The sequence below is a fragment of the Tyto alba genome, unplaced genomic scaffold (assembly GCF_018691265.1).
Source record: "Tyto alba isolate M040663 unplaced genomic scaffold, T.alba_DEE_v4.0 Super-Scaffold_18, whole genome shotgun sequence".
NCBI classification, from domain to species: Eukaryota; Metazoa; Chordata; class Aves; order Strigiformes; family Tytonidae; genus Tyto; species Tyto alba.
The window spans coordinates 7,133,252-7,203,176 of record NW_024881280.1 but is presented as its reverse complement, the minus strand read 5'-3'; the positions used below and the strand labels follow the sequence as shown (position 1 = coordinate 7,203,176).

The following is a 69,925-nucleotide window of genomic DNA, read 5'->3' as shown; positions in this document are numbered from 1 at the left end:
ACACTCCAGATAGGCATCAATGCAGCAGCCATCCTTGCATCTGAAGAAGGGGGACTGACATTTCCCATTGCACACTGCATCAGAAACAGTTCAGAGAGCTCATTAAAATTCATTGCTTCTCCCTGACACACAGATGATTTATGAAGGATTTAAAAGCTGCTGATAGGGCTGTCAAACAAGAAACGAGGCAGATCCAGTGGAGAAGAGCTGCTATGGCCCTCTGCTCCAAAGGTGGTCCCAACTGCTGAGTACTGTGCTCCGATCTGAGCTCTCAGTGCACAAAAGACATTGGCATACTGGAGCGAATCCAGTAGAGACTCAGAAAGGGGCTGGAGCACAAGACCTAGTATGAAGTTATGGAAAATACAGAGGCAGACTCATTTTGAAGGTGCACAGTAGTAGGATGAGCAGCAACAGACATGAGTTGTAACAAGGGAAAGTGATCTGATAGAAGGGAAAACAAAATTATAACGAGGGTCCTCGAACACTGGTACAGTTTGACTGGAGAAAGTCTAAAATCTCCTTCATCAGAGATACCCAAAACTGGACTGGATGCAGTCCTGAGCAACCCAATGTGACTCAAAGCTGACCCTGCTTTGAGTAGGGGGTTGGACCAGATGACCTCCGGAGGTAATCCCCAACCTTAATTATCCTATAACATGAAAGTGAAAGGCTTAGTAAAGAAATCAGTCTCCAGTGCCACACTTTCCACACTGAGTGCTAATCAAAAGCCACAGGAATGGACATGAGACACTGAGCCTGAGCTCACAGCAGGATTACACAGTGATACTGGAGGCTCACCTGGCTGTTGACGCCCACCAACAGAACCTGAAGAGACAAGGGGAAAAATAAAATAAATTTACCAGCACATCATGTTGTCAGCTCAAGATCAGCTTTATATTGCTTTCATATCTCACCTAAGAAGTGCATATTTTCTGGAAGCGAGCCCTGGAGGGGCTCAGGAGGGGAGATAAGGGTGCCCATCACCCAGAGACCCCAGATGAGTAGCACCCACGTGAGGCAGGCCTGGAGGAGCACAAGGCAACTTCCCACCACTAGCTAGACCGTTCCCAAATGGTCTTTCTTTTCCAGGGCTTTTGCCTCCTCCTTAAACTGTGCCTGGCAGAGGCTCAGCCCGTTTATCTGAGGCAGCACTAAGTCATTCCCACACTTGGGTAAGAGGGTGCCAAGGAGGAAGATTAATTTCATTTTCAGAGTGAAGCACTTCTGGCTCCCTCACAGCACAATGCTCCCCTCTGGGTTTAGGTTTCAGATGCGACACGAAGATTTGGTGAGGGTTTCTGCAGCCGAACTCCAGGGACACTGACCAGGGGAGCAGTGCTCCAGGAGCTAGGTCAGATATGTCAGCGGCGTAAGACTAGGAACCCCCTTCCAAAATTAGCCTGGTCTTCTCAGCCCTCTGGGCTCTAACTAGCTACCAGCCAAGAAGCTGCAGTACCTGCCCACACGGTCATCCCAATCCTATGAGACAGAGGGGGCTGATTTTTGAAGACGACTCACCTCTAACATTCTTGCAGGCGAGCTTACACTCCTCTTCCCGTAAGTAGTTATTCTTGTTGGGCTTGCAGCCACCAAAAATGAACTCCTCACACTGCTGAAGGCTCGGGTTGTAAAACCAACGTGGAAAAGATCCCCGACACCAACCCACCTTCTTAGGAGTCAAACAGTGCTCTATCAAGAAAATTAATATAAAAAGCCCTGGTTACCTTGCTTTGCCCTCACATATATGTAGGAAAAAGTCTTCCAAAGGAAAGTTTGTCAAAAGCGTGGACACCTGTCTGAAATATTTGTAAAATCTTGAGCGGCATGGAGAAGCTGAATAGGGAGTCATGATAGATATTTTCTTATATGAAAAGCAGGGTCACAAAATCAAATTAGAAGGTGCCACATCCATAAAACGAAAAGATCTGCTTCTCCACACAGCACATAGTTAGGCTGTGAAACTCCTTGCTTCAGGATGTTGCTGCTGTGCAACGACTACATCAGGTCAAAAAGGGGTTCATCTGTGGTTATTGAACACAAAGACACCATCTTCTGCTTAAAAAAAATCTCCCAGCTGCAAAATACTTGGGGACTAGCCAAGCTTAGTAGGTGTTTACTGATAGCATGTCACGTTCTTGTACTCTTTCCAAAGTATCAGCCTCTGGACACTGTAGGATGCAGTGTACTGGATTCTGGACAGACCATTATCATCACTTGACATGGCTGTTCTTACATTTTTATGGTATCTGTGGCAGGAGGAGAAATTCTCTGCTTAGCTACTAGTCAACCATTTGTCCAAGGACTCCTTGCTCCTAATGCACTTGTAACGCTGAACATTTCGATCATTAAACAAGGCCATGAAAGTAAAACTTATAAACAAAGCAGGGACACTTTGAATGTCATGCAGGCGGCTCCACCTGTCCTGCAGCTTAAGGGAATTAAGGCCTTCACAGCAAAACCATGGAGTCAACAAGACCTTTCAGGTTCTTCTGCCTTATACCCTCAGTTGCACCCAGGGCTTCAGCCACTCTGGTGTCACCCAGCAGAGGGCAATGCCATGCAGAGAGGATGTGGTTATTGCAAGCCAACCCTTCTTCAAGAGGATGTGAAAACCCTAAAATAGCCCACTGTGAATGCAGAGACCCTCCACTACTGGTCAGGTGCAGGCTTTTACTGGGAAAAGTTGACATGCAAGTCCAATCAATCTCTTGGTTGTGCTTTTTCCCCATCTACCCCTCTGAGAAGAGCACCAGTAATGCCAGAGCAGCGCCCAAGCTTGGGGACTCCAGCTAGACATCTGTGGGCTGAGGCTCACCTTCAGTCTGCTCAGAACTCAGCACCATGATGGTGATGTTGGTGAAGTCTTGCTGTTGTGCAGTGTCCGTGACAGTAAGCTGGAAGACGTAAGTCCCCACTTGCAGGTTGGAAATCTCTACCTGATCTTCTTCGTGCTTCTGAGAAAGCAAAAGAAAGGCTTATGCAGAAAAAGGTACCTCTAATGAGGGAGTGAGTAAAGCCATGTGAGGCCTGTGTTCCTGCATTAGGAAGAAAGGAACTTGGCTGGAAACCCCCAAGCAGATGTCTGGCATGAAAAATGTCTCAATGCTATACAGTCCCCCCAAATCCGTGGGCTGGTATCCAGCTGGAATAGCAGAGAGAAAGAGTACCACAAACATAATTAGACATTTCATATTTTGGGGCATTGTGAAGGCACAAGGGAAAATAAAAATCTTTGGAGAGGACTGAAATACCTATAGTTTTTATTTTACTTATTTAAAAATAAAATCTAATATGAGTCATTTACTTAGTGCGTAGGGAATAAGCTAGGTATATTTAAGAAATATACTCTTTCATTTTGAATATGACAAGTATACTTAGTTTTAGAGATGGAAATGAGTACCTATTTCATTGCCTGATGAGAGGTTTCTAAAAGAAAGTGAATTATTTTGTCAGAGTAGAAAGCTGTGATATTATTAACACAACATCTTTTCCTATGTTTGCTAATAATATTGGTCCTCCATTTCCATGCTATCTGCCTTTTGTGGTTAGGTTTCAAGAGAACAGAGTGTTGCCATATATCATCTCGATGTAGTTAACACCGCATAATACAAGAGGACTCTCCTTTTTGGTTGTTTTTGTTTGTTTATTTGTTTGTTTTGTTGTTGTCTTTTTGTTTTTCTTTTTTGTTGTTGCTGTTGGTTTTGTTTTGGTTTGGTTTGGTTTTTTCCCCTGAAAGTTGCTTTGGTTGGGAAGGGAAAAGGAAAAGAGCACTTCCAGATTTTCACAACCCCCTCAGCACCCTAGAGCTAGTCTTCAAAATCAGCTGTGGGCCTGATGCACTCATTTGCTAATTCTTCCCAAAGGTTCCACAAGAGCTCCAAATGAGCAATAAGGCTTTCCGGAGTGTTTTGCAGAAGTTTAAGGGTAGCCATTTGCTCTCCTAAAGCCACAATTCACATTTAACATCTATCAGATAGGCAGTGCTCACACCCCAGAGATCTTGGAGCCAGTCAGGAGACATGACTTCTGCTCCAGCTCAGATAAGATAGGAGGAGGAACCTATGCTCTAAAGAGAGGCAAAGTTCAGGAAGAGCCTCGGGAGAAGAGAAGCAGAGCCTGAGACTGGATTATTCAGACCCAGAGGTAATTGAAGCACCAAAGCGGGGCAGAGCAAAACTAAGGGCAGGCCCCTCACTGAGTTTAACTACGGGAGCTTGGGAGCGGAGGCAGCTCTTGCATCAAAGCTGCTGCCCTCTTGGGTGCTCCCACCCAGGCAGATCCGGTGCTGCTCAGGAAGGTCTGAGATGGCATCCCGGTGCAGGGAGCCTGAGACCCGATGAGGCCAAGAAATGCCACGTCCCACTAGTGTGCGAGAGGGTGGGGGCCACCACGAGGAGTGCTCCATATCTGTTGGGAACAGGCTCGTGGGTGGACTGGCTCGAGAAGGGAAAGACGAGGTGACTTCTAAGTCAGAGGCTGTGAGAGCCCAACCTGTTGCAGACCACAGGTGACACTGAGCAAGCTGCTTCCTTCCTTCCCTACCTTCATCTCCACAGAGGGGTCGCCAAGGACCTGTTTCCATTCGTAGCTGATTATCCCTCGGTCATCCGTGCTCTCTGTGCCTCTCAACATCACTGGCTCTCCCGGCTGTACCCTCATGTCCATGCCAGTGCGGGCTATTGGAGGATGGTCATCTGGAGAAGAAATGCAGAACAAGGCTTGGGTAAGAGGCTGAAGGGTCCGGCCCTTGTCTCCATTACAGAAAGACAAGGGAGGGGGATTCTTCCAGGCTAAATCAATACAGACTTCAACCACTTAAAGGAAAACACTTTTATACAGCTGTGCTTCTTGCAGCCTGAGCAAGCAACAGGCAATCAATACCGTTATTATTGCCCTCAATAATTTAGTAAGTCCACAACCCACTCTGGCAGTGTCTTTGAGCCAGTTGTCTCCCAGGCCACTTCTGCCCACAGGAACCACCATAGGAGAGTGTCCCTGTGGCTACAGCCATTGTGCTTCTGACCATTGGAGCACGTCCTCGCCAAACAGCACACAGTGATCTCCACCCTTCACTTAGGGAGATGACCTGATGTGGGTGTTGAAGAATGTGGAACTGACTCTTATCGTTCCTATCGCTGTCTCTAAGCACTATGTTAGCATACTTAACCAGAGCTATGCAACGTGGGATTCAAATGGGAAATATCCCTCCTCCACCCCATCTTCCACCCCACTCTCTGACATGCGTGCCTTAAAAAAAAAGCACACAGATGCCATTCGTGAGATCATTGCTTTTCTACCATTCTATGGATTAGCTTACCAGCAGTCTCCACAACCCATTAAACACTTCTCCAGACAGTAAGTGTAAGAGACAACTGATCCCTGCCCGTGCCAGCAAGAACAGCCTATACAATGCCAGCATTGAGCTCCTTTCGGCCTGAAGGTCACAGGCTTCCTGCTTAGCTCAGCCCATAAAACACCTGGTAGCAACTCTACCAGGTCCAAGACTCAGTGTTCCAGGTCAACCCGAGTCTTTTGTAAAGGCATTGATCGTCATTTATAAGTTAGATATAAATCACTCCACCATTACACTGTTCTATCAACTGACTGAAGAGGAGGATTAGCACCCAAACCCCTTAGAAAACTACTCTCTCGGGTAATTATTTTCACTGTTGTAGATTTGCTCTTAATTTCCTGTTTGAGCGTTTCTGGATTCAGGTCCCAGCTGCTGACTCTTGCTAGAGCCTACTAAAAGGACCTTTAATATAAGGCATATGTACAAACAAACCTAACATTCAAAGCAATCCACTTTTTAGTTCGTTCATCACTAAATTCAGTAGGATAGAGGGCTTTGCAACACGTTCCAGACCAGTTACCACCAATCTGCCCAGAATCTTCTATTTTCCGGTATCTTTTACCAAATGAACACATATTCATTCTATCCTGGTCTTACAGATGCTTCTGCCACCAGAAAGTCAAGGGGAAACAAACCCTTCCTTGTTTACAGGTTTGATCCTGTTTGGCTGCAGAATTGAAGAGCGTCTGTGGGTGCCAGGGCTCTGAGGTTCCCCATGCAGCTTACCTCCCTCATTGCCGGGCTGATGGGGATCTGGTTTTACTCTACAAGAAGAGGTCAGCCACCTCGAGCTTGTGCAGCCACAGGGCTCCTGGTTACATTTAACGCACCAGTCCCTGTGCTCTCTGCTGTCTGTCACTGGTTTTACCTTTTAGTCCATCTTTTCATGTAAGTATTGGGTGAGAACAACCACCAAAAATAGGCATAGGAGACCCAGCTGGACCGAAAGAAGCCAGGAAGACGACACAAGTAGAGATGCCCACCCTGGTGTCCTCTCACCTTTGGGTGAGGGACACCTCCCTGCCACTCCTTCCTCGGGGCCGCATGCCAGAGCTGCGGGTCCTGTGTCAGGCAGGCACAAAGACTGCTGAAAGACACCAAGAGGGGCCAAGAGAGCCTGGAAACTCTTGGTTTTGAGCAGGGCCAGTAGAATAATGAACGGATTTTTGCTTTTTTTTCAAGTGGTCTTGCCGTGAGAACATTTATAGGCAAAAGCCATGACTGAAGCTGGCAACTCCTTCCAAACCCAACAGTGAAAAACTGCCCTACAAGCACCTTGTAGACAGCACTACAAGGTCTGGAAAGGGGACATGTTCCTGCCATTCCTGCCAGGCAAACGCCATGAGCCTGCCAGGGAGAAATGCAGCCGTCTCCCTGCCACCCTCCTGCCAGGGTGAGCCCAGCAGATGGGTGCAATTGCACAAGGGAAAGACCAGTTCTTCAGCAACGCAGAGGCTGATCATTAACTCACAACCCCAAATCATATTTTTTCCTTGGCATTTTTAAGCATGCACACTTACAAAAAATTTTTAAATTGCAGGCCAAACATTTCTTCACAGGTCAATTTAGTTACTTGGAGTTGTGGGTTGCACGGTGAAGTAAAAGCTTGGTTCTGATGAATGGGTCAGCAACTTCTCCAGATCCCATTTCTGATTAGCCAAATTCCCCAACCCTCCTCACCTCCAGAAAAACAGTCAGAGTTTTTGCTTGTCTGCGGTGACTGCCAAGGAGGAACTCCCACTAGGAATTAAGGACTTCATTTTCAAGTCTTTCCCTTTTCTCCTTAGGACATCTGAAAGCTCAGTGACTTTGGAATATTTCGGCTACACTGCCTATGTGAAGCCTTCAGTGGCAACGTGGCTGTTCTCCACCTGAGCTTCGTAACCGAGCGCTGACCGAGCCAGAGTATCAACAAACTGCTGGCAGAAGGGAGATGGTCCATTCAGTTTGTTTTGCTCTGAAAGTCTGTTTGAAAAATGAAAGTTACCTTTGCTATAATGCTCTTTTGACCATGGAAAGTTTCTGCTGTAAAACTCTGTAATTAACAGGGAGATTAAAGCTTTATGATGCTGTTCTGTGTTGTGCTCTTTACAGCGGAGCACGTGCTGCTGGAGTTGCATCATTAAGTGACAAATTCTGCTTCCCTTTATAAAATACATCGAAAGGTGAAATATCTTTTCTTTATGATCCCAGAGAAAAGCTTGACAGAGTAAGCCCAAAATGCTTAAAACCAAATTTATATGGCTCACAGTGTATTCATGCCTCAGTTCCTGGTTTTTGCTTTTTTTTAAAAAAAAATCATCTAGTTTTAAGGCTTATGCAGTCACTGGTTTGTCTGGTTTCACCTCTAACAGTGAGTAAACTTGAACTAAGGTTGATTGGGGAAGCATCAACCCCCAAAAAGACGTTAATAGACCCCCAAAATTAATAGACTAAAATTAGTAGACAAAAAGACATAAAAAGACCCCCTAAAAGATACTGAGTTCCTACAAGGGATGCAAATGTAGGTATCTAGGTGAGGAGAGAGACCCCACAAGGGACCTCGCTAGCCAAACATGCAGGCACCAGTGAAATCCTGCAGCAGAAAGCACTTGCAAAGCTCCCGGTTTGGGGATTTCTCTTCTGGAGCTCAGATATCAGCTCTTGCCCTCGAGACATGAATTCACAGAAAACCAGATTTCCTCCATTCCAGCGCTTATGCAGATACACCCAGAGTACTTGAGACTATAAAGCAATGCTAGAAAATACCTCATAATGATTTGAGGTTGCCACTCCAAAGTGCTAGAAAGCTTTCCTGTCAGTGAGGAGCTCTTATAGCCCACGGTTGTCTGTCATTGCAGGGCCAGCTTACAGACAAGAGCGGCTTGCACTGCGGACACTGAGACACTGCGAAGGGAATAGCCTCAGAACGGAGAAAAGCCACAGCCCAAAGCCACTGGGCAGGCCAGTAGCAGAGACAGGAGCAGAAACGAGGCCACGGAAATTCCAGCATCCATGAGACACCGGCCCTTGGAGATTTCCAGCGTGAGAAGGCAGCTGAGCCTGCCTGCTGCACAAGCCAGGGGCAGAGGTGGGCAGCAGCGCAGCTCTCCCCTCAAATGCTAAAGCTCTTCCAGAGAAGTCATTCAAAAGCAAGCAGCTTTCAGGGAGGGTTCGTTCAAATCTCGCCCATCCTACACTAGAAAACTCTCCACTGTGACAGGCAAAGGTAATGAAGGATGATGCTGCTGGCACAGTGCTAATTTGCCTGGGAGGGGGGGGAAGAGGGAGAAGGGAACAAGGCAATGCAACATAATGCCTGGAGAAAGAGAAATACAGGCTCTTTCTGTAGGATTCATCCTGACTGGGCAGCAAATACAGTCATGACAAAGCCCTAGAGTTTTCTGACAACTCACGCAGAGCCAACCAGCTCTCAGCATTCATTTCTATAGTGGTTTGTAAGGGGGGCACACAGCAGATCAACTTAACCTCTCTAAACCAGTACAGCACTGAACGGATTATATTTTCAGATTAATGCAATTTGCTGCTGCTGCCAGGCTCCTTCCATCCTTCCTCACGGTGTGGGAAAACCAGTCTGATTTGTTTTAGTGGACAGAGGGAAAGACTCTCCCGTGGGATTTCATGCCATTTTAGTAAAGATTAGTTTGTTCCTCCAGTCTCCTTAAGAAGCTCCAGAGACAAGACGTGAGGTAGCCACAACACGGGGCACTTCAGTAAATTCTGCGTGACAGACGGCAATTTCAAGTGGAATGGAAGCTGCTCATCACCAGCTCTGAGCCAGGAGCTGGACCAGCTTGTCTCTGAGTGCCCTTACATCAGCCTCTGTATCTGTGGTGTGGGTACTGGATGTGCAGTTTCCCCTTGCCTGGTCTAAACTGGACACTGAACTGGCTCAGGGCTGAGCAGAATCAGCCAAGGGGATACCAGTGCCCGGACCTGTCTCGGCCCCAGCTGGCACCCCAGCTCCGCTCATTTTACTTGCACTGTGCCCCCATAACAGAAACCAGCACGGGACCAAACATTTGAAGAGGGGTGAGTGTCAAACTTGGGGAGCTCTCCCTTTTTTGTGAATGAGTTACTGAGGTTTTAACCTGCCAATCTCCCTCCACGTTGAGGCAGGAGCGGACACATCCTGAACCCTGCAGTGCCCCAGCGCTCCCTGTCTCCCACTCACAAGCCCTGAATCCAACAGGAGGAGGAGAGTCTCACCCAGCATTTCACAACCACCACAAAAGGTTCAGTTCAAGAAACGGACAAAGGTTCAGGGAGGTTATTTTCCAGTTTCACACCCAGAACTGGTTTGCCTAGACCAGAATAAGCTCAGGGTAGTTACTTAAACACTGGGCTCCATTATTACCAATAAAGCGCACGGTGAGCCTGCCCCTCCCGAATGAGCCAGGCAGAAAACTCGCACCAAAGTTCAGGCTGGGGAATCATTTAAGAGGATAGTGCCTTTTAACAATAACATCAGAGACTTTGGGCTGTATGTTAGCTGGAACAGCCGAGAGACAGAGCCAAGGTCTCAGAAGCTCTTGTTCTCCAAAATACTGAAAATACACTCCAGTGATGTGCAGAAGCTGTATTCGTCATTGCCTGTACCCACAGGCTTTTCTGAAGTCAACACCCTAAGAATGGCCACAGTGGGTTTGAGCAAGGGTGACTCTGCCCCTGTGTTCAGTTGCCAACAGTCTTGCTGGGGATGCTTGAGCAAGAGCCAGAAAAGGGCAAGCATACACAGTGCTTCCCCTGTGATACTCTCCCAGCTTCCAGCTACTTCCATCAGGCTCCCAAAACATGACACAATTAAATTTGCCCATTCAGCAGCCCCCAGCTGTGCTCTCTCTTTCAAGTGTTATCTAGTCTCCTCCTGAACATACATAAACTTCTTAATTCAACAGGTCTGCTCTCCGTAGTAGCAGTGTGGGTCTTGCAATGTGTGGCTTTTTTATTTAATATCACCCACTGGGATCACTAAATATATATTTCACTATTCACTAGAAAAAACATACTTTAAATCCTCATGATTGCAGAGGACGTCTGAAGATTGCCACATGGGCATACCCTAAAGGCTCCTAGGACACCTGACAGCAGCACATAAAGGAAAGAGATGGATGATAAAGCAGCATATAAGCTTCCTGCAGACCTTTAGAGCCAGTCTCAGGGGGCTGACAATAACCTGGGCTCCAGAACAAGCACAGTGCTTCACATTTTAACAGCAATACAGCACAACAGCAGCAATACTAGACAGTTTTGTCTCCAGTTCGAAACCCAGTGGAAGATTTTTCTGCCTATAAACATTTTGGAGGAAAACCTGATATGCCAAAACCAGCTTTCCTTAACACTCATTTCACCTGGCCTCTTCAGGCACCCTCAAAAAGCCTGTAAGCCAAAATGCTGCAGAGATTTCTTATGCTGCTGGGTGGACATGCTCTGTGCCCAGGGGCTCGTTCGTTTGGCCTCCTGCACTTGCACCTTCATGGCCTTCCCCAGTTGCCCACGGTGGTGGCCAGCACCACAGCAGCCCCTTTCCCCCTGCGTGGACCCAACTCCGGCAGCACAGCTGGAGGGGCTTGGGGTTTTGTTCTGGATTTCTGTTTGTTTGTTTGGATCTGAACCCCAAGTCAAGATCTGCGTCCTTAAGTGTCTCATCAACTGCTGTGGGGAGGAGGGCCCTGCACCCTCTGAGAGTGCAAACACGGGGTGTAGAAGGGACGGAGCCCTTCCTACACCCGCAGCGGTATCGTGGTGCAAGCCCCACGTGAGTGAGGAGGGGCATAACCCGCCTCAGCAGGCAGAATATCCCAAACAGCATTTCTGGCATATTTTTCACTTCTCACTGATAAACCCTCCTGGGTCTTCCCGCTCCACCACGGCTGTTCCAGCACCTGCGAAATTAGCATTAGGAATGGTTTGCAAGGCAGCACCTGCATATTGGTGGCTGGGATGCTCCAGCTAGGTGCCATGGATTGCCAAATGCAGTGCTGCTGGTGGCTCAGATTGCTTGGTGACCCAGGGACACTTTCTAGAGACCTGCACACATGCAATGCCAGGCCCCGGGACCAGCCCAGAGAGGAGGGGGTTTCAGTCTCCTTGTACGGGGTGCTGGTCCACAGAGGTGAAGAGACTGAATTGCTCAACAATGCACTGTATTTTAATCTAATCTTGTGAAATCAGGATGTACTGGAGATGATGCATTCCCTTTTCCTCCTACAACAAATTATGTAGGAGTTCAGACAGCTGCCAGCATGCCACCTCCAGTCCTGGTGATGTGGGCTTCAGTTCCTCGCTAACTGCAGCTCCTGCAGAAAGGATTCTGAGCCTGAAATGGAGACGCAGAACAACTACAGCAACAATAAGACAGAGATTTACCACAAAGCCCTAAAATGCAGCAGGAAGCAACTAGGAGGGAGAGGGGACAGGAGGACCACTTCTGCCTTGCTGCCGTTCAAACCAGAGACACCCACAGGCTGCTCCAGAGGAGCCGTGACCTGCTCCGAAACCCCTGCACTGCTACTGAGGATGGACTAAAACAGTCAGTGTGGGGTTTGGTGCCATTTCACACCTCCAGCACCTGCAAGGCTGACAGGCTGGCACATCCCAGTAGAAGTTCAAAGATCACGCCGTTGAGCCCAAGCCCATGTGGCCACAGACACTCCCCTCGTCATCATCACAGGTCCTTTCCTTCTCTGCCACGGGTGGGCTGGGAGGAGGATTACCCATGCAGATATCCCCTAACAGCCCTGCCCAGGCATCAACATATAATAAACTGGTTATGGTTGCCAAAGACCCAGCCAGGTTAGAGACATCCCAACCTCCTTAGGCTTCCCCCAAAACATGGAAGAAGGAGGCAAAAAGAGAAATTGCGGTGTTTTCAGTGTTTCTGAACACACTGGATTTCTTTGGAGACGTCAGAGCATGTGGCAGGTGGCCAGCTCCAGATTACTTTGTGTTTTCCACCTGGTTTTCTGGGTCCAGGTGCAATCTTTCAGGGCAGGAAACCAGCGATTGGAGAAGAGAAACCCACCTCCAAAGGGGAGTTTTCTAATCACCTTCCCCCAGCTGCTCCTTCTCCCTCCCCCAGCAGCAAGGACCAGCCCCAACAAGCAGAGCAATACTGAGACGCCTCATTGTCCAGGCTGCTGTTCACAAGATTCAGGCTGTGGCAAAATGAAAGGTAAGTGGATTGCGTCCTGCCTCCAGCCCCTGAGCAATTAAGAGATTAATGCAGCCCTTTAAAACACAGTGATGTATAGATTTTTAGAGGATTTCACTTTCCAACCTCAGAGGCCTGGGGGGGTGTGTGTGTGTGTGTGTGTGTAAAGAAAAACAATACCTTTTCCTCTACATTGTCAAGTATCAAAAACTTAGCCTGCATTTGGTAAGCACTCACTCCATCCACTTCAAATAAGTTAAAGAACAATTCCCTCCCCATTTACTAGGAGGTAAACTGAGGCACATATGTGAGTTTATCAAAGTTAGGGAAAACCTTTGCAGCAGAGGGACAGATAGAGACCCCCATCTTTAACATCCCTTTATCCCGACCACTTGGCAGCTGCACAGGTGACAGCTGGAGGAGCTGGCACCAGTGGCCACCAGTGTTCTCCCAGCCCCAGGTTGCACAGCTCCATTACGGGCACCTTACCACTAGATCTGTGATCCTGTATTGCCAGGTAGGAGTCGTACACGTCCTTCCTTAAGAAGTTGAGAAAGCCGATCTTCCTGGCAAACCTGCAGACGAAAGCCTGCTCGTAGAGGCAGTTGAGGAGAAAACAGCCCTGGATGTGGTCTTCCTCCGTGCCCAGGACCTGCTCCACGAGAGCCAGGTTACAAGTGGGCTCTTTACAGCAGGCTCTCATGCAGTCCCTGCTCCGATAGACCATGGGGGACGACAAGAAGGTGGCTCCGTTCTGGACGGAGGCATCTGTATCTAGCACCAAATCCGGCATTCCTGCTGTAAAGTCCTCCAGGCACGTTTCACCGAAGGGTTTTTCCTCCTGCCCTTCGCTGAAGTCCACCGCCAGCACCAAGCAGACCCAGAGCACAAACCGTGGACCCGGCCTCCCTCGGGCCATCTTGGCACCCCGATCCTCACCGCCTTGAGACCCGAATCCTTTCCTAAAGGAGGGGAGAAGACAGGTGAGGCTAAGAGGGACAGTGTCCAGGTGCATGCCACCCTGGGGCGAGCAAAGATCTGCCAAGGCCGTGCTCCAGGTCCCCGCTCACCCCGGGGTGGCCAGTGTGACCCCCCCCCCCCCGCAACTCATCCCCAGCCATGCGCTCTCAGCCCCCCACCTGGGCGGTCTCCAGTGAAACCGATGCTGGGAGTGGGGTGACTCCCACGTCCCCCCCTCCCCGTCTCCTTCACCCTTCAGGTGCGTCCAGCAGAGACAAAGGCACGGAATGCGCAGGAAGTGAAAACCAACTCCCAGAGAGAGGAGAGAAAAAAAAAAAAAAGTAGTCACTCCCCTGCATGCTGAATTGCATAAGAGGAAGGGGAGGAGAGCCGGGCTGATACTATCTTCCACTCCTGCGGTGAATGGAGCTACAGCTCCCTCCCAGTGAGAGCACTGTCCCTCTGGCTGGTGCGAGGGTACCCACTCCAGATGGGCATCCCACCAGCCGGGCACTCGCTGCATCCCCATGCTTGAGGTGCTTTGAAGGAACCGAAAGCCGGGGAGCACGCTGTCTGTGTCCTCTGGCAGCAGCCCTCGTGCTCTGGCGTGGCCAGCTGTGCCCAGCACCATCAGCCCAGGTCTTGCTAAGCTGAGCGTGTCAACCTTGCAGCTGCATCTGCAGTGCCCGCTGCTGCGGGAGGTTTCGTGCTCCGTGCAGGCATCTCGAGGCCATGAATTCCCTGCTTTTAGGACACAATATTCCCTTTGAGTGAAAGCACTTGGTGGCATGCCCGGAGGCTGCCTGCGTGGTGGGAGCCCTGCCACCACAGCAGTGAAAACTTTTTAGTAATCACCCCCACACTGATGAGCAACGTTTCACTGCTCTCCCCAATCTCATGTAGATCAGTCGTGGTCCATTTATGGTGCCCTTGCCTTGCAGGACGGTGCTGTCTGGGGCCACGGGAACACAAAGGCTGCCTGCCATAACTTTCATGTGTTTTTTCCCTTCCTGCTCCTACTTGCAGATCCATGTCCAAATTCCTCTGTTCAACAGACACACCAGTGTCATCCACCCCCTCTGTCTGTAAACAGTCCTAAAGCCCCTGGGTAAACTGTTCTTACCCCTCTGTCATAGTCCTTAGGAGAGCAAGGAATGCTTGTAATTTGCTTCAACATTATTTGTAAAGAAATATTGCATCACTTAAAACAACAGCAGTAGATGTGAGATGATATTGAGCAGCATACCTTTGAAAATAGATGGTGAGCAGCACCAGCAGCTGGCTTTGCAGTTCTGGGGACCGTTCTGGTGTCCAGCGTTTCAATTCTTGCTGCTTCTTTCGGGATCTCAGGTCCAGCCTCATGTATCCTCACAGGACTTATTGAGAGTCCTTGGAGACATGTTTTCCCCTCCTGGGGGTCACAGACAAACACTATGGGAAAATAATGCTGTGGGAATATTATTTTTCAATACCTCTCATGTCTGATGACTTTCTATGGCCTGATGCTGACATTTGTGTATAATACTGACTTCTGTTTGGAAAAGGGAATTGCTTTGATCTGGCTATGGTAGGGTATTAAAAAAAAAAAAAAACAAAACAACAAAAAACCCCAAACAAACAAACAAAAAAACCCCAAACGTATAGGCAAGGCCTAAACCATGACAATAGGTAGGGCAGTAGGAAACAGGCATGTCTGCAGAGCAGAGATGTTTGTTTTCCTTATTGGCTGCATGAATCTTTGTCAGAAGAAGCCTGGGTGTATCCCGCTCCACACTCAGACCCCCACCTCTATTCCAGGTCTTTAGGAGGTTGTGCAAGTGGTAAAAGGAGAGCTGACCTCGCTGTGCTGCACATCTAAATGCATGCAGGAGAAATAAAAATGACAACAGGGTTGTCACCTTCTTTCATTCTGCACTGCCTGAGGCACTCTGTGGGGGGAGTCTCTCTTGTGTCTAACCTGGAGGAGGCTTTTTCCTGGATAAATATTTAAAGCCTTTGGTCTGGAGCCAGGGGAGGCTCAGTGCAGCTCCCTGACCCAGGAGTGTGTTGCTCTGGGAGCAGCTGGCCCCATCCCCTTTGCGAACCAGCACCCATGCTTGGATACCTGCACTGGCAGAACTGTGCCTGAACAGTATGGTTTGGTGGTTTTGCCTAACTGGCAATAACCCAATCCACCTCAGCAGCAGTGTTGTCATACAAAATCTTTGTCAAGCGTTTCGTGCAAACCGGAAGGATGTGACGTCTCTTCTGCTTGTGCCAGGTAACATAACTCTTACAAATGCAGAGCTGGGAGGACTCTTTAATTGGCATCTCTAGCTTTTTTTTTTTTTTTTTTTTTAATGTTTATGAAGGGATGAGCCCCTTCAGAAGCTGATCAAGCCTAGCCTTTAAAGCAGGGGTTTTTGATTGCTTTTACTCTGAGCAGAAAGCTGTACTAATATCCTGCTGCAAGGTTTTCTGCTGCTCACCCTAAATGTATTTACAGTTAGTTCTTCTGTTTTCTTGTGCAGTATTGTCCTTTCAATTCAAAATCTTCTCTCCTTTTGTCTTCTTCAGCTGTATTTATCTTAGTGAAATTTATTTTAGTGAACTCAGTTTTCAGTTTGCTAGGGCAAGTATAGAATCACAGACTGGTTTGGGTTGGAAGGAACCTTAAAGATCCACCTAGTCCTACCCTCCCTGCCCCGGGCAGGGCCCCCTTCTCCCAGCCCTGTCCAACCTGGCCTTGAACCCTTCCAGGGCAAGCCAAAGAATAATCTTTCAACCACTTCTTTTATGGTAGTCTCCATTTCCCCTCTGTTATCCTAATGACATTTTTTCTGCATATTTTCCAGTCTCAGGTTTTTTCTTATTAAATATGTGTTACAGAATTCTATACCACAGTCTAAAGAATGGATCACCATTAGCAAGTATTTAATCTTCGCTCTGCTGGAAATACATTGCTGAACACATTTTGGGATCATATTTGTATCATTCATAGGCTCACTGCAGAGCCATTGTATGAACAATACATTTTTTACGGATCTTGGTCTTGTTCTCTCTGCCATTTTCAGCTGATCAGCCCCCAGCTAAAATTTTTTGTGACAATTTCCTAAGTATGTGATCTTACTTTTTATATTCTCTATATTCTTAAATTTGACCATCTTTTTTCTGCTTAGCAGATGGGTCTGGCTTGTTTATCTGACCTTTAAAGATCACATTTTTGGTCCTCTGCTGTAGGAGGGATGCGTGCCACCTCTGTGCCAGTAGCACAGTTTCTAAATATGCCCATTTTCTTCTGGAGGGGTTCAGTAATTAAAATTTTAACTGAGGTTAGTCCCAAGATCAAGGGCTTCTACTAGGAACCTCTCTCTGTTGCAGCAGCTTTCCTTCCAACTCAGTAATTTACTATTTGCCCTCCTAACCTAGAAATCCCAATGCAGCCCTCATCTTCTGCCAAACAAATAATTTCTTGTGACTTCAGCTGAGCTGTGTGTTATTCATATTAGCGTGAAGGGAAAGTAGGGTGTGTGATTTTATGACATGGGAGTGCTTTTAAGGGGTCCTGAAATGGTGAGTCACAGTTAACATTTGTTTGTCTTTGAGAAGTGTCTGCTCTCAGTCCGGCAATAACTATTCAGGACATGACTCAGGAGGGGTAAACTGCTCCATAGTTTAATATTTGACTAAGACTATGAGGGCTTTTAGACATGCATGGCTTGTAACAGACTCTGTGCAGGAGCCTGCATCACCTGCCTTCTTGCAACCGCTGTGGAGACCCCAGCACCCATCAGCAGGTGGATGCCCACCTTCCAGAAGGAAAAACGGGCAAACGGGCAGAAAAATAAGGCAGATTTGCTCCAGGTAACCTTTGTCCTGCTGTGCAGCCCAGCTCCACGGCATCACCGTCTGCAATGGCTTCCTGGCAGCAGCTTGTCCCACCGGCTGCTGCAGGCGAACCCGGCGCTTTACCCGGGAACCGCTCCATGTGTAATTAACGCTTGGGAGACAGGTTTGCTTGCTTGCTTGCTTGTTTTGCTGTATTTGCCTCAGGTTAAACCTCCTGCTGTGGTTTAAGGGTGAGACCCGGATGCAAGTGACGGCGCAAAGATGTGGCAAAGGAAGGAGACAGGGAGGGACCTTGTCGGGCTGTGACTAACCACTGGTCCTGCGGAGTGAAGCAAGGGAAAGGGTGACAGGCTGCTGAGTCCTCCCGAGAACCATTCCCATTGCACCAAGGGTAGCTTTGGGGAAGGGAGTTACAACGAGGGCACATTGTTTCTTTGGGGAAGTTCTTGTCTACAGTCCTGCATGGCACTGGCTTTTGTTTTAACGTTGCTGGTCAAGGTAAACCCTTAAGGGCAGGAGCACTGGGAGAGGCCGAAAGGAAAATAGCGTCGAGACTAGTTACGCTGAGAAAGTATCTGCATTTTTGTCTTGTCTACGCTAGGATTTTACAAGGAGATAGGTATGGAAGTGCGAAGCAAAGAACCTTCCGTTTGCAGGAACAAGAATAAACTTAACATTTGCCATTGAAGTCCCCATAGGCAACCTGAGCTGTTCTTCACAGCACCTGTGAGTGGAACAGGATCAGCCGTGGTGTTCCCCACAGCCTCTCCTTCTCCATCACTTCCTACAGTGACTACATCCTTGGTAACCTGATTTTCAACACCTTCAGGCCAGCTGCCAGTGACCCCCCCTGAAAGGCTGCTCTCCCCTGTGTTTGCAGATGGTGATTTCCCTGCAGGTGTGAAACGCAGTCCCTGCAAGTGCAATTGCACCCTTTCAAAGGGACAGGGTCACAATAAACTTCTTGGTGCAAGAACTACACAGACGGCTTCTGCAAGCCTGAAATGCTGAAAGCGGGCTGGGAAATGAGGAAGATCCCCTTCATCTATTCATCCAGTGCTTCTCTTGTCTCCAACTCTACCATTCAAGGACTTGCTGAAACCTCTGTGCCACATGAAAACACTGATAACACTTTCAGTGCTGCAGGCCTCTTTCTGTAGGGAAACAGCAGAGCAATACAAGAGGGAGGGCAACAAAACAACATGGGCAGGTTTTCAAAGATCCCCAAATAAGCTATCTGGCATCTAATTCACGTTGTCAGTTTCTCTGAAGTATTCAAGGGGAGGGGGGGCTTCCTACTCAGTGGAGATGCTTACTCATCCCACTACCTATGAGATGTCTGAGGATGGACACAGATAAGCAGAATTAATTGCCTAAATAAGAAGAGAGTCCACGGTTTGCAACTACTCTGGTGTGCCCAAGCAGTAAGTACAACTATTTCTCATTCACCCTCCTCAGCTGCTGATGAGCCAGTAGCGTTTACGCTTCACTTGGCTGCCAGTAACAGAGGCAGGAGGGAGGGCAGGCAGGCCGGCCAGCTCATCTGACCTCTTTATTGCTGACCTGTCTATTTTCTGAGGCGGTGCCAAATAGTGCAATTTCGGTTTGATCAGTCAAATACTAAGTCGGGAAACGTTTTCCACTGTCACTCGGCATTCTTCCTTGTCACTGCCCTTTCGTTGCCTTATGAAAGGCGAGACTATCGGGGGAGAGGAGTAAGACTGATTACCGATTGCCTGACTGAAGAATATATAGTCTCCTTTCCGCATGCTGGTGGGAAAGCAGCAGTGCTGCTCAGGTGAGAGGTGGGGACTGTGAGAGCCAGAAACCTCTGGCTGCTTCCTTAAGTCTCCAGGAGTTGAAGGCGAGAGGTGATGTGCTCTCCCTCTTCTTGCTAGAGCTCTGGGGCAACGGTGCAGCCTTTTTGGTTTCCACACTCCTGTGGAGATGCTGGAGGATGAGGGAAGTGGCTGATGGATGTCGTGATGCTGGGTGTACTGGGATTGCTCACTCTGGGGTCTGGATGTTTTTTTAAATCGCCAGCCCTGGCTACATTTTCTTGATCCACCCAACTTTTTTTTCTGTGCCTGTTCCTGCTCCTGGGAGGGTGCGGAACCTCTTTACCTTGTGGTATCAATGTAGTATTGATACAGTCACCTCTGCTCTCTTCCCTGGTTTAATTTGTGTTAACTATCATGTTTGCAACCACAGGGAAAGTGGTTATTTTCTAAAGCAGGCAGAGAGTGGCTGTCTCGAAGGGAAACATTCTTCTCTGGGCTGGGACTCAAGGGGCCGACCTGGTTCTCTGGAAAGACGAGCTGGGGCCCTGCTGAATTATTGAGCACAGAGCAGAGTCATCAGCTTGGAGAGAAAGAGCAGCACCAACTTAGATCACAGGTGTGGGATGGAGATTATTAGCTTCCAGAACAGAGGAGCGTAACCGGATCTGCCTCGGGCACTTGGCTGCTCTGCTGCCCGGATCAGTGTCACAGTTGTTTGGCACTACGACGCAGATGCTCAGCTTGGTTTGGTGGCCCTCTCTGAGGCCACAGACAGTCACAAAATCCCAACCCCACAGCACTGAATCCCCTCCTCCTCCTTGCAGAGGCAAACCCTCACTCTTAGGGCAGGCCCGGAGGAGCAGCAACCCCAGGTCACACACATGGAAGGCGCGCAGTGTTTCAGTTTAAGACTCAAATGTGGTGGCCACATTTAAGCTCCCTTTGTTCACCTACATAAATGATAAGCAGATTTGCAGAGGGCATGATCGCCAGCAACTGAAGCAGGAGGTCCACTGGAGCTTACATGTGCGCAGCTCTTGTGAAAAAACAGGTTGTCTGATTAGATGACTTAGTTGCCCAAGTATGTGTGTTCACTTCTGAAATTTTGGTCCAGGTTGTATGCCCGAGGCTGTAAGGAGAGACAACTAGGTTGAAAATGAGATCGCATCTCCCAGCCGTGCCTGAGATCTGAGATCCCCCTGCTCTGCATGCCCAAACAAAATGGTGAATGTCCTTCTGTCCCTTTGGCCACCTGAATCTGCTGTGGTGTGGGGGAAGGACAGGATGGGGTGCAGCACTGTGAAGAGAGTAGTGCCCCTGCTGCTTGTTTGGTGGCAGCCGGCGCTTACCAGCGCTGGCAGGTGGCTGGTGCACTCGTAGGAGATGCCGCCTCGCTCAAAGGGGATGGTATCACTTACTCTGTATGAGGCACCCAATCGTGTTCCTGCATGAACTTCCACCGCACGCTCCTGGAGTGATCTTGCACGCTTTTTCTTCTTCCTCTTGCTTTAATGAAAGATTAAAATAGTTTATTACTGGGGGAGGCCTCTTTTATCTGTAAACATTTTTTTCTACATTGCCGCCTTCTCCTTACAAAGAATTCATGACTAAGCTCATATTAACCAAAGCCCTATGATGAACATCATGCAGTCTTGCTCATTTTGGCTTACAGCTTTCCTGAGAGGGCCTCTGACATTCCCCTCTGAATGTTTTATCCTGTTGTAAGGTGACACTGGTAGAGCAGCACAAGGGCACCAGGGTCTGCTTATTACTTTGTCGATAGAGCACGGCTGGTGGGGTGAGTCTGCCTATGGACCTTTTCAGATGTGGTATTTCAGTGCATTGCTCGCACTCAAGTGAGGTTACAAGTCAACAGCGACTCAAGACATTTGAAGAGCCATTAGGGTAGGTTATATTCCCCTTTCCCTCTTCTTCACACCTATCCTGTGACCTCTGGATCCTGTGCTACATAAATTCAACCATGCTGGCAGAAGACTAACAGGGCAAACCCCATCCTTCATGTGGAGTTGAACTGAACTGCTCAACGGAGAGCATCACAGTCAGCCCAGGGGATAAAGGAAGGAGGGGCAACTTCCCTGCCAGCCCTTCAGCTGCTGCAAATTTTTGGACCGACTCAGGGGTGCCAGGTAACTTCTCTGGAAAGTCTGGTTCTCTTTCTCTGGTCTTAATGCCAGCCTGCCTGGAGTTCCTTGGGACCAAAGAAAATAGAGGTTGTTTTCTCCTGTTAAAAAATGTCAGTCCTTGAACCACAAAATAGAGCACTTCTATTTGGAGATGGGAACTTGACACCTGGCAATGTGTGTCCTTTGGTCCAGAGTTACCTTGTGAAAATCTGCCTGTGTTGGGCCAGCGTATTAAATTTTGAAAAGTCAACTGTTGTAAACATATATTCAATGGGGTTTGCAAGGTTTCTAACACTTAAGAATCTCTGAAGAATCTGCACTCACTGAGTATGCTCTGAACCTCTCACAATATGGATTTTCTAGAAAATTTTTGTCTAAATAAGACAGTTTTAGGAGTGAGATTATAGGGAGGATACAGATAAGCAGTGAGGAAAAATGGGTAAAGCTGCTTAAATTAAATAGATGACAGATGTCTCTGAATAGAAATTTTAGACTGTCTGAAAATCAGAGATTATATCAGTTTCGGGTATACTTTAATACTTTATCCCTCCCTGATGTGGAAGCAAATTTCAGGATCAGCATTTTTTGTGGAATTTTCTGTCAGAAAAGGCTTTTAACTTTTGCTCAAACTCAGGAAGAAATTAAGGGCTACCCATTTTTCTATCACCCTATGTACAAGATGTTGCTGGCTGGCTGTACCACCATCCCTCTGGGGCACAGGAACGTGGGTTTGGCAGGGGGACTGGGTATGACATTGAGGAGCCCAGCCCCTCTTTGGACAGCCCCGTGCTGCCTGGCAGCAGCTGTCAGTGGCAGAAGGGTTGGTTGCTTCTCCTTTGGTTTGTCTAGCTCTTGGTCTACAAACTGGGAGTACCTTGGCTGCCAGGAGCAGCAGAGACTTACGTGCTTTTTCCACATAAATCGTGAGACTGGGGTTGTGGAATCTGCTTCATGATGGGGGGTCTCGGCCGGTTTGTTTGTTCGATAGGGCAGCTCCTGGGCAGGTAACCGGAGGGCTCTGGGAACAGATGGATAAAAAGGTGTGATACAGCATCTAGAGGCCACAGAGGTATCCCAGTGTCCTGGCACCCCACAAACACGGCCAGACTGATTTCTGTTCTTCTGAACAGCGCTGCTCACGCATATCCTTCTAAAATGGCACAGGGCAATAATGCTGCTGACGTTAACCCGCCTTCCAGTAAGAAAGAGATTGTAAACCAAACAATGATAATATATAGTACGATAGCAGTTTATGATGCTTCAGCAGGTGAACCTGTTTACCGTGAATACATTTCTGTGGAAAGGAGATAGTGTTATATCCCTAGACAGGCCTCCCCCTGTGGTGTTGTCATGTCAAATAATGTACTTTTTATTATTTAATAAGAGCACGGATATTTTGTTTTATCTCAGGAGCGTCTTGCTCAAATGATCTCAAATTTAGGCCACTGGGATTTCTACAGAAATTTTTGAGAAAGCTGGAATAAGTTTACAGATTGTAGAACAATGTAAAATGTAACGGCTGGACCCACGTTTGGCTTGCAATGTCACTGACCTAGTATTCCCACTCTTGTAAAATGGTGGATGTAGCCACCTGACTCCAGGCCGCTTCTCACCTGTGCTGGGTCCAGTGCTTTAACTGGAAAATGCCAAATACATCATTTCAATGGGAGCTCAATGCTGTAGCTGCAGGCAAAGTAGTTTACAGAGGCTCATGGAGCTTGAACGCAGCAGGATTCAATGCATTATGTAAGCATCAGCCCTCTGGAATTGCACATGCATTTAAGTTATGCCTGTAGGAAAACAGTCATTTAAAACCTCCTTCTTCCCCACCTCTTGGAGCTGACTTGCGTTAAATATTAACAAACTTGGTTCATCAATTCCCCGGTTCGCTTGGCTTCTTTTAACAACAGATGTTATTACAACAAGTCTCCTGCCTTCCTCCCTGCTCCTGTCAGCACAGGCGATGGTGAAACCCAAGAATCTGCTGCTGTAATTCTGCCTGCAGAGCCTGGCTGCTGCCCCGGCCGTGCGGCCTCCCCCACCTCTCTCCCTGGGATCGCCAATGCTGGTCGCCTTCCGTGTCTGCGAGGAGCTTCTGTGGTGAGCTGCTAGCTGCACAGAGGCGTCGGGTAAAGGAGACGGAGGAAAGGAGTGAGGGAGCCCGTGGGGAGGCCAGTTCCTGCCGTCGGAGGAGGAGGAGGAGGAGGAGGAGGTGAGCATGGCCAGCAACTCCAGCGCACTGCCCCGGGTGACTTTCCAGACGCCAGAGAAACCTGGGGAGGAATCATCACACAGGAAACTGGGCAAGTTAACCATCAAGTACAACCGCAAAGACCTACAGCGCTGGCTCGACCTGGAGGAATGGATCAACGCCCAGCTGCAGGAGCTGTACCAGTGCCGGGTGAGTGGCTGGGGCAAATCAGCCCCTCGCTCCTCAGTTAAATGGGACAAGTTTGCTTGTTCTGCCTTGCTGGAAATAGCTTCTCATCCTCAGTGTTTGTTAGGTACCTTATTGCCACCTGCTACAGCACCTCTCCAACTGGTGTGTCTGCAGTCAGAGAAGCTCGCACCAGTATGACCCAACTAGCTTTAAACTGCCTGGGTTTGCACCTGCTGCGGGGGAGTAGCTATTGCTCAGCAGAAGTAGCAGAACCTAGAGAGGTGTACCAACCCGGGATGCTGCTGCTTGCTGAGCGCCATGCAGTGAGTGGCTTTGCTGCAAGCAGTATCTAAGCTAGCTGGGTTAGAGTTACCAGGGTGTCCTTGTATCTTTTGGCCACAACGGTGTAGCTATAGCTGCTGTTTGAATGAAATGCTCTGGATAACGCTGTATCTGTAGCTGCAGAGTCTGGACACACTACTGGCATCAGGGGAAGAAAAGTCAAAAAAAAACCCAAACCCAAACCAACCCATGCTTAAATGTAGAGAACTTATGCCTTCATCTTCACAAATCCCCTGAGCTGTCTTCCTTGCCTGAACTTCCCTTTGCACCAGGAACAGTCCTTCCTAAATTATTCCTGCTTATCTGAGAGTTTTCCCACTAAGAAAGATCCAGGAGTGCCTAGGTCCAGCACTGGAATGGTACCAGTCTTTACTTGAGCTGTTGCAGGGTACCTGACATTTTTTTTCTTCAGGGTGGTGTGACATTTAAGTCAGGTTCCAGCGCTAGCTGGGTACACTGAAATTTTAACCTGGTAGTATCGCTCCTATTTGTATTTTGTGCTTAGGTGGATGGCACTTACACTGGGAACTTTCAGAAGGGATGGTGCTTTTCCATGTTTGAGATAATTTGTTTGGAGTATGGTACGAGACAAGGTGAAAGGATTTCCCCCATTGTACATCACAGTCTTAAACCCATTCAAATAGCTTGGCTGCAAATAGCAGACAATGTAACACAACATAGCTTTCTTGACTCACAACCCAGTGCATCTCCAACAGAAGACTCAGATGCGTTTGACAGATTGTGTAAGACACCTTATTCATGTCCTGGATGGGGACAGGCTAAAATGAACTGTCAAGTGTAATCTGCCCTGTTTTCTGTATTTGTACCCCAGCACAGTGTTAAGCACATTTTTGAGATACAAGGGAAAAAGAGCTGTTGATTGCTTAGTCTTCCACTCTGAGCATTAGCAGTTTCAAATTACAATCAACAGTGAAAGTGGACATGTTAGAGCAGTCCAGGAAAGGCAATTTTTGTGCTGTATGCCATGACGGTACAGAGAAGCTTTTGCCTGTGCCAGCTGATTTTCTGGGCCTGAGAGCCATAGAATGATCTCAGCTCCGCGGCTGAAGAGCCAAACTGCAGGAACTGTCTCTAAGGCTTTTATTATTGTTGTTTCTGTTGTTGTTTATTACTATTATCATCATTTTCTGTGTGATGGTTTCCTGTTTGATATTTGTGGGAACATACCAGGTTCTTATGCCATGCTGGGGGAGAAAAATAGTTAGTTTCTGTTTTCATTTATGTGATATGCAAAGAACATGCAGCAGAAAACAAATATGGAGAAAAAGGTCCTCGCTTCTGTTGCAAATGCTGGGCTCCTCAGCAAATGAGTATATCACTGCTCCTGTTAATTAAAGTTCTGAGACTTCTCAAACAATTTTATAGTTTGTTTAGGAAAAATGGCAAAGGATAAGAGCTCATAATCCCTTCAAGGCTTTATTGTGAATTTCCAGTTGTATTCTATGGTTTGTAAAACGATAGTAGTTAATTCTCATCTATATCTTAGGCCTCTTGATAATGCATTATGAAACATTACATAGCGTACATAGGAGCAAGTGTTATCGCTAGACCTAGTCAGACAGGCAAAACTCAGCGTGTCTTGGAAGCGCTAGAGCAGTGGTCCTGGTGAGCGAAGGCTGCTCAAAGGAGCAGGGGCAGTGACAGTGCCGCCTGCCAGCTATGCCTGCACTGGCATTTCAGGGACTGTCCCTGAAGTTAGCAGCTCAGTTCAGAGAGCCCTTAGCCTGACTGTTGAGATTTGCCGGAGATAAGCAAGGAGAACGGCTGCTGCTGATGTGAGTAACAGAACATCTTGCCTTTGGGGGAATTATTGAAGTTGTAAAGGGAAAATTTGGGTTTGGTTTGGGTTTGGTGTTTTTTTTTTTTTTTTTTTTTTTTTTGAGATAGATGAGAAGCACTTGGTATGACCTGTAACGTGACCCAAGATGAGGCTCCCTGTATGCTACTCTTACTTGCCCAAGTCTACAGATGTACACTTGTAAAGGTGCCAGAAAAACAAGTCAGGTTATGTTATCACTTCTGGTTTTCTGAGAATTAGGAGCTGTTTACTGTCATCAGGAGAGCTGCCCAAAAGGGAGATTTCTTTCCCTACTACAGAATCCCAGCAGGCACAAGTGAGAAATCGAGCCGTGTCCTTACAGGAACAGATTGCTGGTGGATTACCTTTGCTAGCACCTCTCCAGCACAACAGGTTTCCCAACTTCCTGGTGCATTTGGGCCAACCTAGGAGATTTGCTACCAGGAACTGTGTAACGTGATGCTGTGCCAGGTCAAAGACTGTTAATAGGGTACAACAGGGGGTTGCATAGGTTCTTTCCAAATAAATACGTGTGCCACAGTAAATTACTTGTAATCACAGGTGTCCAGCAGGTCCTCCTGCCCTCCTCTGTGCATCGTGGCAAGACTATTTAGTCAGCCCTGTTAGTCTGGGCTTCCTTGGATCCACTGACTTCCATTACACTGTCTCTCTGTCAGCTTCTTCTTTTGCTCCACTTGCCCTTGGCAGTGCAGTGTTCCTCGGTGTCTTCCAGAAACCCGTGTGACAGACATTGCAGATTCAAATGCCAGCAAGGTTAGCTCAGACATCGCCTCCTGATCCTGATAATCTGAATGCTATGCTATTTACAGTCTTGAGGCTTTTTGCAACAAAACTAGGACTCAAGAGACTGTTTTGATTTTTGAGATGATCCCCTGCACGTGGAAGTCAGCAGACCATCCATACTAGGACCAGAAAACCATAGGGAGTTCCCACCCTTTCTCACCCTCCTGGCCTATTTAGCTTCTTAGCCAGAGACAAAGTCAGGCTGGACCAACAGCCATTGTCCAAACAGGCACATGAGAACTATTACTTTTAAGAAGAAATGTTGTGTGGTTGCAGTACAATGTATTTAACTGTGTTTTATTACTTATTGTTAAGTCAGCTGTGTAACAAAGCTGAACAAAGGTTTTCTGCTTCCTCTCTGGCTTGGTACCAGAGGCTGCTCAGAACAAGTTTCTTTTTTTCCTGTAAGTATTGCCTTTATTGTTTAATGTTTTACATACATATCCATAAACGCTCCCCAGCAATCAAGTACTGTGCTGTTTACTCAGTATCCTTATTCTGCTGATTACTACGTTAAAATATCACTCATGTTGTGTTGTCAAAGATTCATTTTGCAAATAACGTTGGGAACCACTGCCTGCTTTCCTTACAGTCTTGTAGAGACATGGGGGGCTTTACAAACGTTTCCAGCTAACACCCCCATGCATTACAAGATCATCACTCCTATAACCAAAGCCTGGGGCCTTAGTATAAATACCAACTGTGAATTTAGCCTAAATTCTCCATGTATTAGTTGTGCCTAGGATTAAGGATTTCTGTTTGGTGAACACTTGTGCACACTCTTCATAGATGAGGGTTGGCCCAGGCTGGCTTACACTGCACTGCAGTTGGCAATTGCAGTTGGCTATTCTTGAAAGGGTCTTCCCACGATGGACAACTGTCCCTGAGCAGTAGTATCAAGTGTTGAGGTGGGAAAAGACAAAGAATGTGTACCTCGGAACGTGTGGCTGTAGCAGACACCACAAAGGGGCTGGAATCTGTGCCCTCTTTATAAATCATCTCAAAATAAGGAGGTTCTTGTATCTTGACTTCAACTTTGCAGCATAGTTTTAATGTAATTGGTTCTTTCTCAGCTGATCAGTTCTTTAAAGATGGCCTCTAGAGTTCTTAGAAATGTGAAGGTTTACTATGTTTTTTGATTTGTGGTTTGTGTTTTTTTTTTTTTTTTTTTTAGCTAAGAGAGGAAACAGAGGCAGCAGCTCCTGAACCACAAATTGATCTTGAAGATCTCCTGGAGGTCCCTAATGAAGAACAGAAATTAAAACTACAGGTCAGATAGAAGGACTTGGTGACTTTTAGTTAGGGACTCCCTTCATAAAGAGAAGTAGTGGTGTGTGGGGTACAAAATATGTATATACGGTGTTGCATGCTGCTTCCCTGTGCCTTAGCCTGTCAAATGTAGTGAGATTATATACCCTTTTTATAGCAAGGGGAGAATAGGTCAGCTCATAAAATACTAAATTACTCCTCCTTGGTTTCTAGGAAATCCTCCATGAGTGCTCCAGCCCCACAGAGGTGAGTGAAGCACCATCAATATATGTGTGTTATACTGTGCTGTAAGAGTGTGTCTCTGTTGCTGCTTGGCCAAATAGCCAAGATACTACTATGCCTAACATGATGCTGCAGATTTGTTTAATTCCCAATGGGAGATGTTTGCCACTTTATTCTGCTGTGTTAGAAAAATACATGTAAATCTACATGGATGAGCTGAATGCAGAGCAGTGGAGCAAACAAGGAAGTATGCTTTACAACCAAAGAAAGTTCATTCCATGTTTTGGACATCCTAAGATCACCAGGCTGAGTTGCTATTTGGTCTTCAGTGTAGAAAAGCCATAGACAGTGATACAGCTCACATAACTGTCTTGCACACTGTTAACTAAATGCATTCTTAGCTTAAACCACGCTAGTGTTAGGAGTGACAAGAATGTAGGATGGCCCTCAATTGGATCAGACAGATAATTGTTGAGCAGTACCCACATAAATTAGTTTTATATATTTTTCTTTTCCCATGTGAACTTTACAAATACTGGTTCTGAGTTAGAGAGTTAAAGAAATTCCACAAACTGCCACAATGTCCAAAGGAGTGGAGCCCCATACTTAGCAGCATAGTGCACAGACCACAGAGCAGTTGCCTTCAATGAGCTGCATACCTGTGCAAAACGGGGCACCTCTCACTGCCTCAGTCACACGCACTGCATGTGAACGCTGTGCCTGGACACCGTTCATCAGCCTTCACATCCTGTCGAGCCTCTGTAGCTGTACGGCGATGAACGCGCAGAAAATGAGGTGGATGCATGACCATCACCGAAATTAAACTCGGCTGCAGCAGTGATTACAGATAGTCTCCTAGCAGGGGTTCAGCTGACAAGGCTGGCAGAATGAAAATAGTTTTGTGTCTGAATTTCAGATCTTGGGTAAGAACCCCACATTCCCAGAGAGATAACTGAAGAGTTTGTGCTACTAATTCACAAGCCATGAAAGTGTCTTGCAGACAGCATGTTACTTGCCCACTACAGTTACTGCTGTCCCACTGGCAAAAATATGTACTTTCACCCCGGTAATCCTGAATCCAGTCCCCCTGAAAGATCACAGCAGTCTATTTGCAGAAAGCAGACAGAGGAAAAACTGGTTTCCTCTGAAGGAACTGACAAAGGTGTGTGTGATCCTAGGCATTTACCTCCAGAGCATGCTGTGACAAGCAAGCTCTGATCACCCAGGTGAGGAAGCTGGGCTTCCCCACAGCACAAATGGTAACAAGCTGCAATACTTCCAGTGACCTTGCCTAATTACAAGGACATGTAGCTATCTCTTTGGGTGAAGAAAGGCTGTATGCTCCTTTATAGTGATGTTAGCTGTCACACAGAGGGTGAAGTTTGCACTGCTCACATTGACTTCTGCTTGGAATAACCAGATGGTCCAGTTTAGTTCATAGTCCTTGGCTGTGTCAGCAAAGTAGTCGGGGTTTATCTCCATTAACTGCTCATCCATCTGCTCTGCCTGTCCTCAACCCCTGCTCCAGGTTATCATTAGTCCTATGTGTGTTTTGCTCCACCTCTATTCTGTCAGCCACTTCCTTGTAGAATTGGCACAGCTTTGGGATGGTTTGCAATCCACACCATGGATCTTTACAGGTTCAACAAGAGGGACAGCTTGCTTTGCCCTAGATTGGGAGGGCAGCAGAAGTGGGCAGGAGGTTATGGTGGCAACAGGAAGGAGTGGAATCTAACAGAGGACAACAGCATCCCAGGTCATCTCAGGGTGGAAAAAGCAGGTATCTGGGCTGAAGAAGGGCAGGCTGGCTCCTGGGGAGAAAGTGAACGTGGCTGCTGCAGAGGATGACAGTGGAAGGGAAGTAGAGAGGCTTTTAAACCCTTCTCATCCATCAAAAGGTCTCCTCTCCTAAGCTAAAAGATAGGTTTGCTCAATACATACGAAAATTCTGGTTTCTGTTCAACATGAAGGCGAAGGTGGGAATAAACCAAGTGCCGTAGTACTCTTTGGGCTGGCAAGCACTGGAATTAACATGATACCCTTCTTCAAACAATTCTCATTGTAGGACTTCATTACGGAATTGCTTAGTCGATTGAAAGGTCTCCGGAGAGTCACCAATCCTCAGAAGAAATGACCTTGCCCACGTGGAACAACCAGCTTCGGTCACAGGGAAATGTGTATCTTCCCCCCCAAAAACCAGGATCAGCAACATCACTTCAGAATATGTTTAGGACTTACTGTTATTGAGAAACATCACCAAGTTTGTGAACTTTGTACCAGTGGTTTGAAGTCTCCACTCCTTCCAGATCTACGCACAGAGCAGGGAACCAGATTGTACATTTTCCTGATTCTTAAAGGGCATGTTAACCTGGGGAAGAGGACAAGACGTCATTCCTTTAGTTTCTTCTAGGAATTTCCATGCTGGCTGAGGAGCACTGAACACAATTCTCAGGAGCTCATCAAGACTTCTTTCTTTCCGTACACTGTAAGGAAAACAAGGCATTGGTTATCACTCATTCATCAACATGGAAAATCAGTTACTGTTAAGATGCACCCTGTTTCAGTCTGGCTGGGGCCCAGCTGTGATCTGACTGTTACTGCTGTACCTGACTCCACAGCGTTGCAAGTACTTTGTAAGTCTTATTAAGCCTCTGTTATTCATGAAGGTTGGACAGAAAATATACAGTAGGATGGAAGGAAAATGTTCGAGCGCACCTGGTCTATTTAAGGGGAAGTTAGTGAAACAGCTGGTAAGACTAATGGAAGAGAGATTGTTTTTCCTTTTTGTGGAATTTAGGACTTAATGATTTAGAAGCGTCTTCTAAAGAGCAAGGTCTGGCAATGATTTTTCTCATAATTTAAAAAGATGTTGGAAAAATGCTTATTTTGTATATTAAAACAGAGAAAACCAGCTGTGCACTGCTTGCTTTTTCTCTCTTTTTAGGCACTAAAGAAAAACTGAACTGAAAAATACCTGCTCCCAATTTTCCTGCAGGGAGCATCTCGGAGCGAGCCTTTTGCAAACAGGTATGTCCCACAAATGTGAAATGAAGTAGGACACACTGTCTTGCTGAACAAACTCTTCTGGCTACAACTAATGTGTGGCTGGAAAAATACAGAGGAAACTACATCCAGCCTCTCAGCAAGTCAGTAACTTGACACATCTGGCTAGGAAATAAGCCAGCAAATGGAGGTTGATTGCTTCAGCAGAGCAGACTCTCACAGTGTCCTGCCCCTACACTCTCATGCCTGCCACTCGAACACCAGAGATGAGTTGCTGTGCCCCATCCAGAGGGGCTCCTCTGTACCAGCACGTTCAAAGCTAGCTTTTGAGTATGTTTTGTCAGACAGGGACAGGAGGGCCCAACTCTGGGACAAAAAGGACCTGCAGATTAGCGAACAAACAAGAACTCTTGGGCTGTACGATGTAGTTGGACTAAAATACGTTTGTCTTTTCACCTTTATCAGTAACAGGGTGATGACTATTACCTTTTGCTTCCCTCCTATTTTCCACCAGAAGTGTCAGTGAACAAGCTGTGGTCTCTGCACATCTCTGAGAGGACAAAATCCAAGCTGCACTAACAACTGTGATGTAAGGGCAACAGCCTCCTGGAAGTTAGCAAGCCATGCAGCTCGTATCTTGTCCTAAGGCTGCTCCCAGAAGCTCTAAGCCTCCACCCACTGGGTTGGAGAAATGGCCTTTCTTTTTCAGGTTCACATATATGACTATGCTAGCCCTAGGGACATGCCATTTTTGGCTTAGTAAGGGGATAAGAGGGCATGCCTGCCCTCCTGAAATCTCAACGTTGTAAGTAAAATAACAACAAAATTAAATCCAGAGCTGCACTGGTTGAGGATCTGGCGTTGCTCATGGACTGACACCTGCTAAGACTCCTATACCACACCTCTTCAGGAAGGAGAGCAGCACACCAACAGAGCTATGAGCACTGTTAAAAACACATACTGGGTTCAAACTGAAGTTCAAGTGGAATATCTAGGTGAACAGGCCCTGAGCTGAGTGTCCTAAACTAGAGCTGTAATTAACTGCAGAACAGTAGTGCACAGAACTCCAGATTAATTATGTACCCTACCAGAAGGCACTCTCTCTGCTGTGCTGTGAGAGCACAAAGACCTGAGATGCCTCTCCCCTGGCCTGAGAGAGAGATTTTCTTCACCCTGGGCATTGTTCTGTATTCCCTCACTGGAGTGATGCAAAGAATTTTTTTCTATGTTTTAAGGCAGACATCGTTAGATCCCAGGAAAAAAGCAGTTTTTGAAGCCCTGCTTGACAGAACGTGTCCTTGTGCTTTTCCTGCAAGTAGCAGCAAGAAGAGTAAGCTGCAGGTCCTATGATGTGCAGTTGATTCTGATATGTAAGGACATCACTACCCCATGAGCGCTTCATGTCAGCACAGTGTGATCACGAGGGCAAAGCAAGATGTAGCCAGTGCTAGATGATTTCTCAGCTCGATGATTTTCTAGTGCAAAAGAAAAACATAAGGCAATCAGAGCAACTTCTTTTTATTTAGTTCTTCAAAGTAGTAAGTCATACTTGCTTTTATTTACTTCTTAGCTGTTTTCAGCCATCCATAGAGATATACTAACAGGCAGACTAAATAAAGTTTTTTTTTTTTTTTTTTTTTACAAACAGCTTCTGGTTAACTTTGCTGTTTCTCAGCACCGTCACTAGCATAAGGCTGTAATGTTTGGTATGCAGATACCATGAAAGAACGTTTCTTTAAAGGAACTTTGCCCTCTTGATTATATCAAGATAACTCAGAATGTATGCAAGTTCATGTGCTTTATTCTAATGGGAGGTTTATGAAGGTGTATAAAATAAACCTTTAATGCAATTTTTTCCCTTAGTTATGATCAACACTTATATCACCTTTAAAAATATTCTGGCCTCTACCTTTGGACACATGACCATGTTACAGCACTTGAAACAACGTGCACACCCCTGAACCACAGCAAATGCAAGTTAATGCAGTCTGTCTAAAATGAAACCTCTCTTTGCAAACTAATCTGAGTTCCACCTTGTGTTATTCTGAATTCTTGTTAGGGTGGAGCCCACATTTGATAGTTCACATACAAAACATTTTGAAAGGGAAAGAAAATCTTCTGCGCCCTCATGGCATGCTACAAAAACAGAAGCTGATTCTCTTCCTTGAAGATACAAACTCTCTTCAGTCCCTGGGTGGCTATGACTGAAGTTGATTTGGCCTGTCAGGGACTGATTGTTTACCACTATCTCTCCTTGTTTACCAGCACCTTTTCAAGGACTAAGCAACACAGCTAAAAGTGCACTTCCCCCTTAAAGGTCATGCAGCACTCCTCTTTCACAATGACAGATTGAGCTGGGTTTGCTTCCTGCAGATAGCTGATCTAGGTGCCCCTTCTACCCTTCCTACATGGAGGTCTCTGAGACAACCGCTACAGTGGGGATGGCTTTCCTGGGGAAAGTGGTTGGGCTGCCACTGAAATGGCCAATTACATGCAGAAAGCTCAGCAGCCACAAAAATGTCCATTAGTGGTAGAGGGAAAGCATCAGCATGTGTGTGTATGACTGAAGAGACTCTTCCAGGTATGACTAAGTTCTATTTCAGGTATTGGGTTGGGTACGTTTCTGGATTCCTTGGGATGGCCCCACAGAAACCAATCTGGGAAACTAAACCAACTGCTTCTGGCTGTAACCTGCTCCTTTACTACTGACGTGAACAGGGCAGGGCTTACAAGGCAGAGGCTGCCTAACTGCACAAGGAGCTCAAAGCTTGGTTGTGGCTGATGAAGCATTCAAAGTATTGCAAATTGTGCACCAACTTATACCAAGATATTAAAAAAAAAAAAAAAAAAAGAGCTGCTCTAAAGCAAGAATTCAAATGTCTACTAACTGCTTTGAAAGGACACAGACTGAAGCCCAACGGAGTGGATCTGTCTTGGAAGAAACATAAGAACGGGTATTTGCTCCTTCTCCTGTACATGTAAAACACAAAGGATTTAACCCAAGACAGAATTGGACTGTCTCCTATCAGACTAATTATCCAGGTCAAATAGCAATGAAAAAGTGACACTGCTACAATAACACAAAGCCAGAACAGCCTTGTTTTCAAGACTGCAAGATTCTCAGGGCAGTAACTCTCTACTTAAATTTTGTGTAACACAGAGCTTACTGTGAGCTCTTGTATCAGAACAACTCAAATAGTTTTCCTACCTACCTGTCCCAAAGAGACAGGCACTGGTGACGTGAGGACTGCCAGGAGAAAGAGGATCCTCCACAAGAATCAGGTTTTTCTACCCCTTCCTAACAAAGGGTTTTGGCAGCACTGCTTATATCTGCTTGCAATTTTTAGTGTGTTAATCTGAAGTATCACTATTCTGCACTGACTGATCCAGGTTTCTGTTGAAGGGCCTGATGCAGTCCAGTATGTTAGTGCAAACCCACCTTCAGCAGTAGTTTAACTTATTTGCTGTGCTCTGACCAGGGGTGGCTGAGGTGCAGGCAAACACTATTTCGTCAACTCACCTACAGAGGCAGTGACCTTAAGCCCAGGGGAAGGGCAGACAGCTGGGAGCGGCAGTGTCAAACCAGACAGGCAAGATTCACTGGAAACTCCCTGTCAAAGGCAAATCCTTGAGATTTTTGCCATTGGAATTTGTCAGCCTTACAGTGCTGTCTCAGAAGTCCTGGGAAAAGCTCATCCTGATGGGATATGAGGGTCAATTTAGGGCAAGTTTAGTTAGGTATTTGAAACAATTCTGAGTGCTTTGGTCATCAGCAAGTGCCACTTGCATCCGGACTGTCTCCAAGGAGGGATATGAGCATATTAAACTGAGCTTCTCTCATAGCCAGATAAGGAGCATCACACAGGTAACATCTGTATCCTACCAGGGGACCAAACAATAAGCAGAGCCAAACCCCACTTTCAGACTAATATACAACTCTTCCAGACTAACATACTGCTCTTATGGACCACATGGAACCTCAGCATAGCCACTGCAGACCACAATGCTGAGCATCTCTAGGCAGATTACCTTTACAAAGCATCCTTCGAGTACGTGAGCAACGCTGCCCACCCAGGCAGAGCAACCCCTGCACCTTTTCCAACCACACCACAGAAACGTTTTTGACGACTTTGGGGTCCTTCATTTCATTCCCTAAGCCACTTGACCCTAGGACTAACATACCATTACAAGAGGGCAAGAGTGTGTAAAGGGCTATCAGGCATTTCCAGGACAGACTTTAACCACGGGCCTCCATAAATAGTTTTTATTATGCTTTGGAAGTTCTCATCACACATGTGATCACGATGTAGACAGTTTTCTTAGTGCAAAGTGCTTTGCTGCCTCTTGAACCAATGTGTAAGCTGTTAGCAAAAGCAGGAAGTTACTTACCAGCCAGTCAGTACTGCCTTAAACACACATCTTTACTGCTACCCGCATTGCCTTACCGTCTGTGTTTTATAGACTCGTATTCACCTCCTCACATCAAGTCCTCATTTACCCCCAAGCATGCACAGCAAACCCTGCACTTCTCTGGTTGTATTTGTGAGGACAAAGTCACACACCCTCCAAACATCTCTCAGATTACAGCACATCCTTTAACTGTCCAAAACATCACCCATTTTGGCTGCAAATCCACTTGGCCTCTTCCCATCTGGGCGGCTCCTCTCTTTTCCCGTTCTTCATCTCTTTTTCTGCCTGTGAAGAGTGTGATTGCTTCTACTTGCAAGGAAGATGATAGCGGGAGGTGTGGTGGTCCTTCAGGTCAAACTCATCATGGCCTTCCCTGAGAAGCAAACACAAAGTGCAGTCAGAAATAAAGACCCAGGAAGGGAACTCACACTTAGCCATTGTACGAGATGTCTCCCAGCAGCCCTTAACTAGAAACCTATCCCAAGGTTAGCTGTGAGGACCCGACTGGCAGCCACGTGGGCTGACTAAAGATATTTGCTTGTAACAGAAACCTGAGGTGCTTTGTGGAAAGGTCTGCTCACCCTTGCTTGCTGGAATGGGAAATGACAACAAGTCTCTCTGCCTCTTTCCCTCTTTAAGAGATTCCTGTAACTGGTGGCTCATTTCAGCACCATGTCTGTGACTTCCAGGCAAATTAGTAACTCCTATGAGAACAGTCAAAATGACAGTCTGCTCCACACAACTCTGAAAACTAACTGTTGTGGCTAAAATGCAGTGTATTGGCAGCTGCCCTAACCGTGCTCAGAAGCAGGCAGTGCTGAGCAAGACAGAAGCCTGCATCTGCAGCATGCAACTGATACACTCACCTGCCAGACTGCCGATTCTGCTTCTACTGATGTCTGCTGTCTTGTTTGTCTGTTTTGTTTTAAATCATCTGACATTGCCAGTCATAGGTTTTCTTACCATTTTCATATGTTCTCTCCCACTCCATTTTCACCTCTCCACAATAATATTTGCAGGAAATGAGAGAACATACACAAAAGCATCTTTTACTATCCCAACCAGATTCTCAGCATCCTGCTGCCTAAATGTCATCCAGAACTAATCTGAGAACTCAGATAACTACCTAACATTCTGAGGCCTGAAAAAGAGAAGCCACACAAACTGTGACAAATAGTTTTGTATTCAAACGAACTAACCCTCCAAATCTGAGACATGCAACTTTTTTGTCAAAAAAATCAAGCTACACGTATTTAAGAACCAGGACTATAGCTGCTGCAAGGCCTGACTGAGGAAAAAAAGTTTACCCATACATATTTCAACAAAAATTTTTTTATATCGTTGAAGACTGCAGAGTCTCAACCTAAGAAAAGCCTCAGGAATTCATATGATCTGATTTCCCCTCTTATGGGAATCCAGCCAGATCACCCATCAATGTCACTAACAAGCCATAGGAGTCTCTGAACAATGGTCTCGCTTATCCCATCCCACGCAATGCAGCACATCAGCTGCTCCAGAAAACACCCAGACAATGTGCCCAAACATGCGCTGGAGCAGTACTGACAGAACATTTCTGTCTAGGACCAGTTTAGATCCTAAAGCCTGGGATAACTACTGATTGCAAAAAGTATTTCCGTAACTACTAGCATTCAGCTCAGATCTGGGTTCCTCAAATCTTCCCTCCTACTGCCAGCTTTTCTGCCCAATGGGAAGAACAAACAAAAGCGGCCAAGCTTACCCGTGACCTGCCTCAGACCGAGAGGGACTGCGAGACTTACTGAAAACAGCGCTGGCAGTAGAGGTCCCCGTCGCAGCCGTGGCAGCGCAAAGTGGCATCTTCATTGCAGATACAGCACCAGGGTAACTCATCCTCATCACTGTCATCTGCCCTGGCAAGAGCTGTGGTGGTTGGAGTCCAGCTCTAATTCACAAAGAAAACAGAGACGCAGAATTCAAACCCCAGGAGAGACGATAGAGGACTTTTATTGTAATGCATGATGGCCACGATGACATGTCACACAGTTCACAGGTCACGCTCTGTCGATCCTAAGTCTGTGAGATGAATGTGCCCAGAGCCCAAGAATAGGCTCCATATGAATGTCTCTAGATTGTTAAATAAAAACCCCAAGGTACTCCCTATCATTTGCTCATGAATCTATGTTGCTTGGAAGGTAAACAAATATTCACCCTCATTTAGTGTCTACAGCACTACACACTAACATTGTCCATACTGTGTTAAGGGCATGAAACCCAGATCTTCTGGCAGGCACCACAGCAACATCAAATATGACTGACAATCTCTGCTGCAAAAGCCAGCAGTTTTGTTGAAAGCAGTTACATGGGAAGGGAGAGCAGTGGGGGGCTTGTTTACTCCCTGTTATAGAAAGAAAACTGTGGGACAAAGGAAGTGATTTGCAAAGAGGCCCCTATTATTGATTTGTACCTGAGGTCGGGCCAAAAGGATCTTCTGAAATCATCATCTAAAATCTATCCATAAGGCCATCTATTGTCTCCTTCTGCTTTACAGACAACTATTGTGGAACTGAACAGCCATGCACACACTGGGACACGGTGTCTGGACGCTGGCAAAGGCAGCTTCCTAACACAACAGCAGTAAGATGGCACTACCTTTTACATCGGTAATCCCAGAAGCGCAAGGTGGCATACCTATGAGATGGATGTTTTCATTAATGCTTACAATTAAATAATTTCCTCTACCGGGACAGGCCTGTCAGGTGTCTGTGAGTCAGAGGTCCATTTAATTCTTGTAATATACATTAGAGAAGGTGTATGTATTTCCATAATAGGCTGGAATCCATTCTGAGCATAGGGTATCTTGTTACTAATTCCTTCCTCTCATGTTATATGAGAATACAGACAGTTGATTAGTATCTAGAGGTTCTACTCCGCACATGCTGAAAGCACTGGCAAACCTCCCACTTACCCTGGTTCAAGCTGTATAGTACTAGACTGTGGCCTTCTTGGTCTAATTGTATTAGTGAGTTAAAAATCCCCTCTCTAATACCCATCTTGTGAGGTTTATGCTAACTTCTCTGGGTTTAGAGGACACCATTCCATTTAGCAGAAATCCAGCCTGAAAGGAAATGTATTCCAGGGAGAAATTCCTTTTAAAAGTACATCTTTTTTAAAGTAAAGATGATGACTCGTAGCTGTGCTCAGGGCTGGTCAGCCCCAAAGAAACCACTCAGCTTGTCTGCTCTGGAGAAGTTGGTTAGGTTTTTTTTTTATTGCATCAAGCCTAGGATACAGCAAACTTTTGCTGCAGAACTGTACTCTCCTGAGACCCTGGAACACATCATTTCAAGAGAACCTGACCAGCTCACTGACCTTTTGCTTTGCTTTCATATGCAGGTTCTGTTGTGAAGGTCCTGGTTGGGTGGTCTGATCTGGAGGAATGTTGAATCCACTTGCTTCATCCAGGGCTGCTTCCTCTGTGAGCTGGTAACAACAGAAAGCAAAAAGCCTCTTGTTTCAAACACAGCTGGGAGCCTCATTCTAGGCTCTAAACCTCCTGCTCTTCTCCTTGCTCTCATGCAGTAACTGGAGATGACAAGGCTGAATACATCTGGTGTTCTCCAGGCAGATGTGACCTTGCTCTGTCTGCACTCCAAACAGTGTGTGTACATGGGAACAGTCAACGCAGCAGCAGGGGTGTTCAGCTAACATACTGTGCTTTGCAGTGCAGCTATGAGCAGACCCTCAACATCATGCTAATCACACATGCATGGTCTGCAATCAGGCAGAAACTTAAGCACAGAAAGCTTGTGTCTGCCTGCGAGACAATTCATAGCCATTTTAGAGAGAAATCTAGGCATAAGCTGCTCTAAATAGCACACATTTCATCATCCATGTTCTAGCTGGGTGGGGGAAAAGATGAAACAAGTAAGAAAGTACCAGCAGAGTGGGGCTGGAGGGGAGACACACACCACAAGAGACACTAGGTATGAATGAGAAAGACAATGTGACAGACTAGAAGTGATGCTGTCAATCGCCTGTAGCTGAACGGCCCATGGGAGCTACTATTGGAAAAGCACTTGGTGGGGAAGGAATGAAACTCTGCCCAGGAACAGAAACATCCTTTGCATGCTCACCAGGTAACATACACGCTGGAAATAACTGAGAAGAAGATAAACAAGGCCACAGCTGCCACTTCTGACCTGTTTTAGCACTCGGCGAATGGCTTCCTCCTCAGCCACTTCCTCATCGCTGTCAGGGAGTTTATAGGTTTCCAGTGTAACTGCAGGAGTAAGAGACAGGAGACTGTCACCCGCACCTGCCTCAAACCTTGTGCCCACTTAGGTGCCAGAGACAATCCTTTGTGGCATGAGCTGGTTTTGGCATTCTGGCTCTGGCACAGACAGATCCTTTTCAGATGGGGACTCCTCAAAAAGGGTGTTACTGTTTGTTTTTAATACTGAAAGAGGGAAGGGAAAAAATCCCCATCAAAACCAGAGCTTTGCTTTCTAAAAGCTTTGTTAACCTTACCAGAGCATGCTAGAATTATCTCAAAGGGTGCAACACAAAGCAGTCTGACCTTACAGCTCTGGCCTTTACCCTCAACTAAGATCTTTTATACTGACTTCATGATGAACCAACCTGTACAACTTTACAGGTAGAACCACATCTCAGTCTGTTTCTTGCAGAACGGAGGAATTAAATGGATAAACATCTTTCAGAAAAGAAATTACTCTGTCACAGGAGCTTGGTTTCTCTCTTGGCACTGTATTCTTGCCTGCTACCCACCTTTCTCTGGGTCCTCGCCTCGGAGTGCTGCCAGCCTCTTGGCAACTTGTAGGATCTTTTCCTGCCTAGTGTTCTCTTCCCGCAGCTCAGCAGCAGCTTCTGCCAGAAGTTTATTCTTCTCTTCCTCTAGCTGTTTTGGGTCCAGATTTGCAGGGCAAACACAATCTTCACTTTCCCGATTGAGATCATTCAACCTTTGGCTACTAACAGCTGCAAACAGACACAGAGAACACGCTGGTGACTCAGTAGCAATGTTCCTTGGGCACAGACAATACAACTAAAGGAACAGTATGAGAGCAGCTTGCTGCTCTCCATTAATCTGAGTAATAATGGAAGAAGGCATGCCACAGTAGGATCCGCACTGTAGGTGAAGAGTGAGCTAATCTGTGTTTTACAGTGAGATTAGAGGAAGCACCACAGTTAGGAAGATAATGGTATCCCAGGATCCAGTGTTTTGTAACAGAGCACAGGTGCGTTAGGAGTAGTAACGCACCCAGGGAGGGATCTCCTTTGAGAAACAGGGGAGCAATCTGAATAATACAACCCTGAGAAGAAGGAACCATCTCGAGCCAAAGAAAATGAGACGCAGTATGGAGTCGGATGGCTGCTCTTGGTCAGTCTGGGAGTCATACCTGGGAGATAAGAACAAACTGGACATCCAGCTCACCTGTAAGCTAGGCAGGGAGGCACATATTCCCTTCTCACTGTAGCACATACATTATTAGACAGAAACAGGTCTTTGGAACCCAAAATAGATACCTTGAGGCTGGACTCTTGGTCTGTGATCTTCATCAATGGCAACTTCCTCAGACAGTTGAGTTAACAGGTCATCTGTCTGCTGGACCAGACTTCTGGTATCAGGAGGTTGGTGTACCTAAGAAACAAGGAGGGCACAGGAAAAAACAAATGAGAGGGAAGTAGCATGCTCAATCAAAGGAAAAGTTTGGTGCTGAATGTATAGGATACGCTGCTGGGTCCCAACCCCAGCTCTGCCACTCCCTCAGATGTAAATGAAGTGCCATCCTCAACAGTGCCAGCCGGCAGCCCCACCGAGGCCTGTGATAACAGCTGGGTGTGCAGCACTGCCCAAAAAGGAGCATGAGGAAATGATTTCCCAGGGACAATACCATTCACATAGGCTTTGAAGGTATATATCCAACTCACTTCTCTGCAATCTCAGACTAACCACTCTGTGCTTCTATTCTTGGAATAATTAACAGGATTTTGCCCAGCTGGGATGCAGTGATAACCACGAGATACAGTTAGAAGGTAGGACTGATAAGCTCTGAATGTAGACAAGCATCTCTGAACAAATATCAGACCGCTTAGGTATACAGATGGGTTGCTAGGAAAAAACTTAGCATCTATTGTTAAAAGTAAACACAAGAACTACATTTGACATAAAGGAACATACTGCATTCAAATTGAAGCAGTGAACTGGTAAAGGCTGGCCATTTGCTTCTGGAGGAATGACACAAACAGAAAACAGATTTCTGAAGGGAGGCACCTGGACGCAGAAAAGCTGAAGAAGGAAGAACAACTAACATCCTGGGACACCGGTTACTGTTTCAGCTCAGAATATATTGCTGGCTAAAGAGCTGAGGGAGCTTACAGGTCTGGGAGCCAGGGAAGGAGGAGCTCTCCCCTGCAGGACAGCCAACCGGTCCTCCATTTCCTGTGTGGATGGAACAGGTCCCCGGCAGTCCTCCTTCAGGGCAGCCAGCCTAGCTTCGATCTCAGCCTGAGTGGGGATGGACTCTGCAATTCAGAATAACCCAAGGGAGGAGATTACTCTGTTACTGAAAACAAAAGGTTTCACATTTATTTTTCTTAATACTGTGTTTCGTTCTGGAATCAGACCCAAGCATCTGAGGAAAAACCTCCCTCAGCCCTTGATGTGAATGAGGGATCATACGGCAGTGACCCAGAGACTACCCTAACACGAACTGCTATCCTTTTCTTCCAAGTCCTTGCCTCCTTCACAGCTTATGTCCTAGACTTAAGGCAAGTATTAGAGTAATGTAATTTGACAATCAGCTAACTCTGGATACTAGGGACAAGCAGAGAAATGTCATTTAGGCAGTACAGCCCATTGCTCCCGTATCTCTTAATGTAATTCTAGGCATATCAGACTGAAACCCTCTCCTGGGTTTCAGGACGAGAGAAAACGGCCTAAAATTGTGCCGGGGAGGTTTAGATTGGATATTAGGAAAAATTTCTTTACTGAAAGGTTGACAAGCATTGGAACTGGCTGCCCAGGGGAGTAGTTGAGTCACCAGCCCTGAAGGTATTTTAAAAGATGTGTAGATGTGGTGCTTAGGGACGTGGTTTAGCAGTGGACTTGGCAGCCTTAGGTGAACAGTTGGACTCGATGATCATAAAGGTCTTTTCCAACCTAAATGATTCTATGACAATCAGGTAACCACTTTGCAATGTGTTACTTCCTTTTTAGAGATCACACACAATTTTTTAAGTAGTTTATTCTCCCACAAGCACCAGAAGTCTGTCCTAGAACCCGATAGCTGGGGACTAGGATCGGAGTCCTTTTACTCTTCTGTGAAGCGAGGCTAGCCAGAACATAACCCCACACAGACTGGCACTGCTGTTGCCTAGGACAATGACATACAGGAAACCTTCTGCAAAATAGTTTAGCCAAAACCCCTCATTTCATTCTGCTCCTATTGGGCTTGACACAGGCTTTCACTCCAAACAATGGAAAATGAGAGAGTGATTTTACAGGTAAGGTATTTCCCCAAAACTGAGAAGCAATTCAAGGGAAAACCCAAGAAGCAAAAAGAAATTGGAATGTTAATCTAAAAATCATTGTAGAATCTGGCCATTGTGGCATCAGGATGTGGATGCTCTGTCCAATTTTAACCCTTCAATTCCCTAAAAAGGCAGGCTCTGAATGCCCAGCACTTCCCTCTCCCTCCAGGTTCCACGTTTCCCAAGTAGTAGTGTTCCCACCCAAGGTACCTCCAGTATCCTCCAAAACTCACTTGGTTTCCTTTCCTCCCTGAGCCTCTCCAGTCTCTCTGCAATAGCTCTATCCTCTTTTGAGAGCCCCTGGTATCTGGAGACTGCTTGACCTGGGGGTTTTGCAGCTGCCTTCTGTTGTTCTCTCAGCTGGTTTTGCTTAGCCTCAAAAGCTGCTACACGCCTGTGACAAGGATGGAAAAAAAGACACGACAATTGAGAACAGGGATTTAAACCCTGAGATATGAAAACATCCTCTGTGAACCCAAGAGGCTATATGAAGAACATTGGTGCAGAACAGAACAGAAACCACTCCTTCCTGTACCAGGCTCGCCCATATCAGCACAGAGAGGTACTCCCAAGACTAAGGAAAACCTTAGCTCACAGGAACAGCACACCTGGCACCATTTCCTAAGAGATAAGGAACATTTCACCACCAGGTTCCTGTTTCCAAGCCAACCCCCATCAAACATAGGCAGGTGTCTCTTCAGAAGTCTATTCAAAAGTGCACACACCCCACCTCCCCAATCAAGCAAAAACCCCAAACAACAAAACAAAAGCCCCATCTGTTGGAAGTCTGGGAAAAGCAAAACAAGTGAAGAAACTGCTTAATCTAACTCTAAACAAGCAAATACCCACATCACAACCCCCGCTTTTGTTGGTCTCTATAGGGGAAGAGGAGTGAGGGCCTGAAAGGCTACTCTGCAACAGAAACAACCATCTGATTGGCAAGTGCAACTCACTTTTTGTAGTTCTCTGGTGGTGACCATTTTGCTGAACTGCTTTGAGGTTCCTCTCTGGAAGACAAGAGCAACAATTTCTCTGAACTCAAGATACTGGCAATGCTTCACTCATCTAGTCTGTTAACTCAAGAGGAATCAGTATACATTTCTCAAACTCCCGATACAGCCCCTTTCATAACCTCATTAATATGGAGAACGATCAGCTTATGGAAGGGATTAAGATAATATAGCTGCCTGGGAAAGCAGGGGACTTAATTTCTCGTCCTTTAGTCCAGTTGTTTTGCATCTGGACAAAAGGTGATTTAATATGGTCACCAGCAATCCAAAGGAGGAGGGCCTGAAACACCCTTGCCTCCCACAGTCTGCACCTCCCAATTCAGAGAGCCCATAGAGAGAGCAGTTAGGTAAGACTCCCAGTGTAATTAGCTTCCATGCAGAACACTCTGAAAAGAGCTGTGGCATGAAACAAACACACAATTATATAATGCACAAGCTAAACAAAATGTTTAAAAAATTATGATATAACCTCCAGTATCATAATGACATCTTCTAGCACACCTGAATGCTGCACACCACAAACACATCTTGTGTAACTATCTTCTACTTTGTGGTATTCAGGTTGAGCTGATAAACTACACACTTACATAAGGTAGTTGACATATTTTATTAATTCTTAGAAGTCACAGCTACAAACACATCTGCACTGTGCTATGGCCTGTATAGCAACAAATGAATGCAATGCTGTCATACAGCTTTCCAGTTCTAAGGTTTCAGTTCTGAAAGCTATTTGCATGAAGAATAACAAAATATGCAGCTTACAGAGCTGCAGACTATGTGTATTATCTACCTGCTACCCAGTCAGCGAGGATTTTTTTATGCTGTAACTCTATAGTACTGATATTAAACAGATGAGAAAATCAAAACAAAACAAACATGGAGAAAGGCTGCTCTGTTCTCTTAATGGCTTGGGATTTGTAATGGGAAATCAGGAAATTTCAAAACTGAAAGACTGAATACTGTATTTGCACCATCAATAGCTCACATTGTTTCATGAGCCAGTGCTTCTGAAATGAAGGCCCCTGCTAATGAGAGGCTCTTCTCCTTTAGACACCTGCAGAGTCAGAAAATTTCCCGCTTGCTGCTTAAAATTCCTTGCTATAGGAGAGAATTGAGGAAGAGAGGTAAGAGAAATGCTAGAGAAGGAAGAGGACATGGAAGAATTGGTTGAGAGGGGTTGTGGTGTACACTTGTGCTCTTGTGTCACTTGTTCACCTGTATAACCCATACTGCTACTGAAATACATTTTTTTTTGTTTTCAACAGGCAATCTACAGGTTATGTTTGCAAATATTTTCTTTACTTTTAAAAGCAAACTGATTTTAGGCTACAAAATTTTAAGTCTTTGGGCTACGCATAGCTGAGATCCCTCAACAATGAGCATTTGTGTCACTGTTTGCCTGCAGAGGTAATAACACTTTGAACATCTTATTGTCAGGCCATTTAACTACCACACATCTGAAAAGACTGCCAGTGCTTTCAAAGAGGTGTAGATTTCTGGGCAAAAACACAGTGGATCTTAACCTGGTCTCATCTATCTAAGATATCCACAGGCATTCACTGCACATCCATTAAGATTTAAACCTGGTTCTTTCAGACTGTCACCACAAAGAACAGCCTCACAAATCCCAATTCCTATGTCTGGACAGCACAGCTCATGTAACAGCAGTTCAGTAACGGCCTGGCTTGAAACTCCAGGGCACAGGCAGCGCGCACACACAAGTGCAAGGCACAGCTCTCACACAGAAATCCGCAACCCAGCCCTGGGATGCTAAATGAAAAAACAAAGCAGGACACTGTCTTTGAGTGAAGATGGTCTTACCCAGTTAGTTTTCCGTGGCATTGCTTGCACACCTTCTGCTGAGCGCTTCCACAGCGGGGAACAACAGCACTGAAGCTAAGGCAGCCCAAGCAGAACGACCGTCCACAGTTTTTGCATCCACACTGCGGAGATACAAGAGGGGGGCAGGACAAGGTTTTGTCACTTAGTCACCATACACACCCCCATTGCTCTGGCTGGCCACACACAGGAACAAGGCCCTTGCCAAGGTGTGCTAAAAGCAACACTGGGGTGATGCTGATTTTTGAAGAGAACTGTATCATTAGCTGATGGTGATACGGAAACTCTTGAGAGCCTTTGAGCACCAGCACATAACTCCTGCTGAAGGCAGAGACGCCATTTCAACCCATAAGATAATAAAGTGGTGTGGGGGGAATTCTCCCTCAAATATTAGAACAAGGGGATGGCATCCAATGACAAATTCTCCCTTGAATATTGGAATGGCATCCAGTGACGATTTTTTTTTTTTTTCCCCTGCAGTAATCACGCATATTTAAGGACATATTGAAACCAGGCACCCCCATCAAGGCTTAATTGAGAAATAAGCAAGGGCAGCAACGCCCGAATAGATGCTGGGCGGGAAGCGTGGCTCGGCGCCGGGCGAGGCGGGTCCCCGGCTCCCCCCTCAGCCCCTCGCCCTGCGGGGGAGGCACCCGCGGGACCGGCCGGCCCTGACCCCCCCCCTCAGCCGGACTTGCCTCTTTCTTGAAGACAGAGAACTTGGACGCACAGCCATAGCACCGGCTATCCATGGCGTTACCGGAGCACCGCCCGGCGCCAAGCTCCGCGGTTCTCCCCCACAAGGGCCCTTTAGCCGCCGCAGCCCCAAAGCGCGGCAGCCAGCCGGGGCTACCGGCAACGGGGAGGCCGAGGCACCGACCGCCCGCCCCTCGCCCAGCCGGCAGCACGGCCCGATGGGAGCTGTAGTCCTTCGAGCCGCCTCCAGCCGGCACTCGGCCGATAAAACTACGCTGTCCAGGGCTCCGGGAGAAACGCGTCGCTGCCCGGCGCCCGAAAACACCCGGTTGTACGGCGCGATGCGTTGCGGTACCCGTCAGGCTGGGGGGCGCCCGTGCCCGCCGGGAGCGCGGGCAGGCGCCATTTCCCGGCCGGCACGGCGCCGGGGCTGAGGGGCCGCTGAGCCTCAGGGCGATGGCGGCGGGCCGGCCGGCGCTCGCGGGGCTGGGCAGCGCCTGTCCCCTGCGCCCCCGCTCGCCGGGGAGGGCGCGCACAGGGCGGGCGGCCGCCGGCTCGGCCCCGCTGGCCGCGGCCTAGCCGTCTTCCTCGGGCGTTCGCGGCCCCCGCGTTAGCGAAAGGCGCGGCCGCTTTAGAAGGGGGAGAGGGAGGACGGGCAGGCTGGGTGCTTTCGCTGGATTCTCGTTGTGCGGTTAAGCAGCTGCTTTGCAACAGTTTCATTGTGGCAGCTGTACACCCGTGTCCACCATGCTCCTAGTACAGCAGACGTTAGTTGGATGTTGCATTTTTGCCCACCAGCTGTCACTGGGTGTTAATAAGACAAAAAAAAAGGTGTATTCTCTAATGCTGACAGGGTTGTGCTCAAGTTACTCTGTTTTTTTTCCTTAAACCTGTGGTAACATCGTTCGGAAGAGCATGAAATCAGCTGAAGTGCAAAACACCCGTTATCCCCAGCCAATACCTCTGCCAGTGTTTGCGTGCCTTCAGAAGTGAATGTCCTACAGTGTTTGTAAAAAAAAACCCAAAACTTAATGAGTGTAGTTCTGGGTACCATTGGTTCATATGAGTCATCTTGTTAATCGCATAGGTTTGCAATTACATTTTGCATTCTTTCCAGTTTAATAGATAAATCCACACTAAAAACCTACACAATTAAATTAGGAAACTGATCTACTAAAGAAAGAAAGACTCATTAGTATCTGAACAAAGCTAAAATCAAAGAAAAAATATTGGGGTTTTCCCTCTCAAGATTTTTTTTTGCCTTTTTTTTTTTTTTAATAGTGAAGAACATTAGAAAGGCAACTGTATAAAATTTGGAAGCTAAGCTTTGCACCTGCCCAGCAAATGTATTAGAGACCACCTGGAAATTCCTGGTACTGTAAGCATAAAGGAGGGAATTGAGACAAATCTAAAACAGATTTTTCTCAAAGAAAAGACTCAATTTGATATTGTCTTCACTATTGAGCTTGTGAATTGGAAAAGAGGAAGAGGAAATTTCAGTGTTATAATGCAACCTACTGATTGACAGGTGTAATTTGGAATGCCACTCCAATACAAAACAAGCAGTGACCCAGAGAACCTTCCTATTCAGAGAGCACTACCAGCAGAGGCACACAGGAGGGAGCAAGACAGTTAAAGAAATCAAACTTCCCTGCTTAGAAACGCCTCAGCTGAATTTGAAGGATGGAACTGAGAGTTGTGAACAGGGAGGAGAAGACCTTACCCTCTGGAGAAGGGGAAGGAGGGACGGTGATGTTCCCATGCTGGTGCCCACCAGAGGGGGGCCGGCCCCCACGGTCCTCCCAGCTCCTGCTCCAGAAGGCCATTTGGCAGTTGTTGCACATTAAGTTGTACGTTCTCTGTCCTACATAGCTATAGCTGCAAATGCTATGTTCTTCTCTAGCTTGCTTTGAAACTGTGCCCCGGTGTATTAGACTTGGCCTTCATAATCTTGGGGATTGATTACTATAAGGAAACACATCTAGGAGTAAAACTTTTAGTCTGAAAAAGTTCAAATTAATTCAAAATGTGGCCATCTGCCTACTAAGTCTCCCAGGCTGAAATGTTTCTCCTTGAAGTTCAGTGTAATAAAAAGGGCAGATCATCCCCACAGTGAAATTGAAAACTGAGTTTCAGTACTCTCTTGCTGTTTCCACAGGCTCATTTTCTTCTTCTAGATGAGGAACCAACTGTACTATCTGCATGCCAAAAGCTGCCCATATTTTCTCTCAAGGCATGAGGGGTATGGGTCCTGAGGGGTATGGGTCATGTGAAGAGTGAAGTCAGGACCCTGAATTTTAGGAAATCAAAATTCCAGCTGTTCAAGGATCTAGTCCGTAGGACCCCCTGGGAAACTGCCCTCGGGGACAGAGGAGCAGAACAGAGCTGGCAGATCTTTAGGGATGCTTTCCATAGGGCACAAGAGCTCTCGATCTCCAGGTGTAAGAAATCAGGAAAGGAAAGCAAGAGACCAGCATGGTTGAGTTGAGACCTGCTGGTCAAACTAAAGGGCAAGAAGGAAATGGACAGGCAGTGGAAGCAGGGACAGATATCCTGGGAAGAGTACAGGGATGGGGTCAGGAAGGCCAAGGCACAGCTGGAGCTGAACTTAGCAAGGGATGCAATGAATAATAACAAGGGCTTCTACAGGCATGTCAGCCAGAAAAGGCAGGTCAAAGAAAGCATACCCCCCCGATGAACACAACTGGCAAACTGGTAACAATGGACGAGAAGGCCCTAGGGAGACCTTATTGCAGCCTTTCAGTGTGGGAGCTTATAAGAAAGATGAGGCCAAACATTTTAGCAGGGCCTGTTGCAATATGACAAGGGGTAATGGTTCTAAACTAAAGGAGGGTAGACTTACATTAGATAAAAAGAAGATTTTTTTTTTTTATAGTGAGGGTGGTGAGGTGCTGGCCCAGGTTGCCCAGAGCAGCTGTGGCTGCCCCCTCCCTGGAAGGGTTCAAGGCCAGGTTGGATGGGGCTGGGAGCACCCTGGGCTGGGGGAAGGTGCCCCTGCTCATGGCAGGGGGGTTGGAACTAGATGACCTTTAAAGGTCTCTTCCAACCCAAACTATTCTGTGATTGTATGTCTGGAGTTCTAGTCACGCAAGCAAGCACCATCTCAACCGCAGTTATTTACTTATGTAAGGAAAATGTGTTTCAAATTAAACACAAAAACCCCAACCTATGAGTAGTACATTTTTTGTGTGTTTCTGTAGTGCTTTATTCCAGGCTGTTTTTCTCCTACAGCAATAATTAACAGCGCTCTCTTTTGTTTCTTACAGATTACAAAAGCATACCACTCACAGGCCCCCATTTGCCTCCCAGAGAGGAACCTGGGCAGTCCCAAAGCAGGTGAGATTGGAATACATGGAAACAAACACTGTTGTCTCTTCCACATGCACAGGCTTGTGAAAGTGGATCTCTCTTAGCACAGATCTGGTTTTGTACACAATTAAGGTAATACCTGTTTGTATCATGAGGTATATACATATATAGGAACACATATGTATTCATCACTGCTAGATACCTCTGTTTAAGGTTGAATCCTTACATGTTGGATGCTAACTTTCATTAGAACCTGTCAAAATCCTCCTATGGTGGTATGTGAATCCTAAACTTTTAGCTATATTGTCCGTTGTGTCTACTGGCTGGTCACTCTTAATTCATATATCTCTGAATATAAATGTTAATAGCAAGCTTATAAATTGTTTTTATATATGGGCAATGCCTGGTGTGGGAAGATTATTGTCTGTTAGATGCAGGTCCCCTTACACTGTGCAGTTGGGTACACCTAAGATCTTAGCAGGGTTTGTGAATCCTACAGCTTCTCCGTTTAAGATTCACAATGAACTGTGGGTGAAAATGAGCAGCAGTCATTAAAAGAAGGATGCCATTCATCAGGATGCTTTGTGTCCTGCATTTTCCTGTTTGGTGGGCCCTAGATTTATAGATGAGTAATGTATCACTAAAGTGGAGACAGCTGGCAGAAAACCAGAGATTTTAGCAATAATTAGAGGAAAGCTGAAGGTTTTGATGTCTGCAGAGGTTCAAGAGGTGGTTTGGAGCATGTGTGGAAGCTCCAGCTAATGGGCGTATCCCTTAAGGAAAGCTGTTAACAAGGACCCCTAATAGAACTCATGAAAAGCAGAATCTTTAGATCTCAGACTGAAAAGCCTTTCTTATGAAAGAGAGAATTTATTCATCACATTATATCTCAGCCTGTCTGTACATTCAGGAATGCATTTCTACATCATTACTGTTGAAGGGCTTGCTTGCAAATAAGGCACCCTGATCGAGTCACGCGGCCATGTCTCAGGCTCCTCCTTAAAACCATATTTCTTGGGACACATTGCAAGACTGGTATTCCTGTATGCGATACTTTGCTGTTTCAACCTGTTCGTGCTCCCAAACACGGGTGAACATCAGAACACTGGACCTATATAGAGCCCCACATCGGGCCATGAGAAGGAAATCTAAACTAACACTCAAGTTAAAGCTGTTCAGCACTGTATATTTAAAATAGGGACCCATTCAACTTTGTATACAGTAATAGTCGTCACAGGGTTATTTCACACCTCCATGAATGTTCTCAGACTCAGGGAGAAGAATTAGCTTTTGTAAAGTCTGAAGTAAAGGTTAAAAGTAGAAATAGAGTTTAATTTTCTGTTGTGCTGCTGAAATTGTTACATCCTCCAAAGAGGTGCCAATCTAAATATTGAGCCAAATTAAATGAAGGAATAATTATAGCCAGAAGATAGGAGCTTGTAAGAACTACAAATATTTGTTGCCTGTTGCACATGCACTTTCCCACCATGAATCAAGCAAGTTCTAGACCCTGATGTCCACAACTTATCAATTACCTTTCTTCTGAGGGTGAAAATTAACCAGTGCTAAAAAAAGGAAAACATTAAAGATCCTAAAAAAACCCTACAAAACCAAAAGTCAGCATAATTCAAAATTTCCTTGTCTGCCTTCCTAGGACCAGGAAAACAAATTGGCATTTTCTACATGTTCTTTTTCACAAAGGCATAATTGTAGTAAGAACTTTTTTATTTATTAGATTTTGGCATCAGCATTTAGTTCAGAATACATCAAGTCAAAACAAAGTGTTAGCTGCCTACAGTGGTGATTTCTCTCTCTTCAGACAACTCTTCAAGGGTGGAAGATTTCTGTCTACAGATAAGGTACTTCACACCTAATATGTTCTCCAAAGTTACTGGCTTCAATGGACTTTGCATTAGGTTTTCAGGCCTCATTTAAAAACAAAAAATGGTAATACCCCCTGGACAATTTCAATACCTGACTCAGGCCACAGCAAAGTAGTAACAAAAGGTGCTTCACTCCATTCCCGCTCCCTCACTGCTTGTTCCTGCCACTGTTAACTGTTTCTTTAGTTAAATGTTATCTCTCAGAGGAATAGTGCAATTCTTTGAGTTGAAATGTTGTACAAATATCCTAGTTTGTGCCTTCAGTGTAAAGTGGTTATTTCCAGGCTAAGCTAATGTGCCTATGCAAACTGTGTAAGTGAGCTTGGCTTCAAAGCATAAACAAAACGTGTCTGAAGGTTCTTCTGTATGCATGCTGGAATGCACATGAGGGTTAACATCAGAATACAGGTTAAAATTGCTACATAGCCATATTCTGAAGCTTTTATGGGAACAGTTTCTAATGCTAGACGTTCTTGAAAAATCTGCTTACATAGTTTCAGTTCTGCTCTTGTATTTGGCCATGCAACACCAGCAGTGGGAATACTAAAACAAAAAGCTCAGTCTTAGACAGAAGCATCCCAAGGACAGGAATATTTTTGTCCATAATTCACCATGGAAATTACATCACTGTAGACATAAGACTAAGAGATCAAGCTTCAAGCTTGTTAAAGGTGTCAGGGAACTGTATTTTTTGCTGAAATCTGTGGCATTTTGCCTTTTTACCTGTGTCTCTTTCATTCTGTGTTTTCCAATTCCCATGTGTATAGTACTACCTACCAAATGCATAACTCATGACAAATCCAGGCAACTCCCAAAATATGTCACTGTGAAACTCAACCAGCACAAAGTTCCCAGTGGAAGTAAAGTCTGCAACCTTCTCTGTCCCACAATAAGGGCCAACTGCAGGTGATGAAGGTCGGCTTCCATCATGTATAAGCAAGTAGTCATAGATGCATCTGTCACTATTTTCCAGCTCAAAGAATAACATTTTGAGAGATATCTGAAGAAAATACAACCAAAGCACTTTGCTTCCAGGTTATATCCTTTTCCCTTACCCTTTGTATCTAACAAGCACAAATAGTTTAAATTCCTTATGTTCAGGCATCATTTTTTTATTCTGTGATTGCACCATTTCCTGATCCCATATTGTAATGGAAATCGGTAGCAAATTATTTGCTGAGTTCATCAGCATTTGGATTGGAAGGAGAAGCAAGGGACAAGATTGATCTTGTACGCTTTAAATTCTTTTCTTTAGAGAAATACAAAATCTGCACCTGTGCAAGGTTTCCATTTTCTAGTGGGAATTGTTACCTAGGGATTATTCTGAACAAAACCTACCGGTACAAGCCAAATCCGTAAGAGTTCACAAACATAAGTAAAGGCTTTCCCTTGCTGAACACCTCAGATACCAAGATCCAGCATAAGTTATTAAACTGGATCTTTGTGTTCAGATTTTTTACTCTGAGAATGCCTGTTCAAGAAGTGACATCACAGCTGTTATTCTCCAAGGGAAAAAGCGAGTCCATTAAAGAACACTAATGAAGCCCACAAATGAATTCAGCTGTACCTTACCTTGTACCCTACTGGAGAACTGATGACCCAGAAGCATGCTTGGTTATTGGGGTATTTATTGGGATAGTTTGGAGAGGTGATGATTCCACTTGAGTCTGTGAAAGTGTCTCCACAATTCACTGAGGAGTAAAGGAGAAAAACGGAGAAAGGCACATTAGCGAGTAATCTGGCAGTAGAAGTGAGCTTGCTTATGCTCTATTGTATTCTTTCTTCAAGCCAAGAAAAAAATGTGCTACCATGATAATCTGTTGCTGAAATTTTTTATTTCTTTGCTTAGTATTTGTATCAGCAGCTGTACTGTCCTTTGGAGGACAGGAAACACCTGCATCTAAAGCTATATCTGTCTTTACAATTGAGTGTCACCGTATTATCATTCTAGTGGTCCTAACTTACTGCACCTTCAGAAAATAATTAGCTCAAATACTCAAGATTGTCTTATCAAGCTAGATCTAATGCTATCTAGAAATTACTCCATCAACCAACACAAAAAGAGTAAAACCGATCAATTTCTAAGACTTCAGTTTATGCTTTATAAAAGTTTGTATTTTGAGTTGAAATAAGGCAGTAACAAGCTATTTGGGCTACTAATGCCCAAAGCCTTCTAACTGAAAGCATGTTGCAGTACAACAGAATTTTATCCAGCAGTCCATAATGCATCTGTATGTTTCTAAAACAGACACCCATCGAGTGACTACAGTAAGCACCATGTTTCATGTAACATAACAAAAGCCTTTAATTCAGAAAGCATAAGTTACCCAAGGTTAGTGCCTCTCCCATTGCATAAAATGCTACAAAACCTTGAATAACATATTGACCAGATACGGGTGTTACACATCACTGGTTGAGATTTCTTCTTGAATTCTGCAGTCTCTATGCTCTTTGGCTGCACTGCTCCTATTAGTTACAGTCAGTGCATTGTTTTTATTTTAAGAAATTGTTCTAAAGATGTGAAGAAGCCTAGCAGAGGCTCTCAGAAGAACGTGTGTGGGTTCTCAGGATTACTAACATGAGACCCATGCAACATTCCATTTTCTGTTTACTGCCCTATTGCTGCCTAGCTTTCTGCATTAGCAATTGCTATGGAAGGGTAAAGAATAACACAAAAAACAACTACTCTGGAGTATATGTTCAAAATTTTCAGTTCTTCCATGCAAATACTATTCTTACTGTTCTCCAAGCTCTGCAGAGGAGTGTTCGTACCCCTGTTGTAGGAAGCTCTGAATCCTGTGGCTGTAATGCTCTCATCACTTGCAAATTCTACCAGCATTGTAGATCCAGATGCCACTAAGGAGGGCAGTGGCCCCTTCCCACAGTATTTGTCCAGCAAGACAGGGGAATTCTTGCTGTTTCCGTTGTAAATTTTTATATAGTCAGAAGAACAGTCTGAGGAGGGTTGGAGATCAAAAGCCTCAAACTGCAGGAAAATCTTGAGGAACAAGAAAACAGATGTTGGGCTTAGTGCTGTACACAGGGAAAGATTCAAACCATCTAATTGTTACAAAGTGAACTAGGATGTTGTATTCATTTTACGATCCATGTATCACTGAAATTTTACTTTGTTTAAAAAGAGCATAGAATTTCACCTAACTACCCTGTTGCGGAGCCCAGTGATTGATGTTGGGCTATTGCTTGTCTTTGAAAAGCCATCCAATGTTAAATGGATAAAAGTCAAGTTAAATAATACTTCTGATAGTCTTAATAGGTCTTATGAAAATTGTCGAGACTGACTTTTCGTTCACTGTGTAACGAAATAAATGTCTTGGTCCATGAAAATGACTCCCAGAGGGTAGTCATAATAATGAAATAATGCTTTGTAGCCTTGACACTGTGGTTCAAACCTTTTTTCTCCTAACAAAAATTACCTTACTTTGACGGATGCGGATCAACCACAGGCAGCTACTATTGTTTGGGTATGGGGACGGGTAGTTGACAGAGGAGAACGAGCCTTTGGATTTAGGCAACACAGAGCTACAGCAATCTGAAGAGAAGAACCAAACAGTGTTGAAGAGAATGAAGACTGCACAAAAATCTTCCAGAAATGCCTGACAAGTCTCTCCAACCATTAGCATCAGTCAAACTTGTAAAAGAGAAATTAATTATAATGCTTACAGTTGTGTTGATGTTCCTAGTGTAAAAGTTATTCAAAACCTGCAAGTGAAATAATGCTATTTAAGGTACTTAGCTGCTTCAGCTACTAATGTGTTTTCTTTAAAGACAGTAGGGCTTCACACATATATTTTAGTTAATAAAAAAAAGGCCTAGATCCTTCATGAGCTTCCTTAACCTCAGTCGCAGGGGTAGTTTCAATGACATCAATACATCAGTTCCCATCAGGAAATGTGTGTGTATTTATAAGTGCATGCAAAAGTCAAGCTTGAAAACTAGAATCTAACAAAGCAAATAGGGGTAGTCACTGGGGGAAAACAATAACAGAGAGCACTGAAGTCAAGCTACAGACCCAGTGACTGGTATACAAAGTCTGATCTCCTCTGTCTTTCATCTTTCCACATGTAGTCTTCATTTACTGCACTATGTGTAACTCCCCAAATTACAAATATGAATAGATGACATCTGAACATATAAATTTGACATTTTTCTCTTGCTCCCTACTTTTCTTGAGACAGAGTTTTTGTCCTTTTTTTCAAGCCCTTTTTTCTCATTTTTTTTTTAAAGGAATCTCCTTATTCTAAATTTAGCCCTTTTCTTCCAAAACATACAGATCGAATTATGAAATTACATAATAAAGGCACTAAAGCGTGATTCATTCACAGGCCCACTATCAGGGATATCATTAAATACTTGTTATCACTATCTTTGAGACCATGACAGACACTTAAATTGTCAGCTAGTCTCAGCTGACGTTAAGAATTTGCAAGGAAGCTCTCAGCAATGATTTCTGTACCTAACTATCCAGCTGAAGGAATGCCGATTCCCACTAATTAGCGATGGTTATTTAAAACTAAGTTCTATCACAATTCAGAGCAGGATTTGGTACACTAATATTTAGTCCATGTTAATGTTTATTGCTGTTTTGTTGGAAGCTAATTGAATGGCATCTCAGAAAAGTCAAATACTGCATAAAGCAATTAGCCTATGTACTGGGAGATGAGGCAAAACCTGTGCATTTCAGGAGGACATCTTTACCTGTGTTTTGTAAGTCTCATCTGAAGAGTTCCTGCTACAGAGGAATGCTGGGTGGTTTTAGACCTTAAGGTACCACAGTGATGAGTTACGAAATGGATGGGGGAAGGAAGTAGCTAACTATACAAAAATCATGGGGAATTTCCCTCAAAGAGATGTTCTGATCAGCCTAAATGGCACCTATTCTTACAGCTCTGCAGTCATTTTGTAATTGAAAGAAATCACAAACCCGCTGGCACTACTGATGCACATGACTAAGCTATAATCATGGCTGTGGATAGCTTACATGCTTTGCAACCTTCAGAGCATTCCTGAAACGAGAAGTTGACAGAGGTAGCAATCATGATTTCTCTGATGGGTTTTGGTTATGTCAAACAGCAGGGACTAGGTGAGGATAACTCAGAATGACAGTGAATTAGTGAAAGTAACTTGTCCTTTCCAAGAAGGCAGCAGCTTGGCACAGGGAAAGTTGTTTCCACATGCATACCAGCCTTCTTGTAGGGTGAGGGAGAGATGTATTGAAAGGACTGTGGGCTGAGTTCCTTTGGGACAGTGCCTACAGACGTCAGCTGTATAAGGATTCACATTCCTTCTCTAGCAACAGCACTTACTGCACTTGTAGAGCTTGTTGATTTTAGCTACATCCAAGTTACTCAGCCCTTCTCTCTGCCCGATGGGTATAGAGGGGTCAGGAACTGGTACAATAGTTGGTTTCCCTGGAGTGCTGGAGAAATCAAACCTGTAGAAATAAGGGAATCACATTTCTAGATCACTTCTCTTAAACAGTGAAGTTCTCTAACTGCATAATCATATTCATGAACCACATGCACAGAATTCCAATGAAAAAGAGCAAAAACCTTCTCAGACACCAGTTAGTCTTCCCTGAATACGACCAGCATGGAAGCCATTTTGTGTGCAGCAGCTGAAAGCAAGAAACAAGAAAAAGCTGCACTGCCCTAAGTGAGGAGAGCTTTCGCCAATGTCCTGGCAAAATGAATTCCCACCTTCATGGTTCCAAAGGCAGAAGAGCAGGAGTAGTTGTCTCAGTTACTAATTGTTTATTTGCTATCTGCAATTTCCTGCCTCCTGCTAGACAAGTTTCATTTCAGTTTTGTTCAATTGCTACTTGCTAGTGGAAATAAAGAAGGTACATGATACAAGCTTGTACATTATGGACTAGAATGCAACCTTAGACAATGTTCCCAGATGAATATGAGGTGGGATACAACATCTGAATGATATAAAAAAATACCATCTTTCTTCTTGCTGTACCTAAACATTGTCTGTGATCAGCTGTTACTATGTTAATGAAATAATTTAGATTTCAGAACTGTTTTAGATAGGTAATTCAGTAGCATTAGACTTTGGAACATAATCATGTCAAAGGCCTCTAGCAAGAAACAGGAGTACAGTGAAAGAAAACTTTGTCCTAATTTTTTCTTCTACCAGTATCAACTCTGTTTTCCATGAATCCTGCTGACGAAATATGTTCACTCTTAATTATGTCCATTCACTCAATTTTAAGTGAACAGGAAAAGTAATTCCCTGCACAGAGCAATTCCTTCTTCCTAGATCTGAAAGCTGTTTTCTCCTTTGAAAAGATTTCAGAAAACAACTTACGCGCCATAGTGCATCACTGAAGAGTAGTCATAGGGAAGGCCCAAATTTCTGGAATTCATTTTTCCAAAGTTCCCTTGTTCCCCTGTAAGGTAGGAAGGCAACATTTCAATCAGAACAATTATTGCTGCTCTAATAGTACACTGCCTGCTGTCATAATCCTAAGAGTAACTTAGCATACAATTACTTGTTCTCATGAGATCTTCGATCTATCAAAACCAGCAGAGCCTTTTGAAGCCCATGGGAACCCATTTTCACTCAGTCTAGTATGTTTCAGAATGTAAACCAAATCAATTAAGTCAAAGTTTTGATATAATCAATGAATCCATTCCACTCCTCAAGTAAAGGCATTCATCTGTCTCTCTTCATTAGGCTGTCTCCAAATATATTGCAGTGCATTATCTTGAACATTATAACTGTCCAACTATGTCCCCGAAGCTGCACCCATACCTTGAGAGGGAAATTTAACAGACCACCTAGATCAAAAAATTCAGAGGTGTGTGTGGGTGACTACCAACCTGTCTTGCTGAGTCCTTCCTAAGGGTTATAAGACCACAAAAGAAGGGGATACAGTTTGCCTGTTACTTTGCCCCAAAGGGCACGTTATCAGCTATATTCTGGCTTTGTCTCTGGTCAAATCCATCAGCAGGGACTACAGTGAAGTGATATGACTTGCATGAAGCAAGGGGACTCTAAGATCAGCTAGAAACATTCTGTCTTCTTATAGGTGCTGAGCATCTCATCACTTTTCATCTGTTTAGCCTTAAAAAACCCATATGAGTTAAGAAAGCATTACACTGATACAGGCCTGAGGACCAGAGGCACAGGCTGGAATTCACATCACCTAGCTTTATTTCTCTGAGTTAGGCACTGAAGCTATTCATCAAGACTCCCAGTATAGTCAGAGGAGAGGGAGAAAAAGACACAGTTGGAGGGAGTTTAATCTGAAGGAGCCTATTATCTCTCCATTGACTGGGGAGCATGAACATGAATTTCACCCTGGGTCTCTTGCCCATGGTTAAGCCAGGCAAGTAAGCAATATCAGAGCAGGGAGCTGAATGCAGCCAGCCTGGCCTCAAGGCTAATACCCCAACCACTGAGCGCTCCTTTCCAGTTCAACATCTGTACCTTCATTATTGTAACTAGTGGCTTGTAAACCACAAACCATCTGGACAAGAGCTAAGGGTTGGATGCTTGTCGGAAAAATCTCTGGAGTCTGCACAACTTGGCTGCCAGGCTTACAATCAGAGCCAGTCCCTTCCAGTAATGTCCTTTAGCACTGGCCCAAATGAGGGCTGGGAAATGCAAAGGGAAGCTTCAAAATCCTGAATTCTAGAAAGTTTGGGGATAAACATCACTGAGTTTGAGCTATGAAAAGCTCCAGTTAAGGCTCAAACTGGTTGTCAACAGTGTTGTCTTTCCCAACTCTTAGATTATCATCTCAGTTCCCCTTACCTGCTGTGCTGACTTCAGAAAGAATTATCAGCAAGTGCACAGCTTTTGAGGTGATGGACAGAGAACACAGTTCAAATGCTGTGAAACATTTAAGCATATGGCTACTGTTTGGCATGTAAGTGCTTTGCTGAATTGGTTTGCTAAAAAAAGTAACAGTAGCCTGGCTGGACAGAGGTGCTGCCAATAAACTAGTATCTGCCTCATCACATGCCAGAGAGATTTGGCTGTCTAGACCTGCACACGTGTGGGGACTTAACCCATCTTTTTCACTCTAAGAAGAACTACCTCTGCCAGCATCTAAGTATAATGACTCAGAAGAGCTGAAAAGGAAGCTTTGGCTGAAGACTGACTACAATTTTTTCCCAAAAAAGTTTGGGAAAAACAAGCTGAGTTTCAAGTAGCTAAGTGGACAGCAACAGATCAGGCAGCATTTTGTCTAAACAAAGAAGTAGGATGGCTTCCAAGGTGAATTGCTGGGTAAAAACAAAACCCAGCAAACATCCACAGTACTGCAGCCCTGGCAGAGAGAAAAACAGCTTGTGTGGGAGAGCTAGGAAGCTGCAAAAGGTCTTGAGGTCTAGTTCCGCACCACAGAGGTCAGCGGGAGCTCTGCCATCAGCACTGTTAACAGCAGCATGTTTTTACAGGAGATGTATGCTAACAGTCCTCACGAACATAGCTGGGTTTCTTCACTTCCTTTCCCCTGCATATCTTTGCATTTTTTCCCTACAGTGCTTGTGCTGCACACACTCTGCATTCTAACTCCCTTGTTGCGCCAATCTTCTCAGCTGCCACTCCTGGTGAACACTGTTAAAACACTGAAGCTATACCCCATCTCCTTTTGCATAGTCTTGTCTTCACCTCTTCCCCCTCTTTTATCCTTCCGTGATGCTGTGCCTGAATCGGAGCTTGGTTACATCTGTATCCTTTAGGAATGACAACATCTGAACCCGTGGACTTCTCCCTGCAAAACTAGTGTCAGATTTTATGTGTCTCTAGTATCTTTAGTATAACTTCATGTTTTCAACTCCTCTCTCCTAGCATTTCAAACATGGCACGTCCTTGTTGTACAGTGGCAAACAAATCAGCAGTATTGCACCTTAAGACTAGAGATGAAACCTCAGTAAAGAACAGCACAAATGGAAATTACTTAGGATACCATGGGAATAGCTGAAAAAAGTTTGGAGAACAGTGTGTTAGGAATTTGCAATAAAAACAATCAAGTTCCATCTGGAGAAAAAGATGTATTTTCAGCTGTGCATGACATTGAAGAGTTGAGTATCTTACTTGAAGAGACTTATTAGAATTTGGTATTCAATTGTCCAGCCTCATTTACTATTATTTTCTATAATGAACTGAGTACACTATTATCTTTTTACAATTGTTGTGGGTTGTCCAGCTCTCCCATAGCTGTCAGACAAGTGATTCCTTGCATCGTTTCTTCCCCTGCTTCCCTTCTATGTACCACTTTCTTGCTTTCCCTGGGACCTCCTACCACTCTCTCTGCCCTCCCTTCCCCAGAGCCTTAAGCTCTGTATATATTCCCATGTTCTCAGCACACAGATCAAGGGCACATGCCCAAACTATTAATCCTGCATTCCTTTCCTTAAATAACATTCACCTGTTTCCCCCCAAGATTTACTAGTTCCAATGCTCCCCATTGCTCCTTTTCATGGCAGCGTATATGAGTCTCTTCTCAGGGAGGAAATAATTGTAGTCCTTCCTCTCACATCATGCCAAGTCCCAGAATTTTGCACATGCTAGTGGTTGCATGTGCTTCCATTCTCTCTGCATTGAGTCCCTTGTTCATCTGTGTTTTAGTCTATGTGATTTCACTCACTGCCAGAGCCAAGATGCCTACCTGCTGCCTTCCCTATTTCCATGGTCTTCCCCAAGATAGAGCTGCTGTGCAATTGTGGTAGTGCAATTCTACCCCCCTGCTCTCTCCTTGCTGTACCACTCGGTGTTTGGTGTGATTCCAGCCCTCTCCTGGGTCATACCAACCTGGGGAGGTAAAGACTGCTAATGGCAGGGAACCAGAGCATTAAGGCACCCCCTTTAACAAGCCTGGCTCCTGCTTTCCCTATTGCTTTGAAGCAGTTATAACAGCCCATCACCTCCTGACAACCTGATACACCCGAACCTGGGATGTGGTTGAAGGAAAAGAATAACAGAACTGCACATCCATCAAGTTATTATGTACCTGGTGAAAATGCCGGAACGCCTCACTATCCAAGGTTAGGGTATCTGACAAGAGTTAATTTTCTTGGACCCTATAAATTGCAACCCCCAAGTGAGACTCTTTGTTCTCTCCTGGATTGCAGGGGGCCTGTGACCAGCATCTCCCCTGAGCTGGGACACCACTCAGGTACCAAAAACCTTAAGGTGTGGTCCAGTGTCAGAGCTGATGGGAAGCCAGGGTGAAGTCAACCCGCTCGAGTCTCAGCTATCACCCACTGAGAAATGCCAATGCATTGTGAGTATTCACTCTAAACTCAAGAACAGGGAAATTTTAACTTTGCACTAGTTTCTCTTTCACCCACTCTTTGCTTACGGATGTGTTTGGGTATTGTCCTGGGTTGAGTGAGTGGTGGAGTTTTTTGGTAGCAGGGGAGGGGGCTATCGGGGCGGCCCCCTGTGAGAAACTTCTCGAAGCTCCCCCAGCTCCAAGCCAGCTCCACTTCTGTTTGGGAAATTGAGCCAGTCGGCTGCACCTCTGCGATAACGTATTTAAGAAGGGACGTGGTGACGGGCAGTGGGACTTGTGAGGAGGAGTTGCTGCAGCTGCGTGAACACCAAGGTCAGTGGAGGAACAGAGGAAGAAAGGAGGGGGGAGGTGTGCCGGAGCAGAGACCCCCCTGTATCCTGTGGGGAGACGGCAGGGAGGCCCCCCCCTGCCACCCATGGAGATCTATGGTGGAGCAGACACTGATTTATGGCCTGTTGCTCCTGCTCCGATGATCAAGGTGCTGTGCCCAAAGAAGGCCGGGGTCTCATGGGAAAAGGTAGCCCCGCTGCTGTAATTCAGTGCTGGGAGGATTGCAGCATGCGGGGATGTCCCACGCCAGAGCAGCTCGGGAAGGGCTGCAGCCGTGGGAGGGGGTCCAGTCAGAGGAAGTTGGTGACCCACGCTGGAGCAGTGTGGGGAACGCTGTGGCCTGTGGGAGGGACTCATGTCAGAGAAAGTTTGTGGAGGACTGTTTCCTGTGAGAGGGGGACCACGATGGAGCAGGGGGGAAAAAGTTCCAGAAGCTCCCCCCACCAAAGATGGAAGAAGCGGCATCACTGACTGCACCCCCCATTCCCTGCCCCTGCGCCACTGGGGGAGGAGGTAGAGATATCGGGAGCAGAACTGAGCCTGGGAAGAAGGGAGGGGTGGGGGGAAGGTGTTCTCAAGATGCGGCAATGCTTCTCACTGTCCTACTCTGTTATGTGTTGTTAGTATCTGTAATAAATGTATGTTCTTTTTTTCTTCCCCTAACGAGTCTGCCTTTTGCTCGTGATCATAAAAGGGGGATTTTTCCCCATCCCAGTCCTATCTTGAACCCCAAGCCTGGCTCTCTGTCCCTTCTCATTGCCGGAGGGGAAGGGAGAGAGAGCTGCTGCATTGTGGTTGGCTGCCAACCAGGCCTAAACCACGACAGGTATACACAGTTATTTTTATGACCATGAGTACATACTTATTCCACTGGATCCAAATACTTTTGTCTCTGTGTGTTCGTACATCCTGTGTTTGTGAATGCACATTTATATATGCATTGAGTTAAGGTACCACACAGTAAGTTAGTGTGAATCTTGTCATCTTCGAGTCTGTAGTTAATTTGCTACTTTAATTATAACATATTTTACTGAATTAGTTTGTAAATCTTTAAACTGGTTAATGATTAAGTACTGCTAGTCATTAATAAATCTTGATTTGCTGCTAAATCATTACCGTGTTAACACTTTCATCCACAACAGCAATTCCCTACCATGATCTCTGAATATCACATTTCACCCCACCTCAACTAGAAGTCCCATTGTTTTGCTTCTTGGCCAAGTCTTTGCAACAACATTTTGTGTTCCTGATGGTCTTGGTATTTTGGATATAAGGTGAGTCTGGGTTCAAGATGATAATCAAAATAAGAAGGTAGAGCTACTTTTAGGCTGCATCTGCCTTGGAGTACCACACTAACATAGGTGTAGCCACAGAAATTCCCCTACTACAAACACTGAATGAGAAATTCCATCACACTGAATGTGCTGCTGCTGCCAGCATTCATCTTGATTCTTATTTGCATTGCTGTTCACAGAAGAAACATTCTCCTTTATCTGAAAGTATATGTTTTCTCTTAAGATTTAGTGGACATACCTGCCACAATGTGGTCCCACATAATCTTGACAAACCTGTCCCGATCACTCCGTGCCTGTTCATGGATAAAACCCAGTGCGTGGTTCATTTCATGCTGAATTGCTCCTTTATCCATGCAGCCATTTTTCATCAGACCTACTGCTTGGCGTCCTCCAATTTTTCCAAAGTAAGACCAGCAGCTAAGAATAGGCAATCAATAACCAAAATTATCACATTCAGCAAATAGAAAGAAATAGATGTACTGATTATGCCACCAAGGGCCTCCACATGTGTAGCCATGGAAGGGGACATGCCAATAGTAACTCACATGAGATTTCTAAGCTTCCAGAAGCTGCCAGACTCAACATGGGAAGAAATAAAGCCTTCGTGATGAGGATGGCAAATTTTAAAACATTAAAGTGGCTATATCAAACTAAGATGAAGGAGTTTAAGTAGTTAAGCAAAGAACCTGAAACAATTACACTTTACATTTTCACAATAACTAAGGAAGTTCTCATTTTGAATTATACCCCATTATCTTTAAGTCTACATGCGCGTTTATCCCTACAGCCTATTAACTGATTAACTACCAGTATATCAACAGAAAAATGAAAGCTTGCATCTGCTGTCTGAATCTCGACTCCTAGGATAAAAAAAGGCAATTACTTTAATCCAGATCAAAACAGAAAAGAAGCTGAAAGACCTTCTGAGTGCTTCCACCCTCAGGAGATAGGAAGCTTACCTCTGCCCACGTTCAACATACACGTAATCTGTTTCTGTAGTACGATTTACAAACTGCACACAGGTCAGGGTGGAGATCTCTTGCAGAGCATCAGCAATCCAAGACCTCTCTGTCACTGCTAGAAAGAGAAAGGGGCCAGGAGAAATCTTCCTTGGTTAATCAAAACCAAGATACAATGATGGGGTGCATTCCTTTAAAACTTCACAGCACTCGCTAGCTTTTTATCATACAAGTACAATAAAAAAAGGGCACAAAGCCTTCAGAGATCTTCAAGTTGGTTAGACTTTTAAGGAGATATAGGGATTATAGGTGGCCCTTATGCATATTCTATAGGGTACAGCTGATGGAAAGCAAACTGGCACTGTTTCTTCCATTAGGCAGAATGGACAAAAATGAAACACTTCTGGATACAAATAACCAGATTAAAGTATCCCAGATGAGCCATCTGAGTGTAGCTAAGCACCAAAACCCTATTTTGTTTATCAGAGATAACAAATGTCTGCCACACACCCCTTGGAATCACTTGAGACAGCCAGTGTTCAGAGGCTCTGAAGATCACAGTGTTTCTATTCAGGTACCAAAGAAAAGATCAGAGTGTTTATCTACTTTTGAACATTTTGGCCTAATTTGGCTTCCTCAGTTATAAATCATCCACAACTGATCTGTACCTTGATTTCCTCATCTTTAAAGTTTGGAGAGGGGGAGGTAGATGGAACAACCCTCACCTAGCCACAAGAGTCTATGTGGCAGTTCTGGAAGCACGTGAGCAGAGCAGCAGCCTAGGTAACACAAAGTCCGGGCTGTCCTCACCTCAGGGGATAACACAGGCTCCTTTTCCCAGGAACAGGAATCAGGCACAGGCTGTATTTCACTTCCATGCCATTTTCTCTCAAGGTAGGATCTGTTAAAAAGGGTCTCTATGGAAGCCTCAGACCAGAGAATCCTTAACAGGGGAGAGGTGGAAGACCTGCACAGCCTTTATGAAGTCTTCTGGTGCAGAATTTTTGAGATTAAGGCATTGGTCCTGCAGCCTTTTTCACTGAACAGAGCTATTGACTGGCTAGGGGGCAATAGGGGAAAAAATATCTCCAAGAATTTTTCCTCCATTTTTATCTCTACAGGATTTCTAGTGTGGGAATATTTCTGAGAGATTTGAAAGAAAATTATAGTGTTCAAAAAAGTGCTCCTAGTGGTAATTTTGACACAAATACATTCATAATGTGAACAAATTATATTTCTTCTGTACTTGCTAAACATCAAAATGGATTGTAGCTAGCAGGAATGAGCTAATATTTGTAGTTAGAATTAATTAGCTGGTATTTATATAACTGCTGCCCAAGTACACACATATTTTAGTGTCTGTAACTCAAATATCTGGAGTCTTAGTCAATCTACCAGAAGGCTAACAAATTAGGAAAAGAGACATGTCAATAAATTCTCATTTTGACAAAGACTGCTTTTGGTGCATGCCACAAACATAAAACAGAGGGTGTAGGGACTGGAAGATCAATCCTAACTTTACAGCATCCATTTTATACACTCACAGAAATCAGAAGAGATGTTAATTGGAACCTTGACTAGTCCATCTTGTGACTTGGGCCATAAACAGCTCTCACAGTTAATTGCACTGCGTCGTCCTCTTCTCAAGAGGATGTCTCCTTCATACACAGCTATTTCACTACCTAGCAGATGATGAAAATAAAGAACATGCAAGGCGCTGAGAAGGCAACTAACCAAGCTCCTGTACTTCTGGACATGTTTTTCACTGAAGTTCATTTCCCAATTATATGAAAAAGGATTAGCAAATTAAGATTGAGTGAATCTAGCATTCACAATATGCTAAGACTGGTTAGGTCTGCCTTGCTTCCTGGATAGGAAAGATTGATTACAGCTGCACTATGACATCTATATTAATATTAAAGTCACGTCTTACTATATTTTAGCTTAAGAAGCTTTGGGAGCCTTCAGAGTGGGAGGCTAAGTATTGTAAGTCATTGTTCTCTTCATTAGAGCTTGTGGAATTAAAGAAAAATCATAACTGACCTCTGCAAAAATGAGATGAATCATACAAAAGAAATTACTATTTTTATCATGCATATTGAATGCATGCAAGCTGTTAATTTCCAGGTTAACTGTTAATTTGACATAAGACATTGTGACATGCTCCTCAGTTCTAACTCCAAAATACTTGAAATACATTTCTAAGACAAGAGCTATTGGTTATTATGCCAAAAAAACATACAATAGTCTTGGGTACAACAGACAGGGAGGTGCCTTATTTCACATAGGAAAGAAATCAAAGTGAAAAATATTCTGATTTTCTAAGGCTACATATGGAAAAGAACATTCCATGCAGCAATTGCTCAATAAGTCTTCTTAATTTCTTTATCACGACAGCATAAATAATCACGCTGAATATAACTTTAAAACACATCTAAATTATGGGAATTGTTTTCCACTGATGCTGGAAAATATTTCCAAAGAGAAAAATATATGGAATAATGAGAATGAAGTATAGAGAAGCAGCCCCACCAAAACCTAGTTATTTATATAATAATTACAATCAGACTCACCTAAGTCATTGTTTCTTGTAGCTATCTGCAAAAAGAAGAAGTATATCTTTTAATACATGCTTATCTCCAGAGCAGGAAACTTCAATCGTGTATAATCACAGCAGAAAGAGTTTATAACTACGATAGTCAGAGCAACTCAGCAGCTGCAATGTAAATTCTCAACATCTGAGAGCAGGGACACACCTGGACAGGTTTACTTAGTGCAAAGCTGTAGAGAAATGCTAAATGAGTTGACAGAAGAAAGTACTCCATCTTCAAGTTTCCAAGATGATCTTCTCTGCAGCTCAGTTCTCAAAGCTGTGGTTAGTTTACTTAGGGCAAGTTTTATGGGAAAGCTCCTGCTGTTGTTAACAAGTATAATGGAATTAGATAACAAGAAGTATTTTCACAAAACAAACAAGCTGCAGGACCTCTCAAGAGAATTTCCAGGCTCTCATTTCTTATTTATCTTCACAAAACAGAGGAAGTGGAGCAATAGGAAAGAAGATCCAGCAACCTTAAAGTGACTCATCGTTAATTCTAAGAAGCACCCAAGAGCTGCTGCAGGTCCCCTCACTGCTGTCCAAGGGACAGGATATCCAGTAGCAGTCTTTACAGCAAATCTCAATGTCAAGGAACTCTTTGATCCATCCACACCGACTACCTCTCCTAGAAACTCCTTAGCTTGCTGGCAGGGGCCACCCCACGCTGCAGAACCTGTCTGCCAGCGTGCCCCCTCTGCGCGCAGGTCTCAGCCAGGCATTGCTGGCCAGGGGCACTGGGAATCTGCTAGAGCCAGAGATGAATCTGATTGTTGGTTGAAATTGGTTTTCCAGTACTATACCTTGCAATACAGTCATCACTAGCAATGATTGTGTGTCTTTTTAGAGTCTACGAATAAATAAACCCACTAGAGTTCCCAGAGTTTTGGCTTCCCACCTTCTGGGAAGCCCCCCTTCCTTTGGTGTCCATGAACAGAAACAAGCCTATAAAGGCAGGCTGAATCCTAAAAAACCCACCCTTTAAGAGTAAGCCACACAATGGGAATATTCACACTGAAGCCACATGAACACCACCATAGGCCAGCAGATGTTGCTTTCTTCTTCCAGCTTCAGCCCCTGCACAAATACCTGGGTGCTATAGAAAATCTTAAAGATTTGAGGCATCAGATCTTTAAGAACCAAGCAAGAACAACTTTGGAATTGCCTCCAAAGACAAAATTCAGAGGAACCTGTGTGGCTCACAGCAGATCAAAATGGCAGAGGGTATCTTTCCAGATACATGTATGGGCTGGTCCTCTGTTTTTAAGGAATACTTGGCAAGGACAACTTTAGTTGATGTTATGTAAAGCTTTGCTACTCATTTTTATTTTACCTAATAGTTTGTTCCTAAACTTTCTGAAATATTCCACATTTCTGTGACTCCCACTATTCATCTACTGTTCTAATTTCCATGTAGATTATACTGCATTAAAGAGATGCAGACATAAAGGACCCCTCTCACTTTGGCTGATAAGAGGATGAAGTTCAGAAGTCCTCATCAGTTTGTTACACGAGTAGCCAGAGGTCCTCCTGTATAGTTCTGGGCAACCTCCGTGTCTATTCAAGATCAGGTTCAAAAGAAATGAGACAGAGGGAGTCACAGGAGCACACTTCTGCTGCTACACATCACAAAATGGCAGGGGAGAGAGCAGAAGTTGACAGTCAGTTAATCAGCTTAGAATAATTAAAACATTGACCTTGATCATGTGCAAAAAAATATGTTTTGCCTTTTGCAGAAAAGGTCAAAATCATAAAAATAAGATGGTCCCTGGTGCCTAGTCCTTACTTTGTCCTAGTTACCAGGCAGCCAAAGCAAACCTTCCATAAAAAAGGTTACTATCAAGCATAGTATTGCTAGTTTTAATATAATTACTCGACTTTTATGTAGGTTAAAGTGTCTTATGCTATAGCATATAAACATATTTCCACATTTTAGGTACATTTTTATTTAAATGAAAGATTTATTCTTTAAAAGAAAAAATCTCCAGTGTACGTACTGAGATATGTTGAAATTAGTTTGAAACCAATGCATGTTTGGACTCTGTTCCTCCTAAACCCCTCCATCAGGAGTGAGATCTCTGCTATTTTACCACCATTTGTCTTTCACCTCTCCAGTGTTAGAATGATACCCAGTGATATGTTAGAAAGGGGAGATGTGAGTCCAAAGACTCCACACTGGACATCACTACAGATGTCAGTGAGCCTTAACCCAAGATGATGACTAGAGACAAGAATCAGCTGAAACTTTTACAGCTAATTTGGTTTTATCTGCAGTAGCTGTAGGCTGAAGAGAACTTTACTCTTGTTTTTTAACTTGATTTATGGGGAAAGTTGGGATCCTGGAGACAAGCTACAGAAGTTGCTTTTGGTTATTTGTGTATTTAAGTACCCATGGGCTGAGCCATATGGCACTGGCTGGCCTATATTTTCCCTGGTTCTGATAAAACCTGCTCTGAAACCAGTGTCCAACTGCAAACATCACCCTCATGCTAGTGCTGTTTTGTTGTTCAGGCACGTAGCAGAAGTCTTGGGCTAATGCTGCTCTCTAGTGGTTTACCATTTGTGCAAGTGGGACATGTTTCCAGAAGCAGGAACTCCCCACCACCACTCACACAGCCTGTTCTCTCCTTTGATCCCTGCCTGCACAGTATAGACCAGTAACTGCTTCCCAGGGAAAATGCTCGCAAACTTGAAGAGTCTCTCCTGTAACACATAC

The 69,925-nt window shown here is 45.1% G+C and overlaps 4 protein-coding genes across 5 annotated transcripts in view; 1 reads left to right on the top strand and 3 right to left on the bottom strand.

Annotated features, from left to right (window-relative positions):
* The window catches only part of SPINT1 (serine peptidase inhibitor, Kunitz type 1), a 19,640-nt gene extending 5,851 nt beyond the window's left edge, over positions 1-13,789 (bottom strand). The window contains exons 1-7 of the mRNA XM_032990111.2: positions 13,649-13,789; positions 12,999-13,471; positions 4,546-4,697; positions 2,819-2,957; positions 1,522-1,692; positions 802-828; positions 1-74 (exon numbers count right to left, since the gene is read on the bottom strand). The exon at positions 1-74 is cut by the window's left edge and continues 52 nt beyond it. Of these exons, the coding sequence (XP_032846002.1) occupies positions 1-74; positions 802-828; positions 1,522-1,692; positions 2,819-2,957; positions 4,546-4,697; positions 12,999-13,428 (993 nt within the window). The 5' untranslated portion in view covers positions 13,429-13,471; positions 13,649-13,789. The remainder of the gene's footprint in view (positions 75-801; positions 829-1,521; positions 1,693-2,818; positions 2,958-4,545; positions 4,698-12,998; positions 13,472-13,648) is intronic.
* Positions 13,790-23,166: 9,377 nt separating this feature from the next.
* On the top strand, positions 23,167-30,969 carry PPP1R14D (protein phosphatase 1 regulatory inhibitor subunit 14D). The gene is made up of 4 exons (XM_009969362.3): positions 23,167-23,623; positions 27,742-27,837; positions 28,050-28,082; positions 30,124-30,969. The coding sequence occupies exons 1-4, from the start codon at positions 23,441-23,443 to the stop codon at positions 30,190-30,192; spliced, it is 381 nt and encodes a 126-aa protein (XP_009967664.1). The 5' UTR covers positions 23,167-23,440; the 3' UTR covers positions 30,193-30,969.
* Positions 28,195-46,858, bottom strand: ZFYVE19 (zinc finger FYVE-type containing 19). 2 transcript variants are annotated; one of them, XR_006165143.1, is made up of 12 exons: positions 46,549-46,858; positions 45,833-45,954; positions 43,955-44,008; positions 43,235-43,395; positions 41,848-41,993; positions 40,995-41,109; positions 40,236-40,445; positions 39,650-39,729; positions 38,820-38,930; positions 37,250-37,392; positions 35,677-35,844; positions 28,195-30,541 (listed from the first exon to the last, which is right to left on the bottom strand). XR_006165143.1 is itself a non-coding variant. In XM_042790791.1 (11 exons), the coding sequence occupies exons 1-11, from the start codon at positions 46,600-46,602 to the stop codon at positions 35,778-35,780; spliced, it is 1,263 nt and encodes a 420-aa protein (XP_042646725.1). In that variant the 5' UTR covers positions 46,603-46,858; the 3' UTR covers positions 35,311-35,777. The 2 variants fall into 2 exon arrangements, 1 of the variants encoding a protein (XP_042646725.1); XM_042790791.1 differs by lacking the exon at positions 28,195-30,541 and having other exon boundaries at positions 35,311-35,844.
* Positions 46,859-51,695: 4,837 nt separating this feature from the next.
* LOC104366586 (embryonic protein UVS.2) lies at positions 51,696-67,477 on the bottom strand. The gene is made up of 11 exons (XM_009973536.2): positions 67,373-67,477; positions 67,190-67,214; positions 66,161-66,298; positions 64,617-64,734; positions 63,896-64,074; positions 58,093-58,174; positions 57,084-57,211; positions 55,194-55,309; positions 54,532-54,757; positions 53,332-53,450; positions 51,696-52,759 (listed from the first exon to the last, which is right to left on the bottom strand). The coding sequence occupies exons 1-11, from the start codon at positions 67,439-67,441 to the stop codon at positions 52,529-52,531; spliced, it is 1,431 nt and encodes a 476-aa protein (XP_009971838.2). The 5' UTR covers positions 67,442-67,477; the 3' UTR covers positions 51,696-52,528.
* Positions 67,478-69,925: the final 2,448 nt, after the last annotated feature.

Bases quoted from the DNA above. Each gene is read 5' to 3' on its own strand.
- LOC104366586 (XM_009973536.2), bottom strand. From the start codon at position 67,441: ATGGAGTACTTTCTTCTGTCAACTCATTTAGCATTTCTCTACAGCTTT. The intron at 67,215-67,372 runs GTGTGTCCCTGC...TTCTTTTTGCAG, and splicing joins CACTAAGTAAACCTGTCCAG to ATAGCTACAAGAAACAATGA. The intron at 58,175-63,895 runs GTATGTCCACTA...CCTACCTTACAG, and splicing joins GTGGGACCACATTGTGGCAG to GGGAACAAGGGAACTTTGGA.
- ZFYVE19 (XM_042790791.1), bottom strand. From the start codon at position 46,602: ATGGATAGCCGGTGCTATGGCTGTGCGTCCAAGTTCTCTGTCTTCAAG. The intron at 40,446-40,994 runs GTATCTATTTTG...GTCTGTTTGCAG, and splicing joins ACCAAGAGTCCAGCCTCAAG to CTGTTAGTAGCCAAAGGTTG. The intron at 38,931-39,649 runs GTCAGAAGTGGC...TGTTGTTACCAG, and splicing joins TTCGCCGAGTGCTAAAACAG to CTCACAGAGGAAGCAGCCCT.
- PPP1R14D (XM_009969362.3), top strand. From the start codon at position 23,441: ATGGCCAGCAACTCCAGCGCACTGCCCCGGGTGACTTTCCAGACGCCA. The intron at 23,624-27,741 runs GTGAGTGGCTGG...TTTTTTTTTTAG, and splicing joins AGGAGCTGTACCAGTGCCGG to CTAAGAGAGGAAACAGAGGC. The intron at 28,083-30,123 runs GTGAGTGAAGCA...TTCTCATTGTAG, and splicing joins AGTGCTCCAGCCCCACAGAG to GACTTCATTACGGAATTGCT.